The sequence below is a fragment of the Paroedura picta genome, chromosome 4 (genome assembly GCF_049243985.1).
Source record: "Paroedura picta isolate Pp20150507F chromosome 4, Ppicta_v3.0, whole genome shotgun sequence".
Taxonomy (NCBI): domain Eukaryota; kingdom Metazoa; phylum Chordata; class Lepidosauria; order Squamata; family Gekkonidae; genus Paroedura; species Paroedura picta.
This window is the reverse complement of record NC_135372.1, coordinates 61,880,622-61,952,710: the sequence shown is the minus strand read 5'-3', so window position 1 is coordinate 61,952,710 and position 72,089 is coordinate 61,880,622. Positions and strand designations below refer to the sequence as shown.

General features: G+C 42.7%; 1 protein-coding gene and 1 long non-coding RNA gene across 3 annotated transcripts; one reads left to right on the top strand and one right to left on the bottom strand.

The window, feature by feature from the left end:
- Positions 1–30,362: 30,362 nt before the first annotated feature.
- Positions 30,363–53,012, bottom strand: LOC143835462 (uncharacterized). Its single transcript, XR_013230157.1, has 3 exons — positions 52,582–53,012; positions 31,626–31,734; positions 30,363–30,679 (listed from the first exon to the last, which is right to left on the bottom strand). It is a non-coding gene; the product is annotated as an uncharacterized LOC143835462 (long non-coding RNA).
- Positions 53,013–53,185: 173 nt separating this feature from the next.
- On the top strand, positions 53,186–70,860 carry LMO4 (LIM domain only 4). 2 transcript variants are annotated; one of them, XM_077333094.1, is made up of 5 exons: positions 53,186–53,828; positions 56,274–56,512; positions 63,158–63,254; positions 63,585–63,740; positions 70,095–70,860. In XM_077333094.1, the coding sequence occupies exons 2-5, from the start codon at positions 56,277–56,279 to the stop codon at positions 70,101–70,103; spliced, it is 498 nt and encodes a 165-aa protein (XP_077189209.1). In that variant the 5' UTR covers positions 53,186–53,828; positions 56,274–56,276; the 3' UTR covers positions 70,104–70,860. The 2 variants fall into 2 exon arrangements, with proteins under 2 accessions (XP_077189209.1, XP_077189210.1); XM_077333095.1 differs by lacking the exon at positions 53,186–53,828 and adding an exon at positions 55,979–56,000.
- The last annotated feature ends 1,229 nt before the right edge of the window (positions 70,861–72,089 follow it).

The window sequence follows — 72,089 nt, the reverse complement described above, 5'->3', positions numbered from 1 at the left end:
GTTACAACAGGGCCTTTGATAGGTGAATGTTTTACATTAATATTTAAGCTTTAATTCTTTTGACTGCAAGTAACTTTCAGATTTGCTTCTGGAGAAGTTGCTAAATCCCCACTCATCAGATCACAGATCATTCTCCACATGGACTGATGCCAGCAGCAAGGGCATAATATGCTCTGCTCTCAAACTGGGACTGTTTAGGGGGAGTTCTCTAGTTGACCCTGGCTTTGGAATTGAAGGAGTACTGGGCAGCCTTGGGCCAAGCAAGGGAGTCTCTAGGGCAGCCTTTCCCAACTTCTTTACCATTGAGAAACCCCTGAATCATAGAGTTGGAAGGGGCCATACAGGCCATCTAGTCCAACCCCCTGCTCTACTCAGGAACAGCCCTAAGCATCCTAAAGCATCCAAGAAAAGTGTGTATCTAACCTTTGCTTGAAGAATGCCAGTGAGGGGGAGCTCACCACCTCCTTAGGCAGCCTATTGCACTGCTGAACTACTCTGACTGTGAATTTTTTCCCCCTGATATCTAGCCTATATTGTTGTACTTGTAGTTTAAACCCATTACTGCGTGTCCTCTCCTCTGCAGCCAACGGAAACATCCTTCAGACTTCGAGAAACCCCAGAGGTGAGATGATTGTGTAGAATATGGTTAAGAAGCATAGCTGTGTACATGGCTCCAGAGCCCCTCCCATTCCTATCCTCTCCAGACCCACCATTAGCCATTTGGGGGGTTGACGTGATCATATATGGTCATGTTACCCAATAAATGTTTAACAATGAAAAAAAATACATTAAAATTATTAACTCCCACTCATTCGAGAAACCTTTCCAGGGTTGTCAAGAAACCCCAAGATTTCACAAAACCCTGTTGAGAAAACTGGCTATAGGGGATATTTTGAAGATCCTGAAATTCATGAGATGTGTGGGCAAAACCCAACAAGGGTTCATAAACCCATGTTTTGATAGACATGAGAATTCTGTGTTGAATCATAGGGCCGTTCCGCATTCGTCCAAAATAGCACAATGGTTACTAATTGAAATCGCTACAGTTTTGCCATTATGCACAACGTCCTTGACAATCTGCAACACTCCTGAAACCGATCCGCAAAAAGCGCTTCGTTGTAGCGCTTTCAGGGAAATCCCAAAAAGTGGATTCACCCTCCGGAAAGCACTACACCCCTGCAACCAATCTGCAACACTAGCGGGAAAGTTCTGTGCGTTACCATTGTTGCGGTTTCTGCAAAGTCCCTCCCCCTGGCTCTCTCCTCTGATCTTCTGGCGAAGCGATCGCCATTTTTTTTTCTCCGAGCGAGCGGAGATCAACGCACCAGCGAGCCTTCGTTTACCCAGCGAGGCTTCCCTGGCTGCAGCCCCTCTGTTTAAAGTCACCAAGCACAAGCATCGCAGAGGCCCGTTTGCTGGTTTATTTTCACTTTATTTTTCACACTGTTTTCGGCCAAAAATCGCATTCGTGAGGGGGGGATTTTTTTTTCACTCGGGGGGAGCGTGGCAACGATGAAACGGCAGCTCAAACATCACCTGCTAGCTGGATGGGTCTCTCCGTTGCAACGAATCAACGCATATTCGTTGCAACGGGTGTGTGTTTTTTTTTTAAAAAACCTTCCTTAAAGGGAAAGGGGCTGTTTGGGAGCATGCTAACGGCCGCCCATTGGCTGCTTGACGGCCAGGGGCGGGACACAGCTCAGCAATAGCGCTTCCTTTCTAGCGATTTTTGCCGAGACCGGAACCCTGTGGGAAACGATAGAAACGCAACTGGATTCCACTACAAAGGCAGGTATGCGTTACGCCGAATTCCACTATTTAAAATGGCGATTTTTCGTTCAGCAAACAATTTGCTACATGGATCCCGGTGCGGAATGGCCCATAGTATCCTGGTATTACTAGCAAGCCTTTGGCTTTTGAGATGACATCTCATGGGTACAGATTAGTCAATGGTTTTAGACCTCTTATTAATGAAAAAGACATACAGGCTACCAATATTGCATTTAAATGTAATTATGAATAATCATAAATCATAAATATCTGTGGAATATAGGCCCTTGTAAGCATAATGTTTAGGTGTCTGAAATTTTGTTGATCCAGAAATTTTAGATATCCCTTAGGGCAGTGGTCCCCAACCTTTTTATCACTGGGGACCGGTCATCACTTGACAATTTTACTGAGGTTCAGGGGGGGGGTAGTCTTTTGCCGAGGGATGTCGCCGCCACCTGAGCCCCTGCTCCACTTGCTTTCCCGCTGGGGCCCCTGACTTCCTGCCACCCGCTGAGGGACGCTGCCAGCAGCAGCTGCGCAGTGCCATGCCAAGGGGGAGCCCCAGCCATGGCGGCTGCTGGAGAGCACCAAAGGTAAGCCGGCAGCAGACTGGCAAGGCAGCCCCTGAGGCAACAGCCGGGGAGGAGGATGAGGAGGAGCTGCAGCCCGGTACCAACTTATCTACGGACCGGTCCCGGTCCCCAGACTGGGGGTTGGGGACCACTGCCTTAGGGCAATGAAGGTGGACTGCAGTTCCAACAATAAAAGACATAGCTGATGTCTCCCCCATCTTATTTGTAGCTTAGGTGCCATTCCTCTTTTCTCCACTATTTTGAGACTACTAGTCTATCACCAGTGTGAAATAAATGTTTGACTCTTGACTTCTTCAACAGGGATTTGCCTGAGTGCTAATGGGTGCCCCCAAAGTAGAACTGCAAGTAATATTGAGACATCCCAGTTGCAGATGTTGGAGGGAAGATGAATGAAAAATTAAATACCTGGTTTTACTGGACAACTCAGAAACTGTATCTTTTACTGTTGTTGTACAAATAAGCCAGCTGAGAAATGTGGGTGTTATGCTTGTGGATGCATCTTTTAATTGAAAAGGGCTCTGTTGTGTTTGTTCTTTTGGGAGTAGATAAAAGAGAGATTTATTGGAAAACTTTATTTGGGTTTGAGGAGCCATTTGTCCAAGTGCGGTGCTTTATTAATAGCCCTTTGTTCTTGCTGTTAACAGTCATACAGGGATTTTTGAGTGGGATACTCATTTTCTTCCAAGTTCTATCAGTGAAGTAATCATTTCTGGCTTAAGACCAGCTGCCATTTGCTTGCTTTATGAAAATATAACACCAGCGTCCTACTGAAAGCTATTTTCTTCTAGGCAAAGGCTTCAGTCTCAGCTGGATCTCTGTATCTGCTGTAAATGCATGGATTTTGGTCTTTAAAAAAGAAAGATAATGTTATAACATTTTGATTACCCTTTCTGCTCCTATCATTCACAAACCATCTTTTCTAATTACAGCATTAGGACATTTACATAACGGGGAAAAAGGGTCCTTTAACTACGTTTCTATTATGCTTGGCACTTACGTGAAAGGATATTATATTCATGTGCATTAGAGATTGCTTATAAAAAGATCAAGACAATAACAGCAGATCAGACGATAAAGGTTCCCTTTTCTCCTCCCAGACAGGCTGTCTCTGACTGAAGAATACAGTTCATCAAAAGTGTCTGCAGGTTGTCAAACTCACTGAGATTTGGGGACACTTGGAGGCTGTCATGGCCAACAAGAAGAATTTTCTGTAGGGTTTTGCCATCACTCACCCTTAGGAAATAATCACTCACTACATTCTGCATGCTCTCATGATAGAGCTCTATGGGAGAGAAAAGAGCCATTTTATTAAAGGACAATATACGTAGCCCACGTAGCTTCCATTATCAGACCATAATAAATCATATTTATGTTCTCAGCTAATAAGACTGATTGTGATACAGGTTATGAAACAGACATGGGAAAAGCAAAGCAGGTGAAAAGATGTTTTAATGAAAATATGATAAGAAAAACCAACACTATGCTATTATATATAATGATCTCAGACAATTTTTGATGCATATTCTTTAGCAATGGATTAAGCTGCATAAATTGGCTCTCTGGTTTGTACACTGAAATGGGGGGGAGGGACCCTCAGCATCCTTCTCATGTTGTTCAGGATCATTATATACTTTATAAGCATAAAATGAGTTTAATGTATGTGCTTTGAAATGAAGAAACAAAATCAGGTAAGACTGATTTTAATGTTGAAAAATTATTCAAAAAATTTCTACTCATCTTTGTCATTGGTGGTGCATTTTCCATGAAATTTAGGAATGTCATGTATTGCTTTCATCTGCTTCAAATTAATATACTGCTCTTCCTACCTTTCTCAATTTCTTCAAAGTTTTCCTTGGCAGTACAGTACAAAGAGACAAAGAAAGATAGATTCCGCATTCAGTATGAGCATAACCGTTATTAATGCTAATGGGAGTTAAGTGTGTACTGCAAGAAAAGACTGTACTCCAGTGTTTAATATTGAAAGGGAGCTTATTTTTTTTAAATGGACATTTTTAGCAGTAGCAGGTTCAATGAATAAAAATGCCAGCTAGCCCTAAAGTTATGTTAGGAAGTAGAAAACCAATTAGGTAAAATACTAAAATGGTATCTGCTCTATGATGTGGCATTGTGCCCTACAAAACATGGAACGGAGTCACCTGGAATGGCCTTTCTTTTTTACACTCTTAAAGGTAAAGGTAAAGGTAAAGGTAAAGGTATCCCCTGTGCAAGCACCGAGTCATGTCTGACCCTTGGGGTGACGCCCTCTAGCGTTTTCATGGCAGACTCAATACGGGGTGGTTTGCCAGTGCCTTCCCCAGTCATTACCGTTTACCCCCCAGCAAGCTGGGTACTCATTTTACCGACCTCGGAAGGATGGAAGGCTGAGTCAACCTTGAGCCGGCTGCTGGGATTGAACTCCCAGCCTCATGGGCAAAGCTTTCAGACGGCTGCCTTACCACTCTGCGCCACAAGAGGCTCTTTTTACACTCTTACTTGCTGGCTAATATCAGACGATACTTCATAAAAACTCATAAAAACTCCAAGACTCAGGTTCATTCTAGAGGGATTTATTATTATTATTATTATTATTATTATTATTATTATTATTATTATTATTATTATATAGATTTATAGCCCGCCACTCCCCTTATGCTTTTCCCGCTGAATTCTAGGCCCTATTTTCCCAAGGCCTCGAGCTGCTGAAAGTTCCTTCAGTTTAAAAGGTATATTGGTGCTTGTTGCTATTTGAGAAACCTTGACATTTTCCACATGGGCTTATTACTGTGGCTTGGCCTCTTATCTTTAATGGGCAATTCTAGAACTTTCTTGCATGTTCTGTGTTTTTCCTGTTGACATTTCTCAAACCACCTTTGCTCCAATGTTTTCCTTAGGTACACATCTGAAAAGTGGTCACTGTACCTCAGTGCCTTTTTCCTTGTCCAAGGTTCTGGACATGTACAATGTAATAGCATACCTGTTGGTGTATGGTGATACTCATGGAGAGAGAAGGTGACAATTGATACATGGAGAGGGCCCAGGGAGCACTCTAACCTGCACCACAATGGAACCCAAATCCCCATTGAAACCCAGCTTATATGCAGGGCCCGGAGTATGAGGGAGAGGCAAATCATGGGTGCTTTTTATTGGGGATTGGGGAGCTGTCCTAGTGTGCTTTGTTTATGTCATTTTAGAAATAAAATAGAAGTCTTTCCTCCATGACTCATAGTACATATTAGAAGCTTGGTCCTTGTGTCCTGTAGTATTTGTAGAGAACAGTGGATGGATGCTTTGTCCTTAGTTTTGTGTCCTCCCAACATGCCCCCAAATTTGGTTGTTTATTTACTGCATTTTTATTTTCCTTTTCAGCCATCAACTGACTCCCGAAGTGGCTTACAGAAATAATAAAACCAATAGAAATGTCAGTGATAAGACAATAACAAGGTACAGGTTTCCCTAGTGTGGTAGCAGTCCAAGCATGAAAGATGAGTGCCTAATTACAATGGTGCTAGCTTTTCCCTCCCTGGCCCTGGTGATTACAGTTTGGCAGCTGGGAAGGAGAGGGCTGAGAGATCCCTCCCTCCCTGCTTGTCTGGGATGTGTGTGTGTGTGTGTGGGGGGGGGCATTGTTAGTGATTCTTCTCCCATTGTTCTCAGTGATGGTGGCTGGCAGCCAGCCCATCAGCTGAAGCTGGGTCCAGGCATTAGTAGTTTACCAATATAGTCACTTGCATCAGTTAAGGAAACGACCCTTTAATGTTATCATTTGCATTTAACATATAGAAGACTTTCTTTCTTTCTTTCTTTCTTTCTTTCTTTCTTTCTTTCTTTCTTTCTTTCTTTCTTTCTTTCTTTCTTTCTTTCTTTCTTTCTTTCTTTCTTTCTTTCTTTCTTTCTTTCTTTCTTTCTTTCTTTCTTTCTTTCTTTCTCTTCCCTTCCCTTCCCTTCCCTTCCCTTCCCTTCCCTTCCCTTCCCTTCCCTTCCCTTCCCTTCCCACCTCCCTCCCTCCCTTATCAAGGCAAACACCAAACATAGCTGAGCCTCCAAAACATGGTCCCTTGCAACCAAAGACACCATGGAATACGCTCTTAAGGAACCTCAACAGTTCTCTTGAAAAGCTTCATGTTACAGACTTTCTTGAAATAACGCAGGTTGGAAACCTTCCTTCCTTGCTATGGGAGCCATTCAATACACAGGAAACACCACTGAGAATGGTATCGCATGAAGTACAGGATCTGGTTGTAAGATTGATAAATAGAAGCTAATTTGTAATTGATCAAATTAAATATGTCTGACATCTTTACTATTGTTAGGTCCAATTCGCAGTGTAATTATGCTTAGAAATAGGTTTACAAACCTATAGTTAGTGAAAATGCAAGTATAGATGTAACACTATTGTTAACTCTGAAAATGAAAGGTGGGATTCATAGGCACAAGGAGGTAAATCCACAAATCCCTGACCCTGTGGCGCTCTCTGCTAAGTTTGGGTAGGAGAGTTCATTGTTAGGGACCAGTCTGGTGGGCAAAGAGGAGAGGAATAAGGAATTCAATCCTTAGCAAAACAGCAATTCAGAAGTGCAACAGAAGTGATATTAGGAGTTGGGGACTTACTGTGGCTGACGAGTGGCGTTCTAGCATGCCACTACTGGTGTGTGAGGGAGGGCGGAGGCACGCGCATGCCTTTAAAGGCACCACGTGCACTGCCTCGCCCTTTTCCACGCCTGGCAGCCGAGCAGCTTCCCTCCCTCCCTATGGTATCAGTTTGGTTACATGTTTATGTTGTTTTCATGTCGCAGTCAGTTGAGGTGCGGGAAGAGCCCGTTGGCAGGGAGCCCAGTCTGCGTATTGGACTCCCTGAGGTTGGGGGGTCTCCTTAATGAGAACAGCTGAGATTGAGTGCGGCTTACCCGGCTGTCCAGGGGCTCGTAGTTAAGTGACCCACAGGGCACCAAAGTGAGGTGGAAGCCTGGTGGGCCTCAATAGGGTCACTTCTTGGTGAGGGATTCTGGATGTGGAGGGCCTGCTCTCCCAGCTGGGATGGACTGGGTCCCAAGGCATCTATGGACCCTCGGGTTAAGCAGCCGGATGGCTGAAGGCTTCTTACTGTGCAAGGCCAACCCTTTGGAAGGTGGGTCTATAACAACAACAACAACAACAACAACAAGTTGATTCTTATATGCCACTTTTCTCTTACCGAAGGAGTCTCAAAGTGGCTTACAATCACCTTCCCTTTCCTCTCCCCACAACAGACACCCAGGTAGGTGAGGCTGAGAGAGCCCTGATATTGCTGCTCGCTTAGAACAGCTTTATCAGTGCTGTGGCAAGGCTGCATGTAGGGGAGTGTGGGATCAAACCTGGCTTGCCAGATTAGAAGTCCGCCCTCATAATTACTACACCAAGCTGACTACACCAATAAAAGGCTGTGGCCATAATCATGCCAAAAAGCAAGTCATGTCTTTCTTGCTGAAATGTCCCCCTGCTAATCAATTGTTTACAAATTAAGTTCATATGAGAATACATTAGCCTGTGGGAACCATACTGAAGTAGTTTGCAAATGAATTTAACATGGGAACAAGCTTTTTGGCAAGGTCATTGTAAATGCAACCAGTGGTAACTGGCATATTTAGAATGGTTTTTCCAAGGTCTTGTGAAAATGTGGGTTTCTCTGACTCTAATTTACAGTTAAGACTCAAGAGCCATCTTCTACAACTCACCAGGTTTGTGAGTTTAAGAAAGACACCTTCATGTAGATGCTTGTTCCAAGTGCTATAAGCATTAGAAGAATTTGTATCTTAATTCCTAGATGTCTATATTGACAGAAAAACAGAAAGTGTGACAAGAGCCCTTAAAATTCTTTTAAAGTAAACTTTTACTATACAAACGCACTCTTCAAGAACAAATTATGTGTATAAAACACATACATAAGACATCCTTGTGTTTCCATTCAATGCAGTGATGGATGTTTCTCAGTGCAACTTTACTCATTCCATAGAAGCCTGTTTCCTTCTGCTGTGGAAAGAAATTGGTGACTTTTTTGTTCTAATTTTCTCTAGCCTCCCAACAGTTATAGCTGACCCTTATTCAACTAAGCCGGAGGTACAAGATCGTCAGAAACAAATAGAAAAAAAGGAAAATACTTAATGATCTGGGAGCACCATAATGGTATAATTTATGAGGGGGAGCAAAGCTCCTTTTGTGCAGTGCTGGTGTTCATTGGAAAATGATCAGTACAAATAAACACATTTCCCCTTATTCTCTTCCACCTGCGTTTTCAAGGTTGATATTTTCTCTCAGAAATATTCAACAGTGCCAGCCTTTAGAATCAACATTCTTAGATATAGGAGCATTTGTGGATACAAATCCATCATAATGGCTGATCCCCTGCCCCCAAAAGGCTAAAAAGACAATCCTATATCATCTTTTTGCTTTGGCTCCTGCACCATTTTTCTTACCCTTGACTGACAAAAAATTACTGCCTCCAAGTGTATTCCATAATGTCATTCTAGATCTAATATCAATGAGGCCTTTTGTTTTAGCTTTGCTGAGATTAGCCACATGAGATACTTGAAGATGACATAGAATCTCTCAGATGTACAGTGATCAACATACTGAAATCTTTCACAACAAAAGGGTACTAATGCCACCCCCACAACAGTAACCAATGTTGGAGGGAAATAACATCTGAATCATGACATTAAGGGCCATAAACTAAATATGAATCTGGTTTAAATTGTCACAGCATATTAGCATACTTACCAGAGCCAAAACTGGATGGAAATATGACATTGTTTGTGTGTCAGGAGACCAAAGCCTGAAGAGAAATTAAATTGTATGTCATCTCCTCCCCTCAGTATGTTTGTTGTTGCAGTAACAAAGGTACCATAAAGGCAAATTATTATTATTTAGACTTTTATTCTGCTCTCCATATTGGCAGTAAAATAGATCCACTGGTTTCCCAGTGCATCTATATTTCTCTATATTTTACTCTTCAGTGGCACCCATCCCTCCCAGTTCATTATTTTCCATTAATAATGAGGCATCCAGTATCACACCCAGGCTCTTGATCTTTGCTTAAATTGTTTGTTGGACTCCAACAAGAGCTGGAAGTTATAGCAATCCATGAGGAGCATGATAGCCAGACTGGAATGTTTCTTCCAATAATCACTTAACCACCTGACCCAGAAATGCCAAATGGAAAAATGACCTCCCTGCCAATCCTCCCTCCCTACCAAATCTCCCTCCCCAATTTCCTACCAAAAATTCCTAGAAACAAACAATAAACAATCTCTTCCAACAACCCCCTATAACAATGTACCAATAAATTGATAAAGGTCCCTCCTCCACCCCCTCCCACTGTGATGGGTTCTATATCTGAGTACTGTATGATTCTTCCAAGGTATTGGGGTTTTTCAGATGTCGCAGGTTCTTTGGCCATGTGCAGGGTATAAGTACAATAATGATTGTGGAGAAAATGGGCCAGAATAGATACCCAGGTTGGTTATTAAAAAGAGCCAAAGTGACTAGGTTCTCACTGCAGGAATAGAATTGATGTTTAAAAAGTACTGTGGCCAGGCAGGTTGGGTTGGGCAGTAGATAGAACCAGAGCTGCCCACAGTCTCAGTTGTAGTCACTCTGGTAGCATCAGTCAACATCAAATTAGACTGTTAAGGGATGTCTTTAGGTCTGGGGGCCACCAATGGGGGTTCTAGGGAATGCCTAGGTTGTAAGGCTTGAGTTTAATGATACGTGGAGATGCCAGAGCTTGAGTCAGGTATGTGAAACCAGTGTTCTGAGTTACAGCCCATTCCCTTTCACATGATGTAACATCAATTTGACTGCAAGTCTTGATGTAAGGAGGAAAATTAGACTTAAGAGAACCACAGTGCAGTCATAAGCAGTGTTAAGTCAATTCAGTGGACTTTGAAGAGTGTAATACTGTTTAGAGTTACAACGGAAGTTGATTCATATCTTCATCATCATCTACAATAAAATGTGATGGGTACTTCTGATAACATGCAGACCTTCTGATCGGTCCTAGGGGGAGGGCCCTCCCCCAAGAGCTACTCAGAAGAGCTGGTGCACAGTTGGGGGGGGGGGTTCTGATTAGTCCTCACTGGGAGGGCTCTTCCCCAGTGAGGGCCAAGCAGATGCTCTTCCCCACCTGCCACCTTGCTGCTGTGGCAGCCTCCACCATGGGGGCCCACCATTCTCAGCCTGTGCTGTGGGAGCCTGCCTTTCTCACCATCCTCCCTGCCTCTGCATGGAACAGGGAGTGCAGGCAGCCTCTAATGCAGCTGGCCATAATTATGGCCAGCCTCCATGTGGGGTGAGGCACGCCACCAGTCTCTGCCCTATGCAATGAGAGCTCTGTGTTCTGTGCAACGAGAGCTGATAGGGAGGGGTTTGCTCCTGCTGGCTCTCTGCCCCACATGGTGAGAGCTGGTGAGATGGGGGGGGGCTGCCACCCACCTCCCAGACTACTTTTAAAGTTTATATATATACTAGAATTAAATCCTATTGTAGCTGATACAATGGGCTCTACCGGGGGGGGGATAGCAAAGGGAGAGGGAGGTTGAAAGGAAGAGAGTGATTAAGATAGAGCTTGGCATTGGGAAGAGTAAGGGGAGGGGTTGTCTAGTCTGTAAGGGCATGAGGTTGAATATGTGTGTTGTGTGTGGGGTTCTGGTGGCGTGATCACAGATGAGGGCATGGGTATGGAGAGATGGGTGTCAAGAACCTGTGATTTGGAATGTTAGTTGAGTGTGGGAGAGGACTGACCTTTGAGAATTGTGAAATAGTGGTTACAGATGAGCTTTTAAGAGCCATGTCTTCAGATATGTGAAGGGACAATCAAACTGGATACTCTTCTTAGGGGGAGATTACATGGCAACCAATTCCTCCCAGTTCTGTGGCCATATCCTTCTGTCCCCATTTTCTTAGCGTTGATAGCATATTATGTGCTCATATGCTTCTTTCACTGTTGCCCCTTAGAAGAAGAGACAGATTTTTGTATCTGATTACTACCCTGCTGCTTACTACCAAAAGGAGTCACAAAGCGGTTTACAAACACCTTTTCTCTTCATCTCCCCACAATAGACAACCTGTGAGGGATGTGGGGCTGTGAGAGGTCTGAGAGAACTGGGAATGGTCCACAGTCACCCAGCAGGCCTTAGGTGTCTCTAAGCAGTTTAAAAGTGCCTTCCCTTCCTTTCCCCATAACAACCACCTTGTGAGGAAAATGGGACTGTGAGAGAACTGGGAATGGTCCACAGTCACCCAGCAGACCTCAGGTGTCTCTAAGCAGTTTAAAATTGACTTCCCTTCCTCTCCCCATAACAGTCATCCTGTGAGGGAAGTGGGGCTGAGAGCTCTGAGAGAACCAGGAATGGCCCACAGTCACCCAGCAGGCATCAGGTGTCTCTAAGCAGTTTAAAATCGACTTCCCTTCCTCTCCCCATAACACACCCCCTGTGAGGGAGGCGAGCATATGGGCTGGCCCAATCAGGGTAAGGCCAGCTATGCTGGCTGCACCCTGATTGGCCCATATTCAGCTTGGACACCCTGGACACGCTCCTCCCACAGGGGCATTTCACAAATATATAGAGGAACCATGGGTAAGGATAAGGTGGAAGTTGGCAAATTTTCTCTTTGTGAACTAGACTAAGCTGAGGGATTGAGCCAAGTTCACCTTGTGAGCTTCTGTGTTGGAGTATGGATTCAAACTTTCGTCCCCCATGTTCTAGTCAAACATTCTAATCACTTTACTACAATAGTTCACCCTTAGCACCTGCTTTAAATGCCTGGTGTCTACACAAGTCTCATGCCAGTATGGCTGTAAAATGACTGTGAGGCAGAGCAGATGACAGACAGGCTTCCTTAGAATGGCAGGGAAGACATCATCTATTAGCAAGACAAATCTAGTGCCAGAAGCCATTCACAGCTGACCATTTATCTAGGGCAATGGCTTTTAGCCTTTCATAAACCTTATCCAATGTTTGGTAGATCTTTACTCAAATATTTTTGAAAGTGACAACTATAGAAATATCCAACCAAAAGGCATCTAAACAGTAAGACAAGCCTTTAGGTGAGGTGACACATCATGGCAGATGAAAAGCCGTGTCTGTTGCTGTTGGAAATCAGTGTTTTTCCTGGTCCCACAGTCAATTTAGGAAAGATATGAATATTGTGTTTTGCGTGGATGTACATACGCATAATCGTGTAATTGAAATGGCATGTTTACCGTTCTGTTTCATGCTTGATTGTGCTTTTTCAACACCTTTGCGCACACTGTGAGAAGTGGGATTATAATTAAAATGTTCTGTTGAACACCTTGTTCAGTTCAGCGAAAAGCACAATAGAAATATAAGTACTTGTTCTCAGTGATTCTCCAATGACTGCACAATAAAGCCTGGGAAATCTCCTGAGCACATTGTTTATTTTGCCAGACCAGCCAGCAGAAGGAAAGAGGTGAACGAAATGTGTTTGCGGAAACCGGATTTTTATCCGACCACATGGAGAAGATTATATTGGGGCAATTTTTGCTAGATAAGTTTTGCCTGAAAATGAATGTTATCTTAAAGGTGGATTTGAATTGGTTATGAAGGGTTTTTTTGAATGTATGTTATCACCAATTTAAAAACACTAATTAATCATATGAGTTTTTACTGATTAATTTACACAGAAGTGTAAGAGTATAAACAATTATTCCAGAAAGAGGATTTATTTAAGAGGATTCATGCATTTGTTGCAGCATGCCTCTCCCTTTTAATTTTAAAAAAGTCATTTTTTCATGTATGAGAGCACAGTGGGAATATCTCATTTAAGGTGATGTCTCTTCTGCCATCTGCGGTTTTGAACGTTCTTGACTTAAAAAGCTTTAAAAGTTTCTGCAATTTTCATTGGATCAAAAGTTTTTAAATTAAACTCTGCAGCCCTAGTTTTAGTAGTGGTCCTAGCACAATACTGAAAGTTCAGGTTGCTCTTTCACAAACATTCCCAATAGATATGGATTATCTTGGACCATTTCCACACAAGTGCAAGCCTTTGCACTGGTGTTCTTAAATAATAAAAGTTTATAAAACTGTTTGCACAACTTTTTGCTTCCCCGGGAGTAGATTCAAATTTAGTGCTTTGTTATCCTGCACTTTCTGAATCTCCCCCCCCCTTTTTTTTGCAAGTCTCCCCTTTAAATCTGAACCCACAGTTTTTCCTAAGAAGAGTCTCCAGTCTGATTTCCCCTTCACATCTGAAGACATGGCTCTGGAAAGCTCATCTGTAACCACTATGCTGCAATTCCAAATGGTCAGTCCTCTCCCATAGTCAATGAACATTCCACACCACAGGTTCTTGACACCCATATCTCCACACCCATGGCCTCATTTGCCACTATGCCACCAGAACCCTACACAGAACACACACATTCAACCCCATGCCCTTACAGACTGGACAACTCCTCCCCTTCCTCTTCCCACTGCCAAGCTCTAGCGCCTGTTGTATACCTGGAGACAACAGGCTTTGCCTCTAGTTATATTGATAGATTGGTGGATGTGTGAAAGGATAGCCAGTATGATACAGGAGATAAAAGCATGAACTCCTGCCCTGCTTTCTGCTGCTCTTAAATACCCATGGAATCATTGTTGCATAGTTAGCAAGTTAACGAGATATTATACACACTGTTGTCACCAGTTAAATCCACTTATTTTTGTATACTCAAATTCATGAATTATGCTGTACTTCCTCTTTGTTATATGTAAACCGCCCTGAGACAGAAGGGAGGGTGGTATAGAAATATAACGACTGACTGACTGACTGACTGACTGACTGACTGACTGACTGACTGACTGACTGACTGACTCACTCACTCACTCACTCACTCACTCACTCACTCACTCACTCACTCACTCACAGCTCCCAGTGTAGATAGCCAAAGAACGGTACTACAGGAGAGCTCTGGCAATACAAAAGTCTGGTGAGCTTTTCACCTAGCCCCATGAAGTTTCTGGTGCCCCTCTTCTGCACCCTGCCCCAGTGACAGTGGTCCATAGTGGTTCCATTGGTTTGGTGTTTCCAAGCAATAGCATTGAGTGTAAGTTCAAACAGCAGCAAAGGTGTGAATACACAGTGGATTTCTGTTATCCCTAAAAGACAAAGCAACGTTTCTACGGTTTATGACTCCAGTTATGAAAGGTATATTTGGGCTTTGAACTTGAAAAGAACAATGTCTTTGGGGGAATATATAAAGATATCACCAAAGCTGTTTGTATGTGCCAAAAGCTTGTTCATCATGTTGTCAGTACTGTGAATCAAGTTCTAACTTCCCTGTTTTCACCAACGAACGCTAGCAGCATTTGGAGGACACAGATAATGATATCGTCGTCGTCCGGATTGTCAAGTTTGCTCAAGGACGACTCAAAATCAGCTTTGAAGCCACCTTCATGCAACCTGGGGAAAAGTTTAAAAAATTAAAAAACCCAAATGTAAAGGTGCATGCATTGCTTCGCTGTTCACCCCTGAAGATTTTTTAAAAAATATGGGGCACTGTATTTTAGCATGTTTTAAATTTTCATAATTTAAGCAAAAGAGTTAGAAATGTGCAACTGTCTCACTGAAATAAAAGGTGAATCACTTTTTTCATAGATTGCACCCATTGTACTTGTTTTACTTACTTCATTCGTCTAATTCCCTTGATCTCCTGACCTGAAATGTTAAAGAAACAATCGCAGCAGGGCAACTCCTAAGCCATACTCTTTAAGAATGAAATAATGGGAAAGGATGCTAAATAAACCTAGCTTATAATATAATTATGTCTGTATGTATAACATGATAGTATATATTAAAATATGGTATAATATATATTGTAGTATAATAATAGTAATAAAAGGCTATAATATAGAAATGTGTAGTTCAATCAAAAGCAGGTTGTACTGAAGTCTACGCAAGGGACTTATTCCTGGAAAAGTGTTATGATTTTACAGCTAGGAAGTTCATCCTAAGGCATAAGAGCAGGGGTAGTCAAACTGTGGCCCTCCAGATGTCCATGGGCTACAATTCCTAGGAGCCCCTGCTGGCAGGGGCTCATGGGAATTGTAGTCCATGGACATCTGGAGGGCCGCAGTTTGACTACCTCAGCATAAGAGGAAACAGAGCCCTGATGCAATGTTCAGGTTTGTATTTCAGGAATGACAAGGCAGGCTGCAAACATGGCCCTGGTCTGGAGAATCTAGGCTAGACTGTTAGCAGATGCATTTTTCCACATCAATGGGATACCTGAATGGGGCATGCTGCACATTCAAATGGACATCCCATATTTACTCAAAAGGAAGATGAACCTGAATATGAGATGATCCCTCCTCCTAAAAATGTTATGCCGAAAACCAATTCATTATTGAATATGATTATAACTTCTATGCAGATTTAAGACACCTCACCTTTGCATTTGGGTAAATACTGTATGAAATCTAATGATACAGTCTGTACATTTCTGGTGGTAGCATAGTTCAATCTGTTGCTGAAGCAAGGAAATGAAATCTAGATTTGCCAGGCCCAACCCCTGAAGCTCAACTAGCTAATAATCATAGAATCATAGAATCATAGAATCATAGAATCATAGAATCATAGAGTTGGAAGGGGCCATACAGGCCATCTAGTCCAACCCCCTGCTCAATGCAGGACTAGCCCTAAGCATCCTAAAGCATCCAAGAAGAGTGTGTATCCAACCTTTGCTTGAAGACTGCCAGTGAGGGGGAGCTCACCACCTCCTTAGGCAGCCTATTCCACTGCTGAACTACTCTGACTGTGAAAAACTTTTTCCTGATATCTAGCCTATATCGTTGTACTTGAAGTTTAAACCCATTACTGCGTGTCCTCGCCTCTGCAGCCAGCAGAAACAGCATCCTGCCCTCCTCCAAGTGACAACCTTTCAAATACTTAAACAGGGCTATCATATCCCCTCTCAACCTCCTTTTCTCCAGGCTGAACATTCCCAAGTCCCTCAACCTATCTTCATAGGGCTTGGTCCCTTGGCCCCAGATCATCTTCGTCGCTCTCCTCTGTACCCTTTCAATTTTATCGACGTCCTTTTTGAAGTGAGGCCTCCAGAACTGCACACAGTACTCCAGGTGTGGTCTGACCAGTGCCGTATACAATGGGACTATGACATCTTGTGATTTTGATGTGATGCCTCTGTTGATACAGCCCAAAATGGCATTTGCCTTTTTTACCACTGCATCACACTGCCTGCTCATGTTTAGTTTACAATCCACAAGTACCCCGAGGTCTCGTTCACACACAGTGCTACCTAGAAGCGTATCCCCCATCCAGTAGGCATGCTTTTCATTTTTCTGACCCAGATGCAGAACTTTACACTTATCTTTATTAAATTGCATCTTGTTCTCGTTTGCCCATTTTTCCATTGTGTTCAGATCTCGTTGAACTCTGTCTCTATCTTCCGGAGTATTTGCCAGTCCTCCCAATTTGGTGTCATCTGCAAACTTGATGAGTAGTCCCTCCACCCCCTCATCTAGATCATTAATAAATATGTTAAAAAGGACCGGGCCGAGCACCGAGCCCTGAGGTACCCCGCTACTCACCTCTCTCCAGTCTGATGAAACACCATTGACAACAACTCTTTGAGTGCGGTTCTCTAACCGATTCCCTATCCACCTAACTATCTGAAAATCCAGATTACAGTCCTTCAACTTATCCATCAGAACATCATGGGGAACCTTGTCAAAAGCTTTACTAAAATCCAAGTAAATGACATCAACCGAATTTCCCCGATCCAGCAAACCTGTTACTTGGTCAAAAAAGGAAACTAGGTTGGTCTGGCAGGACCTGTTGAAGACAAATCCATGCTGACTTTCTTGGATCACCAAATTGTCCTCCAGATGTTTGCAGTTCACTCCCTTTAATATCTGCTCCATTATCTTCCCCACAACAGAGGTCAGACTCACTGGTCTGTAGTTTCCTGGGTCATCCTTCCTCCCTTTTTTGAAGATCGGAATAACATTTGCTCTTTTCCAGTCCTCCGGGACATCTCCAGTCCTTAAAGAGGTTCCGAAGATGATGGACAAGGGCTGTGCAAGTTCTCTGGAAAGTTCTTTGAGTACTCTCGGGTGCATTTCATCCGGACCAGGGGATTTGAACTCATCCAGTGCAGCTAAATGCCTCTCGACAACCTCTCTATCCATGTTAACCTGCCACCCAGACACTATCCTTTGGCTACAGCCATCTCTAGATGTGCCTAAACACTTTGACCTGTGGGAAAAAAACAGATGTAAAATAGGCACTAAGCCTTTCTGCTTTCTCTGCATCTTTCGTTAGAGTTTGTCCATCCGCACCCAACAGTGGGCCTATTGCCTCCTTTACTTTACGTTTGCTCCTCACATAACTGAAAAATCTTTTCTTGTTACAATGGGCTTCCCTGGCCAATCTTAGCTCACTCTCAGCTTTGGCCTTTCTGATGATTGATCTACAGTGCCTAGTAACCTGTAGGTACTCTTCTTTAGAGCTCTGTCCTTCCCTCCATTTCCTGAACATTTTCCTTTTCTTTCTTAGTTCCTCTTGAAGTTCTCTGTTCATCCAAATAGGCTTCTTAGAGCTCCTGCAGTATTTTCGTCTTTCTGGGATAGTCATTGATTGAGCATGCAATAGCTCTTGTTTGAGTAGCGCCCACCCTTCACATGCTCCCTTCCCTTCCAGCATTCTCGTCCATGGTATGACACTCATCATGTCTCTGAGTTTATTAAAGTTTGCCCTACGAAAATCCAACATCCGCGTCTGGCTACAAGCTTCCTTGGCTCCCCATCTCAAAAGGAATTCTATGAAGACATGGTCACTTCCCCCTAGGGTCCCCACCTCCTTCACCTCATCCACCAACTCTTGCCTGTTGGTCAGTATTAAGTCCAGTATGGCTGAACCTCTTGTGGGTTCATCTACCATTTGATAAATGAAATTGTCAGCCAGGCAGGTCAGAAACTTGCATGACTGAGGACGCTTCGCAGAGTTTGTTTCCCAGCACACATCTGGGAAATTGAAGTCACCCATGATGACAAGGTCCTGCCGCTTGGATATTTTCTCAAGCTGCTCACAAAGTGCAGCATCCACATCCTCTCGTTGGTCAGGCGGTCGGTAGCAGACACCAACCACCACACTGTTTGTTTTCCCCTCGCTTATTTTCACCCAGATGCTTTCCACTGTAGATATGCTCTCCTTCACTAGAATTTCCTGACAGGTAAGCCCTTTCCTCACATACAGTGCCACTCCTCCACCTCTTCGATCTATTCTGTTTTTTCTAAACAGTTCATATCCATCCACCATTACATTCCAGTCATGAGAATCATTCCACCAAGTTTCTGTGATGCCTACTAGATCATACCTTTCCATCAGCATGAGAAGTTCCAGCTCTTCCTTTTTATTGCCCATGCTTCGGGCGTTAGTATAAAGACATCTGAATCCTTTTACTTTTGGTTCCCTATGAGCTGGCCTTGCCGGTTGGGCTGCCTCCGATCGTTTTCCTTCCATACACTCCCTATGTTGATCGTCTCCTTCCCCTAGTGGCTTTAGGTTAAATCTCTCCTGATGAATCTCCCCAGGTTCCTGCCAAACACATTCTTCCCCAGTTTCGATAAGTGCAGTCCATCAGGTGCTAGTAGGCCTTCCTCAAGAAAGCCTATCCCATGGTCCCAGAAACCAAATCTCTCCTGCCGGCACCAACTACGCAGCCAGTAATTCACCTCCATTATCTTCCTCTCCCGACGCATTCCTCTTCCCTTGACAGGCAAGATTGAAGAGAATACCACTTGTGCCCCCATTTGCTTGAGCTTAAGGGCATAACGTTACATTTGCATTTTAAAAATAATTATGTTTAAGGACACGTGTTTACAGTTGATAGCTTTGGGTTGAGGATTTCCTGGAGATTTGGAGATGGAGCCGGGGAAGGGTGGAATTTGGGTAGCAGAGGATGTGATGTCATAGTGTCTACCCTGTGATTTTCTCTAGAGGAACTGATCTCTGTAGTCTGGAGATAATTTGTAATTCTGAGAGGACTCCAGGCTCCTCCTGAAGGCTGGTGACCCTAGACCAATGCATCTTGTTTCACTCCATGGCCAACCAGATGTCCTTAAAAGGCCTGCAACGAGGAAGGCATCTTGATGGAAGGGTGGTCAAAGTCTTCCCTATTGCTGACCCTGCCCCATTGCTGGGATTCAGAAGGGTGCTGCTTCTGGAAGTAGAAGTTCCATTTAGTTTTCATAGCTAATACACATCGATGGACTGATCTGTCATGAATAAAGGTTGGATCCAATGGAACCAAGTAAGACCAACAGAGTTTTACTCAAGGTATAAGTTTTCATGTGGCAGCACACTTCTTCAGATACAGTGAAACAGAATTTCATATATAGGAACATACAGGGAGGGACTTTGGCTTCAGCCAGTTTTGGTGCTCAGGCACCATACCCTTTGTATCACTCCTGCAACTATATAATAAAAATAGAATACACACTTCCTTTTAAATGGTTGTCATGTTCAACAGTCTTGGGTGGTGCACCTCTGATGGCGAACGAAATATCAGCCTGTGATCCAGAAGCTGAGAAAGACTCCTTAATGTTCTCAGCCCATTATTGGAATCTTGCAAGTCTAGAAGGAAACCCTGCATAAGTGTGTGTACATAGATGTAGGTATTTTTTGCAACAAATTTGAATAGGCCTGTCTCGGAACACACACCTGGAGCAAAGCTATTAAATAAGAAGGTGCCATAATTGCATAATTGCTGCTCAGAATATCGTTTTTCTAAAAATTATTCAATTAGCATCTGAAGTACCGAGTGAGGTTGAAACAGAGGCAGGTGGTTTGGCGAAAGGCATGCGAGAGAGAAAAGAGACACACACATAACGCTGCTTTTGTCTTCCTGATGTGCCACACAATGAAGATGGCAGAAGCACCCCAAATGTTTTTCAGATGTGGCCAAACAGCTGCCTTTTGGCAGGCTGATCTCTCTCCTACTTCTTTTTTTGTTTGTTTGTTTGGTAGAAAAGGTTCTCAGTGCTCTACAATTCCATTCTGTTTATAAGTATAGCTGCCAAATCCCAGTTAATGGGGGGCTTTGCTTCCATTAAAAAGACTCCCTTGTCATGGCGGCCACCTGCAGACCACAAGAGAGGGCCCAACGCTTTAAAAGCATTCTGGGAAGGGAAAGATCCAACCTGGCCTCCCACAGCCCTATACTGTAGTTGAACTGGGCTTCATATCTCCTCCCACCCCCAAGAAGACTCAGATGCAATAATACCTCAGAAGCTAGCAGTTTCAAGAGTCAGAGTATAAATGTACAAGTTTCGGTGGTTTGATACAAAACTCTCAGCATAACATGGTGATATGATGTGCCTGGGCAGGGGCTGGGAAGGGAAGGGGCCCCAGGTGGGCACGTACACAGCGATGCTTCCCATTCATATTCTGCATGATCACACCACTTCTGGGGTTTATCAAAGCCTGAAGAATGTTTCAGGGCTTTCTCAATGGTAAAAAAGTTGAGAAAGGCTGGACTGAGCTATCATGAACAGTTTGCCGTCCTTCCTTCCTGTAGACTGTTGACAAGAAAACAATAAATGCAGGGCTATGGCTCAACGACAGAATGCAAGCGTTGTCTGAATGAGGGTCCGTCCTTGGCATCTCTACATCTTTAATTGGTCTCTGCCTGAACTCTTCATGAGTTCCCTCAGAGGATCGGTGCAACTTACACAGTGCATGCTCCAGATTAGCAGATCAGAGGTATTTTGTTTCCTGGATAGACACGCATTTACAAAGTAATGCTGGTGCTTCCTATGAGAGAGGGGGGGAAAGACTTGCGATCAAACATAAGACCTTACATTGCGAGCAATTGCACCGTTTCCGTTGTAATTAGTTGCACTATAACTGAGTCTGAATCACTTATCCATATGTTATCTTCAGCACAGCATTACATACAATTCAGACACATATACATGTCCAGTGATACAAAAGATTCCGGAGGAGCAAGAATAGGTCTGAGCATTAATTTTTGAAGTGATCCAGAATGGGCAGCCTTGTTTCACATGTTGGCCAGCAGATGGCGCCATTTATCATTTATTGATGCTTTCCACTTGCAAAACGGCTTCTTTTTTTAAATTTAGAAAGTATTATAACGAAAAGTGTTTTTGACTTATTATTATGCATGAGTAAAAATCCCATGAATGTGTAAAATTTTCTCCTGCATTTCCCTTTTTATAACATCATTTACATTCCCTATTAATAATTAAAAATCTTCAGGACTTTAATCACTTTTCTCATCACTAAAATATCTAATGGAGAGATCTCTGCCCCCCCAAAGGTGAAATAGAGGGAAACTATTAAGTGGGGGGGGGGGAGAGGCTGGAATGTAATTTGTTAAAGGCATGTATGCAATCCCGTCTTGCTTCTTGAACAGTGCTTCTTTTAACAGCAAAATCAACAGAGGTTTACAAAAATCTTTAAATTTCAATAGACTGATGTTAATAGGGGGGGACTACAGTTTTGGTGCCCAAGTTTAATTATGGTGGTGTTTGTTTGATAGCTTGTTACTGTAAATAAGGAAAGATAAAAGGAGCCCTTCACTCGAGTAGCTCCAAAGCTGTGAAATATGTACCCAATTAAAACTATTGGTGTAAGAGGCTAATAAAGTACATGTGCCTACTAGATGTCTTATTCTAATGAATCTCGGCTAATTTGCTTTGACTGATGAATTTCGGCGTTAGTAGTAGGGCCTGAATAATTATGGAATTTATCACAAGATACAAGGACTCATTAAGTATTACTTAGGTTCAGCTGAGGATGTGTTCATTGTCGGGAGCACAGGCCCTGACCACCACCATTAGAAGGGGCCTAAAAGAGCCCTGGTTTCCATGCTGATCTCACCACGTTGACAAGGATGCCAGAGGAGAGGAAGGGAGGGAGGCTGGCTGGCTGGCTGGCCAGCTGGCCAGCCACAAGTTGGAGAAGACACCTGGGTTCCATTAAGAGATATTTAAAGGCACAACATATATTCTCCTGAAAGAAATATTTATTGCAACAACTGTTCCCTTTTAATCCCCGCACTGGGATACTTTTCATCACATTGTGAAGGGGGAAATGGAAGGGCAAGAATAATTTGCTTTCTTGGGTCTTTGAGACCTGGAAAGATTTGATCTCTCCGTTGTCCACTCAAACTTGTCTGTGTCTAGTGATTTATCCCTCCCCGCCCCAGCTGGTTTTCTGTGAGCATTTAAACAAATCAGTGTTATGAAGAACATAAGAATCCTGTGGGTTTCTCCAGACAGGAACATCGTCAGGCTCAGATTCACTGTGACAAATCCAGGATCTCTGTCTTCCCAACCGTTCGTAGGCCCTTAGTCTCCCTTCCCATTTGCCCCTAGACTGACGACCCAGCTATGATGTCACATTCCATATCTATCCGATATCTCAAATAGCCTTCCTTGTAGTTCTTTAATTAGGCTGGTTGCTTTGGCCTCTGTGTTTCAAGACTGTAACTGCATAGCCTGGGCAGCTGCACGCTGAAGTAGCCAGAAATCTGTACGAGGGTCACATTTGCACCCATCGCTCTTCCAACATTGCTAACCGGGTGTTTCCTCAGGGCCTCATGACAACATTGAAAGCCTGACCTGGATGGCCCAGGCAAGCCCGATCCCATCATATCTCAGAAGCTAAGCAAGGCTGACCCTGGATGTTATTTGCATGGGAGATCATCCATCCAGGATTTGGGTGGTAGCTTCTCCAAGAAACTTTAAGGGCCACGAGGGCAGGTGATGGCAAATTACCTCTGAATGTCCCTGAGAATCAGTTTGGTGTAGTGGTTAGGAGTGCGGACTTCTAATCTGGCATGCCAGGTTCAATTCTGCACTCCCCCACATGCAGACGGCTGGGTGACCTTGGGCTCACCACGGCGCTGATAAAGCTGTTCTGGGCGAGCAGGAATGTCAGGGCTCTCTCAGCCTCACCCACCCCACAGGGTGTCTGTTGTGGGGAGAGGAATGGGAAGGCGACTGTAAACCGCTTTGAGCCTCCTTCGGGTAGGGAAAAGCGGCATATAAGAACCAACTCTTCTTCTTCTTCTTCTTCTTCTTCTTCTTCTTCTTCTTGCCTGGCTGCCAGACAAACCTTGGATCTCCTGGCCATACTTCACCATATGATAAATAAACAGTAACAATAATACTGCACTGAGAAGCACTGAGACCCTTACCACAATTGAAAATGAAATCCCTTGGCAAAATCTGCTCTGTTTCTGATATCCTGTATATTATATGGTAGTTTTTGTTATTTGGAAGGGGGAGGGGGAAGTGACGCAGGATTTTTGAGCACTGGAGGTTGGCAGTGCTAGGACATTCGGTTACTCCAGCTGTCAGGAAGTCTCAGCTAACGAGGGAGGATTTGTCACAATTCCTGACGTTAATTGTCACATTTATCAATTATGTTAATAACAAATGCCATTTATCTCTGGCACTCATCTCTTTCCATTGGCCTGTGGTACTTAACAAGCAACAGAGCCCTGATTTAGGAGAAAGGGGGTGAGAAATATACATGAGTAATAAAGTCGATGAGCAGCAGTAGCAGGCTGGTCAGTAAACGGGCTTGCAAGTGTCAGGGGTTGTTTCATGGAGCTCACTGGGACAAAACGGACTTAAACCTGTCTTTTAAGATCTTAAGAGGCTGTTTCTGCAGCTGAAGGTGACTTCTCAGAGAAACTTCTCCCCAGGACAATGACTTCTGCTGTGCTTAGAGAAAGAATGGGAATAACATGCATGAACAGGGAGGTGTCTTACCAAACAGTTAGGTATTCTTATTAGCACAGACATTCCTTGCAAATCAAGCGGCAGTATAATGTAGGGATATAGTGTCTACAAACAGCCCTTTGAAAAGAGATCTACCAGAAGGAGTCTCAAAGCAGCTTATGGCCATCTTCTCTTCCTCTCCCCACAACAGACACCCTGGGATGCAGGAAGGGCCGGGAGAGCTCTGAGAGAACTGTGACTGGCCCAAGGTCACCCAGCCCGCTGCATGTGAAGGAGTGGAGAATCAAGCAGTACACCAGACCAGAGGCCGCTGCTCTTAACCACCCAGCTGGCTCTCAGGCTGTCCCCCAACTCATTTTCTGGTGCCTCATTGGACGCGGGTCACTGTCCAGGCCAGCCTGATGCTTTGCAAGTACTGCTGAAAGTCATAGAAAAGAAAATGGAGCTCAGCCATATGCTTTCCATGCGATTAAATGGCTGTCTTTCACTACAGTCCAATTAGCTGTTTTTTTACCCATGGCCCTCAGAAAGCAAGTGTCCCTGTGTGGATGCTGAGTGACCTCTTTGTGGCTTCTGATCTCCGGCATAGCCACTTCGGGGTTTAGAAGGTACCAGGTTGCTTACTCTCATGAATAAGAAGGGATTAAGCATCACACCTCTTTTCAAAATACCAGTTCTGTCCCTTTGCAGGGCTCAAGATAATTTTGAATGGGGGTGAGCCAATATGTATTTATTTGGGCCACAGCTGATATATAGGCGTGGAATCAGTGGTGCTTCTGGGCAGAAGGATTTCCACTCACAGAGCATGATTTTCTCCCCTTCGCCTGTTGCTCCAAATAATCCCCTGACATGTAGGGGGTTTTATTTTGGGGTGTGGGGAATCCCCTGATCCAATGACTCATCTCCATGAAGTCAAAAGGAGGCTTCTTAAATAGAAAGATGTGGAAGCAAGTCATAGCAGCCCACCTGTTAACTGACAGTAACACTTACAGCATCCATGGAAGGTAAGTTGGGGTGAGTGAAATATTACGAAGTGTGCTTGAGACTGGTATTGCCAGCTCCAGGTTGACAAATCCCAGGAGACTTTGGGGTGGAGCCTGAGGAGGATGGCGTCTGGGAGGGGAGAGACTTCAGTGGGGTATAATGCCACAGGGTCCACCTTCCAAAGCAGCCCTTTTCTCCAGGGGAACTGATCTTTGTTGTCAATCCCAGGAGCTCTCCAGCCACCACTGGAGGTTGTCAAACCTACCTGAGGCAGACACACTGCTTGCACTGGTCTTCTCGGAAAGCTCACGGCAGAGCTGAGATCTGGCCAGCTCATGCTAGATACACTCTGCTGGACCATAGGGTTGCTTCCCCTAGGGATGGCAGCACTCTTGAAATGAAGGGGTAAATAGCTTGTTCAGCAGATGGGCTTCATGCAGCAGTTTCTGGATTTACACCATGGTATCTGTTTTCCCCCCTTGGTCCAAGTTTCCTTTTCTCTGTAGGCAGCAACCAATGGCAATAAGGTGACATCACACAGTTTGTTTTACTGGCTATTACTGGGCAGACAAGAAGATGAAGAGGAGGAAATGTGGGCCTAAACACACCACCCACAATGTCTAGTTCCACCCACCAATATGGCACCAAGCTGTACCCTTCTTTTGTTCATATGCCTGCTGTCACCTTTGTTGGTCCCCTTTCTCCGCTGGCTCCGTCTATTGACAGGACTAAAAGCTCCTTGGGGAATCGAATATTGCTTTATGCACTGCCATTTGTATCGATGATGCTGTAACGAAGAGTAATGACAACTAATAGATCTGAATGGCCAGTCAACTTGTCATTCAGCTTCTACTCCTGTCCCCCTGCCCTGCTCAACCACAGGAGGCCTTTGGCGGACTACCATCCAGGGAAGTTTTGCAGCAGCACCCTAGAGATAGGGGATAGGAGGGCCGGGGGGGGGGGGGGCGTGCAGGCTCCTGTGCCAGAAGTTCCTTTCCCTCTTTGTGCTCTGCAGGAGAGACAAAATCAGGCCACCTTGCCTATTAGGCTTCAAAAGGAGTTGCCTGCGCGTGCTTGATAAAAGGGAAGCCTAAATGAGCGGTGTGGGAGCCGAGCACATTTGTGTTCCCCTCTTAGCAGATTAATTCTTGGCTCCTCATGGTAGGGGTTAAGTGCCATATAAATCACCATCCCTCATCAGCAGCAAGTTAAAGGTGGAAAAGCAACGTTCTTCACCCTCCTCCTTGACTCTTTCCATCAGTCATAAAGCCTGATCCTATTAACACTCTCCGAAACTCCTTTTCCTTTGTGCCCTCCCCAGTTCTATATATCTTCAATCAGTTTTTAAAAATCCCTTCCTTTTGCTCTTGGACTGTATTCTGATTCCTCAGACTCATACACCCAGCCAATTAAAAGGGAGAAAAGAAAGGGACAATGCAGCCCATCTTCCGTTCTCTGACAATGCAATCCTAAGCACACTTAAACACTTCTAAGGCTTCAATGGCTGGGTATTCTGTCGAGGATGGCAACTCTCTGAGTCCTGCGTTCAAATTTTGTTCATCGCATGTGGTCTGAGACATGTCATTCCAACTAATAGATCTGAGCCAGTTTGGTGTAGTGGTTAGGAGTGCGGACAACTAATCTGGCATGCCGGGTTCGATTCTGCACTCCCCCACATGCAGCCAGCTGAGTGACCTTGGGGTCACCACAGCACCAATAAAATTGTTGTGACCAAGCAGTGATATCAGGGCTCTCTCAGCCTCACCCACCCCACAGGGTGCCTGTTGTAGGGAAAGGAATGACAAGGTGACTGTAAGCCGCTTTGAGCCTCCTTCGGGTAGAGAAAGCAGCATATAAGAACCAACTATAATAATAATAATAATAATAATAATAATTATTATTATTATTATTATTATTTCCACTTCACAAACACTGTGTTAATGTGAGAAACACAGTGACAATTCCCAAGCTTTGTTGTCTTTTTCTCAAATGCTGATTTGATTCTGAGGGCAAAATTATACATCACATTGTATATGTGTTTGTGTGTGTGTGGGGGGGAGGCTCTGGCTCTGCCAAAGTGTTCTGTTTTAATTTTTAAAAAGGAGTCAGACGGACAGAGAGGCACACAGATGTACTGGGGTTGCCTGCCTCCCATAGTGGCTGGAATTCTGCTATTACAAGTGATCTCCAGGTGAGAGAGAAAATGGCTGCTTTGGAAGGTGGACTCTGCGGCATTACACCCCATTGAAGCCCCTCCCCTTCACAAACCTCACCCTCCTCAGGCTCCACCCCCAAATCTCCAAGCATTTCCCAAACTGCAGCTGGCAATCAGGGCAATGCAAGACCAACAAAACCTCAATCAGGGCAATGCTACAAGGGAAGAGGGAGGTTAGCCTTTCCCCCTCCACTATTTCTCCAACAGAGGGCCCCCCATTTTTATTAGCCCCAGGAAAAGAAAAAAATATATATAAGATAGGTATCACATGGATAGATATAATTGTTCCCCACTGCAGCAAACGACAGTTTTTGAGTGAGGAGTTGTTAGGGAGACAGTGGACAAGGCAATGGCCAGATCATGCTTCTCAAAACCACATCCCTGGTTCAAAACAAGCTCTTTGCAGCCATTTTTTAATGTTCAAGAAAACACTTTGGGATCTCAGTGATCTCCTACGTAACATTCTGTTTGGTCCTGTGTTCCACACATTCAGACATCCTTTCCATTGACTCTTTTTACTGTAGATGAAGAGACAATTTACTGGGTCTCCAGAAGATGTCTCTTCTTCTTTTTGCCTTCCCATTGATCTTGTGTGCAGTTCACTGTTATCTTTTACACCATCTTGGCTACTGTCCTACCTTCCCTCATCACCCATTCCGGTTTAATGTCCTTTACCATTTAGTTCAGAACCTCATTCAGTTCTATTTTACATGCACTTCATAGTATGATATCATCTACAAATAACACACTCCATGATGCATTTCCTTTGATCCCTGCAATTAGCACATCCATTACAGTGATAAATAAGATCCCTGATGGACTCCCACTTAAACAGTGAGCAGCCATATTTTGCAGTACCTGAACATTACTTCTCCTACCGAGCTTGTATTACAGGCAGAAATCTGCTTAGAATGTGTGCATCTTGTGGATTTTATTATCTTGTGGATAAATTATTATCAATGAATCCTGGTGTATATATAAATGTTTCTTCCCCCTGAAATCTGTAGGTCACAGCTATTGTGTCTCTTTGGAAGCTGTAAATATGGCTTCTCTTGTGGTTCTCCCCTGGCCCCACAACTTGGCCTCCCCTCCTGCCTGTTAAAGGGCAATACAAGACTTCAGCAGACAAGAAACGAAGAGGGTAATGGAACTGGCTGAGAAATAAGGCAAGAAGCACGTGCATCTTCTTTCACATTTGTGTAAGGTGACCAGATTGTCCCACTTTTTTTTGCGTTCTATGCGTTTTATGAAACTTTCTGTTGCTCCATAGACCAAATTTTTAAATCAAGAACCTCTCCTGGTCAATGGTGTCCTGCTTTACCAATGTTAAAATCTGGTCACCTTACATTTGTGGGGCTGCTAGAAAGATAGCTGGAATCCCTAATATCACTCCTGTAAAATTATTCATGCTCCTCTGGACTCATGTGAAAATATGAAGCTGCCTTATACTAGATCAGACTGTTGGTTTGTCAAAGCCAGTATTGGCTGCTGTCATTGGGTCCTTCCCATCGGGTTCTTCACATCACCTTCTCTCTGAACCTTTTGAACTGGAGATGCCAAGGAATGAAGCTGGGATGTCCTGAATGCCAAACAGATGTTCTACCATTGAGTCACAGTCAAGGTTGCCAGCTCTCGGTTGGAAAATCCCTGGTGATTTTGGGGGTAGAACCTGGAAAGGGTGGGGTTTGGGGAGGGGAAGGACCTCAGTGGGATATAATGCCATAGAACACACTTTCCAAAGCAGCCATTTTCTGTGGAGGCTCTGTCACCTGGAGACCAGTTTTAGTTCTGGAAGATCTTCAGTCTCAGCACCACATTTACTATTGTCAAAACACTGTGATGCCCTGCAGTCTGCTGCTGCCCTGCAGGTTGCAAGATTTCACATTCAGGCTGCTGCTGTATTTTTGGATGTCTTCCTTTGCTACTCAACATCTGCCATTTGGGGCCAGCAGTGCACCTGCATAGGAAGCTAAGAAGCCTTCTACAGAGCCCTGCTACTTTTTGCCCTGCTACTATGAATGCAACCATACCTTCTTGGATATTGCACTGTTATTGCACTATACACTAATTCACAATTGGATTCTCCTATGTGGATGACAAAAACCCAGGAAGTGAACAACTGCTGTAACACAATAATTAATGACTCTCTGCAGGTTCTCACAAGCTCAGCTCAAGTTGGGCAGAAAGAAAAGGCTGACATGCTATTATGTCTTCCTGTGCTACCTCAATAACCAAATTTGACTGATAATTGGGTATAAATGTTTAAAGCAAACAAAAAATGATGCTAGTTTATTCGTTCAGCTCAGTGAGAAGTAGGGACCACAGAAGAAGGTTTGATGGATGCTCATATAGGTATTAGTCAAGACACCTCTCTTATACAAATTGTTCCCCTCCCCCAGAGTTCTACCTTCATAGTGAAGTGCTAAACTATTTGAACTATGGACTAAATGCAAACCAACACTAAATGCAAAGATGACATCAGTTCAATTTCCTTTCCAGTGAAAATGACCTCACTATTCTCTTCATGATCCCAAATGACTTTGTTACATTAGCTTGATGTTGCTGTTATTTGCATGATCCTGAATGCCCCCATAATTCTTTAAAACAGAGATTATTCCACTACTTCTTCTTGCTTCTGTCATTGGTTCCTCTTTTAAGGCCATGAAGCTCTTGGTTAAAAGCAAAGTTTGGAGCACAAGCCATTTGGGGAAAGGTTCCTATGGATCCAAGTGTGCTTAGGTGCTCACACTGGTGCCGGTTTTTTGACCTTATGGAAGACTGAGAAAGAACAGGATCCTCAAATGCCCCTTATGATTAGTATTGCCATCTATTGTTGTTATTGTTGATTAATTGGTTGTTATTTACTGTAATTTTATGTTATTGTTATGGATTTTAGCGGAGGGGTTTTTATGTGAGCTGCCTCGAGCCTTTGGGGAGAGGCGGGATATAAATATAATAATAATAATAATAATAATAATAATAATAATAATAATAATAATAATAATAATAATATTGAAATATGGAAGGCATATGAATTTATATCTTGATTTTGCTCATGGCTTCTTGCTTCAGCCAAACTATCATCTATTTGTATTCTCAAAGTAGCATGCTTCTCGTCCTTGCTTCAAATTGCAGCACTATCCTGGGGGTCTGCTAGAACCAGATGTGTAGGTTGAATTGACCACAGTGCAGTGGTAAGAGAGAAAATGCTTGGGATAAAGAGTCAGGAGGATCAACACTTGCCATGCTGGGTTTAAAGAACCAGAGATCCCAGGTTTGGGAAAGATCACTCTATGGATTCCTGGTGAGATTTTGCAGGGCTGGGTCAGAAGGTGCATGGAATGTTCCTAAAAAAAAAAAAAAGAACTATGGTACATTGGCTAAGTCTTGGAAATCCTGGCTATTACAGAGATGTCCTGATATTGGCATTTTGTTTATTTTTTTAAATTCATAAATATAATATTTATTCATTTCAATTATACCTTGCCTTTTTTCACTGTGGGACCAAAACAACTGACATTATTCTCCTCTCTTCCTTTTTATACGCATAACAATGCTGCAGGTTAGAGTATGCTGAATGTAAGTAACTGGCACAAATCACCCATTGAGTTTCTATGGCAGATTAGCGATTTGAACCTGAGCATTTTAGACCCTACTCTGAAGCTCTAATTGCTATACCACACTGTTTTCCATAGGGTAGCTGCAGGTGAACAGTGGCAAGCAGCCAACTCTAGGTGAGTCATACAAGTCAGGTAGTATCAAATCACCAAGTGGTTGCTACTAGGCCTAACCCCAACAAATTCTCCCTCAAAGGCAATATCAGGCCTGGAAATGATCCTGCTCTGCCTCTTGCTTTTTACTCGCAGAAACCCATCCTGGAATGCTGTAGTTGCCTAGCAAAGCTCACTGATGGAATCTATGTCATAAAACAATAGGGCCTCCTTTTATCACTTTAGATTTTTTAAGCCCCCATTAATTTAGATTTTTTTTTTTTTTACAAAACCGGGGCAATTTGTAGGTTTGTGGAAAGATCTGTCTTGCCTATTCACAGCTCCAGTCGCTAGATTTGTATCCTTAGATTTGGTCAACTTCATGATTAGAAAGTGGACCTCTGAGACTTGTAAGGGAATCCCATCCCCCCAATTTCATTCTGGGCCCATCATGACTCCTAGGCTGTGCTGCAGCCACTGCCAGGTCCACCATCGGTCCACTTGCTCAGTTAACATTATTTTATTTTTATTTTAAATTTAACCCCCTGCTGTATTTTTTAAGATGTCAAATTTTATTACAAACCTGTGATGTCCCCCAGGTTTGCAGGAAAATCTGTTTAGTGTCAGTGTGGCCCCAATCTGCCGATATAGATATTCACAAGTGGGTAGCCAAGATTATCCAGGGAGCATTGCTGAAGAACAAGGATACAAAGTGTAATTTTACCTATGAGACCACTGGTCACAACCATGCATCATTGCTTTCGCCACAGCAACAAGAATTGTATTTTTACTGATTAGTAAACTGCTGCGAGACATTGAGAGTGGTGGCATATAAATAAATAAATAAATAAATAAATAAATAAATAAATAAGAATGGCTGGCACCTGGAAGAGACTGAGAGGAAGAAAAAGTGACAATTGGCCCAGTAGAATGATGGAAGCAGTCTTTTTCTTGCTCCCTCTCCTTCTGCAGAATTTAAAAAATAGCATTATAAAAACAGTATTGCTATAAAGTGAACACATGCTGCATAAATGGAAAATTCATGTGCTTTGTTCCTAGGCCAAAAGCTAAACTTTTGGAGGAGTAAAAGGAACCTTGAGTCAATCCTTTTAGGAGTTCCAGATTTTATTTGCATGTATGTGACAGTTTATTTCTTCTCTTTTTAAAAACCAACTCAGGTTTTCTCCAGCATTTCTTTATTAACCCTCCTTAACTTTTCAGGCTGACACCTGTGCTGCTGTATGGCTTATAAAATTTTAAAGCTAATAGTATAACAATCTCAAATAATGACACTGCGGATGTTCACAGGCAACTTGGGAGAAATAACTTAGCAAATCACAGTAGGAGGAAAGAAAGCTTCTCTGTGTTTCCAGTCTGAATCGAGCCTGATATTTTGCAGTTCTAGAAGCTAAGCAATCCTGCGTCTGAGGACCATGCCGTATAATTACTGTTTAGCACAAAAAGATGGCAACTCTTAGTCATCTGCAAACTGCAAGCATTTTTCTGTTCTGGTGATATTTCAGTTTTTGAGCACATGGTACTGGACATACCACAGATGCCTTTGGGACAGACTCACCCTAAACTACCTTAGAGGTTTATTAGGATAGGCAAGTTCTGTAGTGTGCTTGAATCAACAGCATAAGAAGACTATACTGCATGGGACATCAGAGGAGGAGATATGGGCCATTTCCACACAGAGCGGTAAAACACTTATGGCTTCCTGTGGGCAAATATGGGATCTTGCGTTTGCAGCCCTCCTCACAGGGAAACCCCTCCCTTGTTTTCCCTCTGTCCCTTCACAGCTTTTTGCCTCGAGACGAGGCTACAATGAAAGTAACACGAACTTCTCCCTCTGCTCCTTGGCATGTCAATTACAGCAAGCCACCAATCACAACATAGCAGTTATCTCCTAGTTCTGATGCATTTTTAATAAAATCAGATGCATTTTTAATAAAATCAACAGTGCTCCATTGCTATGGAGAAATGCCATGCAGCACTTTTTGAGGAAAGGACCTGCACATTGCACCCTCCACCCCAGGTCTGGCCCCAAACAGGATTCCATACACCTTTTTACCATTAGAAAATACAAGTATGAACTAGGGGTATGCAAAAAGATATTTTTCCATTTTGGGTCTGTTGGTCCCGGAAAAAAGTGGTATTGCTGAAATCATGGTCTTCAATACCAGTCCCATGGGGTCAGGATTTTTTTGGGAATCCTGAATTATTTAGGGTCCAAAAGACCCAAGAATAAAGATACAATTTTTTTAAAAAGCCATCCCAACCCTGAGGCTGGCTTGATTTCTCCTGTGATGCAGTTTAAACCAGGATCTGCATGTGGTGGAGAGGTCTCTCCCCCCCCCCCGAACTGGCTGGGAGCTTACAACCCCTGCCACCCCGACATAGCCACAAGAGGAGCCAGCCCCAGCCGAGGCAACCTAGAGCTCTCAGTTCCCCAGTGTCATGAACCCCACCCAGCTGTTCTTCAGTATAGATGAATATACTGGTATTTTGTGGTGACCTTTGTTCCAAAAAATAACCAGTGCCAATCTGGTTAACTTCTGTGATCTGACAAGATCATGTTAGCTTGGGCTATCCAGGTCAGGGCAATAGATATACACATGTGAGAAAATCAGGTCATGTAGTAGAGCCCTAGAAGTGCTTACTAGTAGATACTCTCAATGTACAATATCAGAATATAGAACAAAGCATTGGGGGGGGGGCTCCCTTACATAAACCCCCCTCTTCTGTCTTCTCCCACACATTCATTAAATCCATGTGTCATAAACCCTTTCTATTTGGATTAGCTTTCAGAAGGAAGACTTAAGCTCACAGAATGTTCATGGTATATTTTATTAATGAGACTTTTAATTGGACTGATTTATTTTGTTTTGTTTTGATCTACTTTACCTGCCATGGGCCTTTACAATGAATCGGTTCATTATGTTTATAATTCTTTATGGCTTTTAGGACTTTGCAATTAAGCTTTATCAATGGGAAAGCAAAACATTAGCAACAAACCAAAGCAACATTACATATCAAATTTGTGGGGAAACAATTTGTGGGGATCACAAAAACTGGTGAGCAGAAGTTTCTGTTTGTGGGAGCCTCTCTCATTTCTTCCTTTTGCTGAAATTGTTCATGTCCCACCCTCAAAGGTCTACAGAATGACATGGGAACTGCAGCTGGGGACTAGTAGAAACCCAAGGAACTCCCAATATGAATGGAAATGCCTTCCAGATGTGCATAGCCAATGACCAGGCACCAGTAGGAGGTGTTCCACCCACACATTGAGGCTTTTCACACCTGTCCCCCCTTTCCACAGCAGTCCTTCAAGGTCCAAAAAAGGCTCAGTTGAAGGCTCAACTCAGTTGAAGGCCAGGGGGACACTCTGGAGTAGTGGTGGATGGATCATAGCTGGATCATAGCTGTTTAGATGGGAAATCTGACATTCCTCCATGTGTGCATGGAAGTACCTTAAGTAAATGGCAAGGGGTTCTTGGGTTCTCAATCAAGACTCTTTGGCAGTCAATAAATAAATACAAATATTAATTAATTTCCCTTTGCTAGAGAGAACAGTTCATTTAAGACCAGAAACATGGCAGCATATGGCTCCTTAAGATGGAACTTTTGTAAGCTTATTTTGATGCAGATAGAAAGCCAGAAAGACTAACTACCATACTAACAAATATAATTGCCCCCCAATATAAGCCAGATTCCCATCCGTATATTGGGAAAAAATTGTCTCCTGTTCCATAAAATAAAACATTAAAGAATTCTATATGTCTTAATAACTATGCTGAAGGGAAATCTATATCCTGGGACCTTAGTCCAAAGCTGAAAAGCTTCATCTTTAGAAAGTGCACTGGTAAAAATAGGGTGTGGAGGCTGTTCTGTATTTTCTCCTAGGGATTCTACAGCTTCCTTCATTCTTCACTTCTCTCATATTACAGAAAGAAGGTAATTTTTCCTGGCCATTTACTAAAGCTCATTAAAGACCAGAGAGAACAAACAATGCTACTCCTTAGAGGGTACCATTCAAAGTCACACTGCAATTCTCTGTTCTAATACTTGAGACGTATTAATTATTCCTTAGTGAAAAGTATATAATTCCTATTCTTCATTTTGCCGGGCGGGGGTGGACCAGGGACAAATAATAGGAAGTTGCTATCTGACTGAAAAGCTGTCTGCTCTGAAGGGAAATGAAGGGGGGAAATGTACACTCTGAGAGGAGTAAAAGCAATTATTCTAATAATAATTTGAGGGATATTAATGTCTTTTTAAAGAAGATTGCTTTCAAGTAAACACTGAGGTTGAGAGAAGCTGTTTTATTTATTACTCATTCCAAAAGTTCATTCCTCTCAAACAAGCCACCCCACCATCAACTTTGTTGACACATAATGGATCTAGTTAAATGGCAACTTGCAAACATCGAAAAAGTTTTGTAACCAGAGACTAATTTGTTTAATGCATTGAAAATGTTGTGCAGACATGGAACTACATATTAGACTTCAAAGGAAAATGCTCCAGAGACGAAATCATCTTAAAAGCAGGCATGCTGGCAACACCGTTCTATGCTACATGGAGAGGATTTTCAAGACTCTCATTTTTTGAAAGTCCAGCCATTCTCTGAAATACCCAAGACTGTGGTAGGATGTCTATGTTTCGTGTCAGGATGACCATCTGAAAGGGGCAAGGTTTTCTTTTGCATCTCTATTAATTAGTCTTGTCTCTGTTTGCCCAGCATATATAAGTGTTGTTGACATCACCTTTTCCACATGCTTTAAAGAGTCCCGGGAGAAATCTACTGCAGAACAAAAAGTGGAGAGAGGGAGAGAGAAATACATTTGGAAACCATTTTATTTCTCAATTACCAACCAAAGCGTATGGAAAAGATTTACGCTCTATCTGATTTACACCATAATTATCCTTTGAAAGCCTGGAAATACATGGCATGATCCTAGGAATCATTAGTTACTAGACCCACCATAATTGGTGTAAACTAATGAGTTTACTGGATGGCTGACCCTTAATTACTGATTAAAGTTAAATCAGACCTCAAACCAATCAGAAACCAGTTTGCTTTCAAAAGCACAGGACCCTATTTTTTTAAAAAAAATTGCATTCCAAGTAAGCTGCTTTATGATTAGCTGAGGCACATGACACAAGGGTTTTTTTTTTTTAAGCAATCACATGCAGCTTCTTAACAACAGCACTGTGAGCTACTTTTGCTGGACTAGTGTCCATCTGACAGACATGGAATGAATTAGGGCCACAGTTTGTTTGTTAAAAGCATAGGCTGCTCTGTCCTGAAAGCTCATATGACAACAGATTGCAAAGCACATATAAAGGCCACTCTAAAATACACAGAGAACACATTCTCTCGATTAAAATACAGCTGCTCACTTGAACAGGCAAGATCTATTCCAAAATCCCCCACCAGGCCTGCCTTGCTCAGAGAGAGAGGTCAGTCTATGAGTCATTTTTATCACCACCCTCCCAACAGTTATCACATGGTGCCTTCTGCTCTTTGTTGCTGCAACATGTAGCACTGATCATGGGGGGGGGGGGCTTTCTGACACGAGGCAGGTCCATGGTTGTTTCCCTTGAGAGTTCTGCTTGGCTTTGATCTAAAGATGTAGAAGATGGGGGCAGGGTGGGCTTGGAAGCTTCCACCTGACTGCATCTGCCACTTGTCCTCCAGTCATTCCCTTCTGTGGTCTCACCTGCTTTGATCTGCTCTTTCCAAAACCAGCTTTGGCACAGTCTTTTCAGAAAGGTTACCCTAATGGGTCTGGCCACTATGCAGATGGAAAGGAGGAGGATTTTTTTTTAAGTATCACTCTCACCACATTGGCTTTTACCATTCCTGCTGCATGCTGCCAGTGAGTTTTTCACAGGTTTCTGCCCCCGTTAACCTGATGGGATGGTGGGGGCGGGGGGAGATGGCCAGAAAATCTCCTTGTGTAAATGCTCCATCGCTGCTGCAGATGCCTCTACATTGGTACTGGCAATGAATGCACAAAGGGGACCATTTCTGCACAGCTCCCGTGCAGGAGCACAAATCCTGGGCAAACGATGTATACCAGGCCAGGGCAACCTGCCCCGGCTCAAACTCTAGCCTGCAGCCTGGTGTGAAGCCTCTGATGCGGAAACTGCTTTAAAAGTAACCCAGTATCCCTCCACTGGGATTCACTCTTCTACTGAAATGGCCCGTCTAGTCTGATGTGTGGATTTTTTTTCATGCTATTTGGCTCTGAACCAGGGCTTAATGGGAGCCAGGTCTGAGTTCTGCTACCTGTATCTGCTCTGGGACCTGGCCTTGGAATGTAAATGGCATCTTAATATATCCACACACACCCTGCTAAAAGAGATAAATCTGTTCCTCATAGCTGATTGGCTGTTGTGGATTATTGTTACTTGCTGATGTGATTTAGTGAGGATCAAGTACATTTGGTCCAAATTCTTTATCACCTGAAAACTGCATGCTATTGTCAAGGCTGCAGAGTGTCCAGCTAAAACATTTGGGCTACTCCTATAACCTTGGGGAGTGTGTGAATCTGGAAAACTCACTGGGACCGTTTATGCACTGGAAACTTCATTGCCCCAGCTCCCGTGCAGGAACACAGATCGGGGGTGGATAAGGTGCACTGGGCGAAATGCTCCCCCATGTGGGTGCAGGAAGAGGTGGGGCAACCTACCATAACTAAAACTCCAGCCTGCAGCCCAGCATGAAACCTCCAGTACATAAACCGTCTGGGTGGTGCATTTCATGGTATGGAGATGAACAGAAGCACTGGCAGCTCAAACTGTTAAAGGTGCAGGCACAGGAACCCGCAAAGGGGGAGGGGGAAAGGCTTCCTACTGTTTTCAGTAAGATTTACCCCTGCCCCAATAAATTGCACAGGATTGCAGCCTTGGATTTTTACAACTAAGAGCTACAAATTAGAGATGCCATGTGAAATGAGGAAAATATAGTAGGTACCCAGTTTCTTCTCTTTTGCTTATAAGATCCCATAATTTGAGGCTACATAGATACTGGAAATATGAGGCCGTTATACTGAACAGAAAATACAGGCTGTGCTTAAATGGATTAGCTGTTTTCTGATTGGATGAACCACAGCATAAATCTCTTTTCTTAAACCAAGTAGAGTGCAGCTGTTCAGTAACACTAAAATGAGCAACTGTCACATTAGGGGTGTGCAGCCAGTTTATCCAAGCTGAAAAAAAAATACTTTTAAACTGAATAGAGATTAGAGAACTCTTCAGCTACCAGCACAGTTGACATCGAATAAACCCAAAAAGATTTGGTTTTTATTTGGCTTTATTCAGCTAAAGCAAATAGCTGCTGGTTGAGATATTAAAATTTTTAAGGTCTACAATTTTACTTTTCTATTCTCTCATCTTTCCCACCTTTTGCTCTGGCTTCCAGGGCAGCAGGAAGCAGGGGAAAGAGGCATCTCTGCAGCCCGGTGGCAAAAGCACCTTAGAGGAAGTTAGAACCAATCATTGCAATGACATAGCACTGCAGGTTTGCAACTTGCAAGGTTGTTGCTGGCTTCTAATGTGAAGTTCAAAAGTAACTACCTTGCTTTCCCCACCCATTTTTCAGGGAACAGGAGGGAGGGGGAAGGATTTGGCAAATAAGATTTCAGGGGGAAATACTGCTTTTTTAAAAGGGGAAATACTGTTTTTTAGCCAATTACGGAAGCTTGTTTTTGAAGTTCTGTGCATGGTCAAAAAGCATAAAAACAAGACCTAGAGAGGTTTGGTGAGCCTGAGCCTATGTTGGCTGAGAGTCCCTGCTGTGGACTTCAGATCAGATCCTGCTTACCTGGAGAAGAAAAACGTCTTTTAAAATAAGTTTTCTAATTTTTACTGTTAGTTATTCTTTGGGCTTGGTGGGTTGAAGGTTGTATGTGTGGGGGGATGAGAATAAGTGCCTTAGGGCTTTTTTGTTTGTTTGTTTGTTTTTGCTCCTAAGCCTTTGGCTAGGTTTTAGAGTTCCTTCTGGTTTAGAGATTTTTTTGTTACTTGTTTGAACTTGGTGGTTCTGTGTGTGTGTGCGCGCGAGGTCAAGGGTCTCAGGTTTTTCTTTCTTTCTTTCTTTTGATGGTTTGATTATTTAGGTTTTAGAGCTTCTTCTGGCTTTGTGTCTTTATTTTTTGGGAATTTTGTTGTTGCTTGGGCCTGTGGAGAGACCTTTGCTTCTTTCAAGGTGCTTCAAAACATGGTTCACTTATTCATTTTTGTTCTTTGTGGGGGCACTTGTGTGTGTGTGTAGGAGAATGTTCTTCTTGGTTTTAAAAATCAGTTATTTTCCTTTAATTCTTTCACTCTCTATACCATCTTTCCCTTATTTCTTTTCTTTTTGGGGAAAGTGGGGGTGGTTTGTTGCCTTTTCCCTCTGCCTCCCTTCTTTTTTGGACTGGTTTGTGTTTGTGGAAAGACTTCTGGTTTAGGTTCTTCTTGGTTTCTTCCCCCCCCCCCCGGTACTTTTTACCACCTCTATTTTTTCCCTTTAATTTCTGGAAGTTTGGTGTTCTGAGGGAGGAGGTGTTGAGGTTCACCATTCTGTGCTCAATGTTGAATTCAGATAGATTTAAACTCGAGTCTTCCTCTCCCCCCCCTTCCCCATTGAAACAGAAAAGTGTTCTGCATGTGGTTAGGGTAGTTCAGAAGGGGGGAGCCAAGCCTCATTCTTTCTATTCTTGAAGGGGGGGGGAGAGGAGCTAAGCAGGAAGCCTCTTTCTTTTCTTGGGGGGGGGAGAGGATCGAAGAAGGTAGAGGAGGGAGAAAAAAATCCAAGACCAACAGAAGTTGAGAGAAATTAGGGGCTTCTCCTTTAAGGCAAGCTGGTCACATGATCAGCTTTGGCCAATCAGGGGTTCTCTACCATGGAGGAGAGCCTAGATTCAAAACAGCCTGATTTCTCAATTTGATTGTTAAAATATTGAGCATTAAAAGCACTCTAAGATATCGCACAATAAAGGTAGGGTCACTCCAGATCAATCTTTCTTGCTGCAGAAGGAAAATTTAAATCACCCAAAATCAAAATGGAAATCACATTCTGTGTAGACGGCAGGGACTGAATCAACCTGGAATTGGAATAAAAGCTCCGTGCAGTTTACACCCTGGTTTCAAGGGCTACTGAGTACAATACTGAAGTGCTACTAAATAGGCTTTTTGTAATAAAAGTCTGTTTTAGGAATTGTTTTAACTTTTAAAGACTTAATAAAATTTCAACCTAGGGATTTACTTCCTCCCTAACTAGACCAGTGCTAGAAGGATAGTAAGAGGTAAGATGGTCTTCAAAACAGTGGTATAATAGCCTAGATTAACTTTCTAAAAAGTAGCATGTGTGCTCTGAGCTTCAGCGAAGGTAGGTGCCATTAGGCTAATTTCTCTCTACGTTGTCCTGTAGTTTTCCAGTTTTTAGGAGGGAGCCCCTGCATTTCCATAAATAAAACCAGGCTTGTTTCAATTCAGGCTGTGCACAAGTAGGGGTTGGGCTAGGTGGGGGGTGAGTAACACCTCTGAAATCTGGAACTACCCATCTCTCTACTGCCATTCTGAAACCGCCTGCCCTCAGATACCTCTACAAAACCCTGACAGGAGTGCCGTGCAGGGTGATGTTGCAGGTGGCGTGCTCACAAGTTCACTAAAGCACCAGCACCCCAAACCAAAACTGCATGTTGACATTAAACAAGCAGCACAAACACAAAAACTGTTCTTCCTCTTGATGGAGATGAAAGGGGTAGAGTAGGCTAGTGAAAGCTGTATGAAACCAGCAGAACTCAGAGAAGCACCATAAATAATGGAGCTAATATGAAACATTCTTCCTTACAAGGGTGGGAGGTGGGAAAGGGAGAGCCTGTGATGTGGACAGCTGCAGCTCCTAGGCTAAGGCTCCTCTCCTGGGGCAGGACCCACTTGAATCTTTGTACAGTTCCAGCTGAGAGTGGAGGGTCAGGGTGGACACAATCTCCTCCTTCTCACTTTCTGAGGCCTTCCCTGGGGAAAGGGTATATAAGGTTTCCCTGGGTTTGCTTTTGACTTCGGAAGAAAACAAACAAACAAAAAATGACTGGGCTTCTGTGTAGTGGGCTGCCCAAGGTTCAGGTGAGCTAGCAGAAGTGCCTGTCCATCTGCTGGGCTTCTACTGCCCTTGCCTCTTAAAGAAAAAAAAAAACCCTGCTGGGATTCTCTGGTATGATAATGGTTTGTGCTGTTTAGTTTTTACTGCTGCTAAACTGGCAGTGGGTTGTACTGCTGGGCACTATTGCACTGGTTCTGCTGTCCTTGCAGCCCCCTCACTTGGGCTGTGACCCTGTGCTTGACATCAGTCCTGTTGAGATGACATTTGCCACAATTGCACTGGTGTCTGCTGCTGCTGAGAACTAGTAAGCTCGCACTGGGTTAGGCTGCTGGGCACTAGTACACTGCATTGGTTCTTGCTGTCCTTGCAGACATGCCCCCCCCACCTCCGGTTTCTTCTTCAGAGACTTTCAGGTGTGAACTTCGTCCTGTTGGGTTTTGGCGCTGCCACTGCGGCACTGGTTCTGCTGCTGGCCTAGCAAATATGCACTTCCCTCACACTTCACTTTCTGCTGCAGAGATTCTCTGGGACATTCTGCTGGGCTTGTATTGCCTACAGGCCTAAAGATTTTTCCCCATTAAAAGCAATGGAGGGTGGGGGCACCTTCTTTGGGTGCCCATAGAATTGGACACTGATCCAATCTTTTTGAAAATTGGAGGTTCTTTTGAGGCTCCAGCAGCTATGCTGAAAATTTGGTGCTTCTACCTCAGCCCACCCCAAGTTCACAGAATACACCCATGGATCGATTTGCAATTGCAACAGTCTCCAAAGGGTATAATATTCAGGACTCTCGAATATGTCTGAATCTGAATATCATTCCAGTATTGGCATTTGGGAATATCAGAATATATTTTGGGCATTGAATAATTCGGGGGGGGGGGGGGAAGCATGTTTTGTTTCTTGCATACCCTTAACTAATATACATTGAGACAAAATAATCCCATTCCCATCAGTTGCAAAATAGAACTATGCAAAGCCATTGCAAGAAATCCATGTCATGCACTTTGAAAACAAAACTCTTGGCTTGGGCCTGGTGTGGTCTTTCTATAAATACCACAACTTTGCCACAGCATCTATTCAACCAAAGGAATCCAGAACAGAGAGCCAGTATGGTATAGTGGTTAGACCTTTGATCTGGGAGACCCTCACTCAAATCCCTACTTTGCTATAAAATTCACTGGAAGACCTTAGCTCAGTTATAATCTCTCAGATTCACCTACCACAATGGAGGAAGCAATCCTTCAGTGATTCTCATTGATTCTTGCTCCCATTCATGTGTTTATTTGATGATGTGTTCTGTATTAATTGTTTTTATAGACTCCTGTATGTTTTAACACCATTACCGTTGGCTGCCTTGGGGGTCCTGTTGGTAAAGGTGGCTTTAAAATGTTTGAAATGAAATAAAATAAAAACATATAAGCCACCCTGCGCTTACTTGGAGGGTGGGTAGAATAAAAATGTACTACAACATTTTCCTCATTAATATTAATTGTCCAAGTTGCCACAAGGCTAGCAGAATATGATAAAATGATAAGGAGCAGCAATCTACAGGCCTTTGAAGACTGTATGGGAAGAACCTCCACTGGAGTGCGACCAGAGGTTGCAGTCTTCCATTTATTTCTCCTGAACTGCCTGCTGTAATTGCAGTCCTCCCCTCTGAATGCAGCTCATCAGCTTCACGACACAGCCACCCAGGGAACTCCATCATCACTCTCTTTTTGTACTTCTAGCCAGGCTATGATTTTTCTGTGCTTCTCCTAAGTTATCACACATAGTTGATGGGATGTGCTGAGCTTGGTAAGTTTTCTCAGAAAGGTTTCATGACCCCCCCCCCCCCCAAACACAGGTAAGGATTTCAAAAGCACTTGTCCTTCATGCTTCTGAACCTGATTCTAGGACCATTTTCCTTGTAGTTAAAAATGGCTCCCCATGTGCTTCCATAGGCACCATCTTATCATATGGCAGGGAGGTGCTTAATCCAATGTGCCCAGAGGAAGCTGCAGTAATCACATTGCTCATGCACATGTTGACCAGGTCTGTTCCGACATCTACCTTCTCTCTACAATAAAGACTCATAGCAAGAAAAGAGGAACTTCTCTATGGCATGTTGACATCCAAAGTAGGATTTACATGCTGCTATGACTGGGTGTACAACAGTAGCCAAACTGATACAGTTTGATATATCAAGCTTTTCTCTTGATTTAGACAGGCTCATAGAGGCTATGACCTATTTAGCAGACACCAGTTTAATAACACACACACAAGATCCTTTAAAAATGTTATTTGTGATTTGCTGTAAAAGTTGTGTGTTCCAAATCTGTGCTTTAATGTTGCACAAGCAGGCAATCAATGTGTCCTACTTACTAATAGGTGCAAAGGAGGTGTGACGACACTTCAGTCCTTTCTGTAAATTATAGTGTTTTGAAATTATCAAAACTTCACAAGGGTGTCATCTCTACTCTTGCTGGCAAAGTTATAGTAAATAATTCATTCCTTTACTGGGCTGATAACAGGCAGATATTCTAATGATGCCTGAGAATTTACTATGGGACACAAGTGCTAAGAAGGAATTTTAATGCTGCCCTAAATATTTATCTGGGCAGGGAGAAAAAGAAACAAACTGAATGAACCAATAGATGAGTATGTATTCATTTGGGTACCATGCTAATATCCTCTTTAAATTTTTTAAACTTGCTTGGCAGAAACATTTAGAAAGGCAAAGTTGTTTAACTTTTTATTCCTCCTGTGGAACAAATTATTCCTGGATGTTGTGCTTTATTAGCTACACTATGGGCATATTTTCTGAGCCTGTAGCAGATTGCAGTGAGAAAGTGAGTTGCAGTACAACTCAGGAAGTATCTTTGGGAGATTCTATAGAGAAAAGGGGAGGGGATCTCTTTCTTCTGGCTAATGAGATCTTAAATTGAATGACACAAAAGTATCGTCATATTGCAATCTGAACATCTTCAAAACAATTTCAACATTTCTTTATCAATGTTGAAACCACTGACATATTAGATTTTGCTGCTGAGGTAGTCTGAAGCCAGGTCAGCCTTGAAGAAACAGTGATTTATCAAAATCAATTTTGTTAAGAAATTATTTATGTCAAGAACTATAAATTATGTCATTATAATGTGAACCTTACATTAACCAAAAACACTTGGAATAACTGAGTTAGCCAGCTTTATTGGATTTCTTTTTTTTAACTGTTCTTTTATTCATATTACATATATGTTAGCAATAGGGCATACAAATCTATGGACCAGAATGTCATTTCTGAGCTAGTAGTAGAGGAGAGGAAGAAAGAGATCTCAGTATAGGTCAGAGTTGTTTACATAGTTTCAAATAATACATTGAAGATTAAATTGCAAAAAGGCAGCTTATTTTAAGAGAACTTGTTGTGCATACTTTTCTATTCCTTGTAATAACCCAAATGCAGATGTTCCTGATGACTATGTGTTGAAGCATGAGTGGTGGAGGTGGGGCCAAGGCTGTCCTTGGTGGGGCAAGGCTGTCTACTCCTTGGCCCCTTGGAGCTGTCTACTCCAAATGATGCCACCGTTTTGCTTCATTCCAGGTGTGTGCCATAGGATTTTATTGTAAAGCCAAAACTGAGGCAGGTTTATTCAGAAGCAAGCCCTGTGGATGAACCTGAATAGCCCTGTATTCAAATGGATAGAAAGACATCGACGTGAGAAATCAACACTGTAAGCATGATCTAACCAAAGGTACGCATTATTGTCCTGTGAAGTTTAGTAGGAGAATTGATGGCAATGAAATTGAAGGTTTAATTGCCTAATGTTTAAAAAGCCCCTTTTCATATAGGTGAAAAGGGAACACAGGTCAGTAGGCATCTCTAGAGAAAGAAGTTATGCAGCAAAAAATAGAGAACTTTTGAACTAGACATAACTGCTTTTGAAGCTGTGGGTACAAATGTCTGGAAGGTCATCAAAGCAATATGCAAGTCCAATGACCATTTTTAATAAAACAACTTGAGTCCTTTCTGTTAGAATATAATGAGACACATCCAATACATGTTGTTGGTTTTAAGCAGTAATAAACTTCTAAATATGGAGCAGACTTGTCACCTCTCTTCCTGAGGACCAAACTATACAAAAATCTGGCAGATGTGCATCTTTAAATGTGAATATGCCCCAGATTCATGTGGAAAGCTGGGTACAATAGGACACCAAAGAGGTCTATGCTGAATCTCTCCCTTCCAGTACAGCTCCCCGACCTCTGAAGTAATTCCTGCTTGTTGGACTTCTGGAAATAAAATCATCTGTGAGGGAAAAGGACAACAAATACCTGCAAATGGGAAGTACCGTGTCACGTGGTTTATTTGTACTTTAATCCACATCTCAGAGCCTCTTGTGGCGCAGAGTGGTAAGGCAGCCGTCTGAAAGCTCTGCCCATGAGGCTGGGAGTTCGATCCCAGAAGCCGGCTCAAGGTTGACTCAGCCTTCCATCCTTCTGAGGTCGGTAAAATGAGTACCCAGCTTTCTGGGGGTAAACGGTAATGACTGGGGAAGGCACTGGCAAATCACCCCGTATTGAGTCTGCCATGAAAACGCTGGAGGGCGTCACCCCAAGGGTCAGACATAACTCGGTGCTTGCACAGGGGATACCTTTACCTAATCTACATCTCACCTTACATATCATTGAGGTAGATCATCATTTAAAGTAATAAATCTACTGTCATGCATACTGTGGCTTGAGAGAGACTCTAGGCTTTCCAAAGTTATGAAAGAATCATAGGGTAAGAAGGGACCATACAGGCCATCTAGTCCAAACCCCTGTTCAATGCAGGATCAGTCTAAAGCAGCGGTCCGCAAGCTTTCTCCCGCTGCGGACCGCTGTTCCCGAGTCCGCGGAGAGGGTGGCCTGGGGGCCTGCGCACGCGTGGCAGTCCCAGCGCAAGCACGGCAATCCGCGCATGCACGTTTGCGCCGCCGCCATGCTGGCGGCCGCGGCTCCCCCTCCTGGCCCCTCCGGGACGTCAGCAAATCGGCCGCTAAAGCGGCCAATTAGCTTGCGGCTCGGCAAGCTTCTCTTCCCTCCCCTCCCGAAACAAGAAGCTTGCCGGGCCGCGAGCTAATCGGCCGATTTGCGAGCTTTGGTGGCCGATTTGCTTGCGGCCTGGCGAGCTTCTCGCTTCAGGGGGGGGGAGGGAAGAAGGAGCTGCGGCCCGGCTCCAAGGCCTTCGCAGCCCGGCGCCAAGGCCTTCGCGGCCCAGCACCGGGCCGCAGCCCGCAGGTTGGGGACCACTGGTCTAAAGCATCCATGATAATTATCTGTCCAGCTGTTGGACAGTGACTAAAGACTGCCAGTGAAGGGGAGCTCACCACCTCCTTAGGCAGTTGATTCCACTGCTGAACTACTCACACTATGAACATTTTTCCCCTTGATATTTAGCGGGTAGCGTTCTATACAGAGTTTAAACCCATTACTGCAAGTTCTATCCTCAACTGCTGTCAGGAACTGCTCCCCACCCTCCTCTGAGTGCCAGCTTTTTAAATACTTAAAGAGAACAATCATGTCCATTCTCAACCTCCTCTTCTCCAGACTGAACATGTCTATGTCCCTTAGCCTTAGAAGGAAAGATTCACCAGATGTTGCTCTCTCTGATATGGTGGAAAAGTCACTGAAAAATCAGTTTCTGAAACAGACTATAGTGATCTTTAGCCTATCCCTCCTATACCCCATGAGGGTGGCTTGGAGTTGCCAACATGTGGCAGGAAGTGGGATTATATTATTGTTGTAAAGGTCATGGCAGTGGACAGAAAGCTGAGGCCTTTGGACAGGAAACACATGTGAACACCAGGAGGCATACCATAGTGAGGAAGAAGGACAGTCAGTGCAGTATAGAAGAAAGAGAACCAGACCTGGATCTGGAAAAAAATGGGTTCAAATCCACATGAAAATCTTTGGATGACCTTGGGCCAGTTATTCTCTTTTTGGTCTAACCTACCTCACAGGGTAGTTGCGAGGAAGGAACTGAGGAAGGAAGAACCACGTACAGCACCTTGAGCTCTTTGGAGGGAAGGCAGGATGAAAAGATATAGAGAGAACCATGTGATGCAGGTGAACTTACTTTCCAACTGCTTTTAGAAAAACAAAATTCAGAAAGAATGAGAAGATGGATGAATCAGGGAGTCTTGTATCCTTTCTGGAAGATGAACAGGCTAGTGATAAATAATAATCTGCAGCAGGCAACAATTTCCACTTCCCTTTCCATTCAGATTGTTACATTAATGTAGGTTGTTCAAAAGGGTAGCCATGTTGGTCTGAAGTAGCACAACAGAATCAGAGTCCAGTAGCACCTTTAAGACCAACAAAGATTTATTCAGGGCATGAGCTTTTAAGTGCAAGCACTCTTCGTCAGACTAAGAACTCCTTACATGACCGTGGGAATATATAGCAAAAATTAATTCTGTTACATTAGTAAACTGTGTCACACATCCAAATACAGCCAATGATCATTCTTTGCCAAAACAGCCAATCAATCCCCTTGAAATTACGTTGTTATTCACACAAACATGGGAGAAATAAAACTGTCTGTGAAAGTGATCAAAGGCTATCACATCACCATATGTTGCTTGCCCCATCTGTTCCCATACCAGTGTGAAACATTCTTACAAGGTAATTGCCGGTAACTATCTTATCCCAAGGTTGTTCAGTTTGGGTTTGGAGTAATTAATACACTGCATGTCAGGCAGCTATTAAAAAGCACACAAGGTCAGTGCTAGTTTAAAAGAAAATACATTTCTGTATTACTTCTATGGAGTTACCTTTTTATTTTGACAGCAGCTCTCATGGAGATGCAGTGAGGGAGAAAGCTGCACCTGTTGAACACTTAGCTATGATACATTTATTAGAGGCAACCTTAAGAATATAATCAACTTGACATAAGTCTACAAAAACTACCAACTCTTATTTTATTTCTTTGGGAAATATTTTATTTTGTGGTTTTAGAAACATGCACAATAGTTTGTTACCCATTATACTTTTCAGCCAGATGACTTTTATCATTCCGCCCTCCCAATTATGTCTTTGCTCCCAATTCTCCTCTCCTTTCAGTCTAAGGCTAAAGTTGCAGAAATAGAGGACACCCACAGGTGGCGCTGTGGCTCAAGTACATCTGGATTTTTATTACCATGAACTACAACCATTTATTTTCTGGCATTTTCAAAAGGGATAATGCTAGTCTTCACATCATCATCTGTAAAGAACTATCGCTGGCTAAAATCTTCCTGCTAACATATGTTAACACATTACTTTGCAGGTTGCTTTTACAGCCACAGCTTTGGAATATGCTCTGCTGCCTTCAGCCTTGAAGCTGGTCCCATGCTGTACAGTCATTCCACACTGTTTACTTTCGCATGTAATATTAGAGCAGCACTGGGGCTGCTCGGGGCAGAGACTGAGACAGGCAAATACAGTTTTCTCCTTCAAGTGCCAAGGCAGTTGAGCTGCCCCAAAACAATGAGCCACTTGCAATCACTTCCGCACAGATCCTGCCATTTCCTTGTTTAGAGCAGCTGGCAACTGTTTTCTTTTGACACAATGTGAGCTCAGAGAACCTGGCATGGCTTTGATTTATTGAGATGGGAAAGTGCTTCTAGCTAACCAACACTTGTTTCTGCAGTATAAAGGGGGTCTATCCACTCTTTCTGGGCTTTCTACGATGATCCCAAGGGCCACCCTTCTTACATATCTTGGAGGCTTTCTTCTGTTCTACCTAGAATCTGCACAGGCAAAAGGCTCTGTTGAACAGTACCAGACATGGCAATCGCAACCCCAGATGTTTTCAGATCAAGTTGCTACCAAATCCCTTTAATTTGAGGTGGGTGAGATCTTTCCCTCTGCCCAATTGCTTTTTAAGCCAGTTTCCTCCAGTGGGCCTCTTAGGTGTACTTCGGTCCTCATGTGGGCTTGGCTTCCATTAAATCTTATTCTGCTTTTATTGTGTCAGCTTGGACAGGATTCTCTAAAAAGACGGTGTAAAGAGGCACACTGTATAATACTGTCTAAGTGATCAGTCTACAGAGAAAAAGTGCAAGTGTGTATCAGCATGCCATATGGATCAGAGTGCTAGGCTAGGATTGGGGAGACCTGTGTTTGGATCCCTACCAAGAACTCAGTGGGTCACCATGGACCAACCCCTCTCAGTTTAACTTGTGAAGATAACACACAGGAGCTGTCCCAAGATTCCTTGGAGACAAGTAAAATTATCCTGCCCTATACAGGTACTTTGTCTACTCCAGAGATAGTTGCAAACATTTCAGTGTTAAGATTCATTTGATGCAGGGCTCGATCATAGAAGGAAGTATTTAACAGTGGCCCTCTTAAATGACTGCTTGTACAGTCTTTATTTTTATTTTCTTCTAGGATGGTTTTCATGTTAAATAATGATGAGAGGTTTTGGGACAAGTGTCAACCAAGGTGCTATTTCACATATTCTCGAACTGGCCAAAATACATAGCAATCTTCAAAGGCTCATTCTAGGCTCGATTAATATTAAGTGACAACAACAGCAGAATTGGAACTTTTAGTAATAACAGTAGCTACACCAATCTAGCACAAATAATATATATTTTTAAGGGGGGGTTGTACCTTCGTTATGCATATATCTAGTATAAAGTACATGTTCTCATTGTGTGGCACGTGTAAGTTGGCTAAAAATACAAGGATAGTCATTATTGTCTGGAACTTGGGGTGGGGGTAGGAATCTGCCCACAGAGCCTTCCTAAAGTACAATGTTCCGGGCTTCATCCTTGATGCTTCTCTTTTCTTGGATATTAACAACTGCAAGCTGGAAAACTCTATAACCTTCAACTATTACCTAATTCTTCAATTGTCTTTAAATCCGATATACATTTCAATGTCTCTTTTGTGTGACAGATATACCATGAAATAGGAACCCACAGGGCAGACCATTAAACTGACAAGAGACCTATTATCTTGCACATGAAAATACAGCATTGTGTATACCCCAAGTTCCCTCTGCCAATTTTTTTCCGTCTTTTGAGGACGCTTGCCTATAACTTTTGCTATGCATGGGCCTCTAACTGTCCTGTGCATGGAATTAATATTTCATTTTTCCATTAGAATTTTACACTATGGATATTTAATTCCTTTAACAGGTCCTCACTCTGTTCAAGTTTGCTCAGTTGTTTGTTTTAAAGAACTATGGTATTGCCTTTTTAAATGGCACAATGCGCTGTTAACTGCCAGCCAAACGTAAAACATATTCCTCTTTAAAAATTTTATGGGGTATTAATAACACTGAGTTACAGTAGCATTAATTTTTAAGCTGAACTCCCCATTGATTTCAAGAAGGAGTACTTAAAAATCAATGGCCACTGCTATGATGAGTGGGACGTTGCTCACAATTTAAAAAAAAAACTTTTTTCAATCAAAGGATCAAAATTTGTCCTAAGAAGTATGCCACATGAGGAGCTGGTGAAGTGGTAAGTGTATGTGTAGAGACCTAAGTGCTCTCTGAAAATCCTGCAAAAAAAAAAAAAAAAGCCAGATGAAGCCTGACCCTGCACTACCTAAATATCAACATAATCAGTGTTAATATCCCTAGCTGCACTTTGGAGTAGTCCTGTTCCAGTGACCTCAACCAGCCTGCCCTGGAGTAAGTGGTTTGAGGATTGCTGCCTTGATGATCTGCACCCTCTTCATGCTCTCCTTCAATGGAAAGAGCAATACTTATTCATTATCAATAAAGTGGTCTAGAGAAGCAGCTCTAAATACAAATTAACAAAACCCTAAGTGGGAGGAGTGAGTGGCCACAGAGAGAGAGAGAGACTGAGACTCTTGGAGTTTTATGATCGAGATTTGTTCAGGCCTTGGATCCTCAGGCTTTCAGGGTCAAATTAGCTGCTCATCTGGTTACCTGTGGTGACTCAAAATGAGCTCCTGATGATCAGGAAGTTTTATAAAAGCCGTTTCTTTCATGCCCCACAATGACTGTGAACATGTGGGCTAATAAAACATTTTGTTAGCTAGTAATTTTGGCACATCTGTTGGCAAGGTTAAACAAAAGTAAAGGCTAGAAAAGTTGGGAGACTTATGCCCAAGATCTGGGACTTCCTAGTACAGGAGGCACAATTTTGACAGGTTGGGTATTCCCTCCCATCTTTATGCTGTGAAATGGCATATCTTTTGCACAACTGTTAAAGTCACAGAGCCTCAACCATGAAAAGAATGTAGGAATCTACTCAAGTGGCTGGTAGATTAGACTATGCTGTTGGAAAGGGCAGTTTAAAGGGAAATGCTTTGTAGAATATAAAACATTATTTTGAACAAGTTGGTTATAAGTGTTTTATTGTATTATTTCACACTAGGCACCATCTAGTATATATGGCTAGCAAGTCTTCATACAACTTTAATGTAGCCAGAGCTGCTTGCCAGTGCTTCAGCGCAGGCAGAATTTACTGAAAGTTTTGGCTATTTCCTTTTTTGTTCTAAGAAAAGAGTGGAAAACCAGATCCACTAATACAGCCATGCATGAATGTGGCAATTGACACTCACTAGGGCCCAGGACATCCCATTGATACTCCTGAGTTACTCTACATAGAAGTGAAATAAATTATAACTTTGGCTTCCTATCCTTGACTCAGCTTACAAACTAAAGTGAGAAGTATAAAATGTTAAACCAGAACACAGAATATTTAAAAAGACCTAGGTTTTGGTGCAACAACTGCTCCTTTTCACTGTGCCCCCAATATTGGCCTGTTCAGATTATTAGCAGAAAAAAGTCCATGGGACAGTGGAATCTTTCCTGGCTTGTGGAACATCTTGTATCAGCATACTTGATACTAAAGCACCTGCTTCTCCACCTGGTAGTCGTATAGCAGATGGCTTAAGCCTAGAGCCTTTCTCAACTTGTTTACCATTGAGAAACCTCAAAACATTCTTCAGGCGTCAAGAAACCTGGCTGAAGTGGTGTGATGGTGCAGAATTTGGTTGGGAAGCCTACTCAGGGCCCCTTTCCTTCCCACCCCCTCCAGGTTTATTGGCCATTTTGGGAGGAGGGAGCAGGTCAACATGACTATATATGGTCATATCACCTTGATAAATGTTTATCAAACTTCTAAAAATATCAAATCAATCAATTAATTCCCACCAATTCAGGATCGTCAAGAAACCCCAGGGGTTCATGAAACCCTGTTGAGAAAGCCTAGAGTCATGAAGGCAAACTAAACGCGCAGCAATATTTCACCTCCACAGTATAACCTAACACCTATTAAGACCCAGGATTGTCATTGAAAGACAACTATATAGCTTGGAGGCAACCATGTCAAATTTGGACTTGAATTCAAATATCTGAATTCCCAGTCAAGGCTGCATCCTTCAGCAGCATCTTCCCCGCAGGATAAGAGAGGTAAAAACGATAAAGAGTCCTTTATAATGAAAACGGCTCCGTTACCTGGGTCATGGTGGAGCCCTGGACCGGGGAGGGGAAGCATCCAGGGGGCTTTCAGCAAACCATCTACCAAACCTTACAGCAGTGCGATGGCTGAAAACTGAAACGAGTCGCCAAAAGTTCCACACGACTTATCCCCCAGCAAGCGTTCCCATACAAGTGGCCGAATGAGTCTTATCTAAAGTTTCACGCGCACTTGGGAACTAGGCACACTTCCTCAGACGCCCGTCCTACGGAGTTCAACTCCAAAGTAAACGTGCAGCCTGAATTTATTCACGTCAGGAATCGCGTGTCGCCCTGTAATGTTTGCAGCCCGACCCCAGGGAGTTCCCCAGGGCTTCCTCCGCTACAGTCCTCGCCGAGGCCAGAGGAAGAAGGGACCACATGGCGACCCCGACCCCGGGCAGCCCCGGCCACCCATTCCCGCCCGCGCCGCGTCCCACCTGACTCAGCCCGGCCAGTCCTCCCCCCAATAGCGCCCCCCCCTTCCTTTGTCTTCCTTGGGATTGGCAGGTTTTATTATTCCGCCTGAACAAGCTGCGGGCGGATTGGGCGAGGCGCCGTGACGCAAGGGGCCGAGCTGCGGCGTCGTTGGGATTTTGCTCTGTCAGTAACACATGGGGAAGAGCGAGGCAGAGAGCCACGGAGGGCGCCGACGAGAGGGGCCTCCCTGCGTGTCCTGCCACCGCCAGTCCCTCCGCAGTTCCTCGGCTGGCTCTGCGGCCGCTCCGGCGTCCCCGGCCTCCCGGAGAGGGACTTTCCCCTCGCCTCGGACTTCTTTGTAGGCGGCTCAGCCTGGCGAAGCCCGCAAGGGTGGCGGCGTCGGCGGCCGAGGGGAGAGCTACAAAGTGCGGCCGCAGCTGCCAAAACTTAAGCCAGCGATTGCAGCAGCAGCCCTCGCCTTTGCAGCCCGAGCAGTAGCAGCGACTGAGCTCTGCAGCTCCCCTCGAGGGGAAGCGGCGGCAGCGGGAGGAGGAGGAGGAAGGGAAAGAAAGAAGGAAGGAAGGAAGGGCTGAGCCAGACGTTTCCCGGGCAGCGTTCTCCTCCTCCTGGCCGGGCTGCTGATCCTTTCTTGGGGGTGGAAGGTTCCGCCGTCGCCCAGCGAGCGCGTTGGGCTGGCTTTCTTGTTTGTTGTTGTGATTTGTTGAGAGAAAATTGCCGTGCCAGCAAGCGGTTCTTCTCCCCCCGGTCGCTCGCCAGACCCCACAGCCACGTTAGCCACGGCCTCGTGCACCATAGAGGGGAAACAGGTAAGCCGGGGGGGGGGACACCCCTGCTTCGCCTCCTGAGCGCTTGGCATGCCGCCCCTCGCCCGGCGGTGGAAGGGAACGCCCGCCGCCGAGAAGCGAGGCTTGCCCCGCAACTCCTGGCCGCCGAGCGGTGGCGGGGCCGTACAAAAGGCTGCCTGCCCCGAGCTCCTTCTGCGCCCCCCCCCCCCGGTTCTTCCTGCGAGTCGATGGTGGGAGGAACGATCACCCACTTTTCTTTGTAGTAAACACTATTTTGAAACAGTGGCAGACTAGGGGAGGGGAAATCTGAAGTGAGCGGTTTTCTCTGTTCTTCCCCCCCTTTCCTTTTTTTTTTGTCTGTGTGTTCAGGGGAAATCTGATGAATCAACCTAATTAAAACCAAGCCGTGAATTAAGCATCCAGTTTTTTGGTCCTACAAATTGCAAGCTCTACGCTCGTCCCTCCCTTGGTCTCCATTAAAATCACCAGAGACGTTGTTAAAAGGAGGGAGGGGGTGTGTGTTTTGCCTCTAGCTGCCAGCTCTCTCCTTTCTGTTTCATTGCCTCTGTTCCAGGACCTAAATTGCTTGGCTGTGTAATTACCAGAGTAAGCCTATTTAAGTTAAAAGCTTTCTTTCTCTCCCCCCACCCCACCCCCAAACTCCAAATGAAACTTGATGAGGGCCCGTCCTTGGTTATCAAGGGAGTCACTTTCTGGTCAGTCCTCTTGATTCATCTCTTTTAGATTTAATCAGCATTAAGGTATTGCTTGTCCTTAAGAGCTTTAGCTTAATGGGGTTACTGGATGCTTCTGTCAGTGTAACGTTTCCTTATATGTAATATTTACCTTTCCACAAAGGCTAGGGGTTAAGGTGGTGGGATTTTTTAAAAGTTGGTTTTGTAAAAGATCTGAAATGGATTTACATAATTTGAAATGTGGTGGGGGAAAGCACCCCAAAGAAATGCAGATTCATAGTGCTGGAAACGGTAACAAAAGGCCATTCCGTGAGTTAAATGCATCAGAAATCAATTTACATAAAGGTATATGATGCATTCAGAGAAACGCAATGCTAATGGCTTTTAGAGTGGTTTCTCTTTCCCAAGTCTCAGGGTTTTTAGTTACAGCCTTAATTGGTGCCGTTTGCAGTCTGGTTTATTTTGTGGTCAACTGAACATATGATCAGGAGTTATTTTGGAGGAAATCCTGTTTTTTCCTCCCCCCCCCCCCCAATTGGCCTATTTTAAGGAACCTGGTACTGTCCTTGTAACCAAGTTAAGCAAGTGACAGGGGGAAAAGTTTGTTTCCTCTCTCTTTAGAGGTATGAGTTTCAGCAAATAGCCAGATGCCTTAGGTTGAGAACGAGTTTAGAAGGACAAAGGCAAAAACATGTCACTAATTGGCAGTAAATAACTTGATCTTTTTATAGTGTAAGAGATTGAAAGGGCACCAGTCTCTGGGACCCTGGGTCGGTGGCAGGGCAAATTAATCGGCTGGAATCAGCTTTATGAATTGGTCCCAGTATTAATCTCCCTGTTACCTTGTTGGTATAAATAATTTTTTGGAAAGTGAGACACACTCATTTTGTGCTGTGTATGTTTTAAAACGGCTGTCTTAGAGGCAGCCATGCTAGCTGCTTCCTGAGTGGGGCACACTTGGTTGTTCTGTGACTGTTATCACAAACTTTTTGCTTTCTTCTCTGGCTTTCTTTTTTAGGACAACAAAGCGCTTAGCATTTAAATTGCTGATCAAGGGCAGATTAGTGAGACAAAAGTAGATTGTGTTTGTATAGGAAGTTAACAGGCTTCTTGAAGTTCAGTGATCTATTATTCTGTAAAGTGTGGGGAGAGTACTTCATTTGATCTTTCCTTTAAAAATTGGAACAATCCTGGTTGGGGCTCCTGTAGATAACAATGGCATGAAAAAGAGAGCTTGAAAAACCAGTTTTACAACTTTTAGGGTTTCCCCCCCTCTCTTTCTCTGTGCCAGCAAGCACTCTCTGTTCCTCTCTCCAGAACCTCGCCTGTAAAAGAAAACTAAATCTCTTGAACTGTTCTCAACTTGTGAGTTGCAGCTGTGCTTCCCAAGACTTGTGGTTAGGGAACATGGCTTCACCCAGGAATCTTCTCTTCCCGTTTTAGTGCTGTGGGGCCCACCGTTTATATTCGGAGGGCTGTGTAGACTGCAAGACTCCAGGTGTGTGTACTTTTGTGTCAGCAAACAAAGCAGAAGGGGAGGGGAATCAAGGTTTGACAGCAATATTGCAAGCTGAAACTGTCATTGGGCTCCACTCATGAGCTAAAGAGGGGAGGTGGCTAATTAACTCAGAACAAAGAGCCTGAAAAGTAAACAAGTAGATGCTCTCCCACTTTTTCCTCCCCCACTTTTCTCTACATAGGACTGCCCTAGAAAGCGAAGGGAGCAGGTCCTGAACAAAATGTTAACCCTCTTTTTGTGTTTTTTGTTCAGACCATGGTGAACCCTGGCAGCAGCTCACAGCCTCCCCCGGTCACCAGTGGCTCCCTCTCGTGGAAAAGATGTGCAGGCTGCGGGGGGAAGATTGCCGATCGCTTTTTGCTCTATGCCATGGATGGCTATTGGCACAGCCGGTGCCTGAAATGCTCCTGCTGCCAGGCCCAGCTGGGAGAAATTGGTACGTCCTGCTACACAAAGAGCGGCATGATCCTGTGCAGAAATGACTACATCAGGTGAGCAAGACGGAAAGGGATACATGTGTGCATGCACGTGAGCCTGTGTGTGTTGCTATTCCATTTCTTCCAATGAAACAGGAGGGCATGCATCAGAAACTACTGTGGGTGGTAGTTTGAAAACTTGAACAGAATGTTTTGAAATGATTCCTTGTCTGTTGTATGCTGGATGAGTGGGATAGGTGGCCCTGGAGGGAAAGTGTGAGTGAATGAAACTTCTAAAGCAGTACTGATCTCGCAGGGAAGTCCCAGGAAGACTACCAAAGGCTGTTGTGTTGATGGAGGAGAAGGGTCTAGATTTTCGAGAGGAAGAAGGGCAAGTACAGGTTTCACTGGGGCTGTGTTGCAAAGCCTAAACAATGAAATTATCTCCCTCTTTAGCATCTGATTGAAAGGTGCTTATGCAAATAATAAGCAGTGAAAATGGAGTGACTCATTCTCTGTGCTCATTGTGAAAGAACTGATTAACTACTGGCCAGCTGAAACTGCCTCCCCCAAAGTTCTGTGTGTTCATGATATTGAAGGGCAGCTTTTACTTGACTTTTGCTCCTTTTTTTCTGTGCAGAAGGAAAAAGGAGGCTAGTGGTCATTCAATTTTTTTCAGTATTTCCTGTTGCATCACAATAGCTTTTGCATTGGGTAAAATTTGAGTAAAATTTTGTATGGCCAGTTTTCTCTGTCATAGGTATAGTTTTTTTTTGTGCAATGAAAAAAATCTTAGTGGTCTGGTGCCTGCTGGATCTTTTCAGGTGTACTCAAGTTCTTTTAAACTAAGGAGGCATTTTGAAGGATTACGCATTTAATTTGAGTAAATGGCTTGATAGACTGATGCACATGAATGCCTTAAAAAGGTGTTCTAGTTGAGCAACCAATAATTAAATGTCCCCCTCCCACATTTTTTGTATAGAGAAAAAATTGAATTAAAAGCATAAGGGGGGTTGTCTGGGTAGCCTTTATCTTTATGTTTGACAGTAGATTTGAAAAAAGTATCCCTATTCTTAAAGGAGGAAAAATAGTTGGACTTTTTGTGTGTGTGTGAACTAGTTACACTGTTCTTACTTTGAACGCATAACTGTTTTGAAAAGATAGCACCAAAAGGTGTTTGCTTGTTCTAATGTATCATTTACCCTGTTTGATAATGGCACTTCCAATCAACTAAATAGGCCACAGGAACAAAATAGCTATAGAAAGGTTTTAAGGGATTTTAAGCGATATTAATTTTGCTAAGTGTTCGGATTTTTGAAAAACTAAATTCGAGAATATCAGTATGTTCAGGCTTACAGTGATGTATTCTTGATCCCTGTCTGGAGCAACTACATAAGCAAGGCAGAATTCTAATTAAATAGCACAGAATGGGTAGAAAAAGGGGTTTGTTTGAAGTGGAAAAATTGACACTCCAGAGTCTGTGAACAGTACAGATTTTGTCTCTATGAAAACCATCAAACAAACCTCTTCTGATCACTATTAATTAAAAAGAAGTTGTCTACTGTACCCCCTAAGGCAAGTTCAGACCAGATTATTGGAATCTCTGCCTCTGGTTTTTGTGTAAACTTGGCATGTTTTTAATGTAGGCTATTATATTGTGAATAGGGTGCTTATCAGATGTTAAATTGAAACTGATGTGGTTCCATTGCCTGGCCTTTTTTCTAGAACTAGTTACTGGTGTAATTCAAGATTCTTATGTCAAGGTATGTCCTTCTAGAAGCTAGTCTGTTCCTTAGGATGCAGGATGATGGACCCTACTGTGTAAACTCCATCTCTGACCCTGATGACTTTCAGGCATCAGCAATTCCATGCTCCAACCTACTGTCAGACATGCAAAATGCTACCAATTTAGCAGCCTCCTGCCGTGGCTATCAGGAGTGGTTTGGGGAAGGTGCCTAGAGAGAACTATTCCCTAGTCCTAATTACATTTACATTCCTTTTGGAAATTTTGAAGGTGATCTTGGGTGCCACAGCAATGCGTGTATAACACGAGAGGAAAATGGATCACCCTCTATGTGGTGGAAGGTACTGGTTTCTCCAAGCTTATGTTAGACCACAAACCAGTTCTGTTGGGGAGCTTTTGAACAGTCTTGTACTGAGATGGAGCTTTGCAGAGTGATCCATACCTAGTCTGGCTATATACTTCTGCAGGTCTCATTGGCAGTTGCTGGGTCTCTGTCTCTCTCTCTGTAGGGACATTCAAATAATTGACTTTTCTCTGGCCCCTTACCCCTAACCTGAGTACCTTAAGCAAAATGCATTTTTCAGAATGGAGGAGGAGGATGATAGGCAGTTCTCCCAGCCATGAGATTTCAGATAAAGCAGCAGCATGGCAGTGAATCTGCACAATTAAGAGCTTTAATTAGTGTCTCCTCCATTTTCTCTTGGTTCTGATAGGTTTTATCTAATGAGATCTCGTCCCTGGTTTAGATCTGCCTGGAATGACGTGTCCGAAATGAATGAGAGCTGTGTCGCAAACAAAACATTTAATTAACAAAATTGGCCTTGGAGAGGAAGAGACAGAGAATAGGCTGGGGGTAGGGGGCAAAGGGAGAGAATGTAAACTAGCTTTTCTTAAAGGGCTAGTCCCTGAAGACCCTTTTCCATACAAGTATGTATTTGGTATAAGGCATTCTTATGTCTCACCTAGAATCTATGGGGGGTGGGGGGAGAGCAGCTGCAGGATGTTTCAAAAGGAGGTGGCGTTTTTAATATCTGGAATGAAAACTCTGGATTGAGGGTGGAATAGACTATTTGTTTAAAATCTCCCCCCTGATCTTTCTAATGCTTGTGGTCCTGTGTTTGGCATGCCGGGGCAAGGACTCGATCCTCGTTCCAGCATGTAGGAGATGCTCTTCTTTCTCCTTGTTGCTCATTGCCATTCACGTGGCTGTCCGCAGTATGAGCCATTTGAGGAGGGGAGGGTGCCGCCAGGCAACGAGTTCATTTTTCTGGTAATCAACAGCAAGCTGCTATATTCAGGGAGTGCTGTCCCTTTAATTGAACAGGCTAGGTAATTAAATGGCATTTTTCCAATAGGACGTGCTAGGTAAATCTAATAGTTGGTTATTTAATATCACTTTGAAGTCTGCCCACTCAAGCACAATGACAGCACAGGAGCATGTGAACTATTAGCTTGGAAAAAAAATCCAGGATCTCAAAAATTAATTAAATCGCATGCAATTTAGGGGGAACGTTTATCTTGATTTGTCATAACAGAATTAATTCAAGGCCTCCAATTCACTTGGGGGCAGATCTGTTACTCTGAATTAACCAAGCGTAATTTGGCTGATATTTTTTTCTCTTCCCCCTTCTCTAATGCAGCACTTGCACAGCCACCCTCCTCCCCCTTTCAAGTATCAATAGCTTCTGGTGCTTTTAAGGTGCTTGGGCTGTAGTTATGCTGAAGTAACTTTAATGGACTTGGCTCCAGGCATAATTTTCCTGTGTAGCCTTTGTTGCATCTGATACAGCTGGTGCAGAACATGGATCCAAAATAGGAAATCTGCTGGAAAACCAATCCCTTCTGGAAGTCTAAGTGTTTTTGGGTTACTAGTGTGAAGTTTCTACTCTCCCTCCCCCTGTCCATGTACATAGAAGAGAATGGAATGTAGGGGCTGACTGTTCAGTTTCTTACTGGGATTGCAACAGCCTCATCTAGTAATTAAAAAAACAACAACATGCTTGTACAGTTTAAGAAGTATTTCAGGTGAATTTTTGAGAACTAAGGAATGCATGCCATTGTCTTAGCCCATCTCACCTTCACTGCCCTTTCATGTTCTGACAAGTTGTATGTGGAAGGGGGGAATACTTAAACAGTGCTGTGATTAATTTAGTGTGGTACAGCATCATGCTACAAAATGTAGAGCTTTCCTTTCATCCACATATAGAACATCTCAGGGTTGGTGATTGATTGCGTTGCCCAAATGTTGAAATATTAACAACCTCCTTGGACTCCAAGACCCAAAGAGAGGAAACTGAAACCACTTCTGTCATCACAATTAAAGAGTCCCCTGGCTTTAATTAGCCTGACCTGGGGTATCTCTCCCCCTTTGCTGGAGTTAAAGAGAAAAGAGCCCATTAAAGTCCAGTCTGCGACCGATAGCTACTTAATTGAGCACCTAAAGCCTCCAGCCTTTTAAATTAAATACTGTCCTGGACAGTCTCCTTGATTAGCTAATTAACTCTCCTCTCTTGCAGAACTCATGTAAAAACAACTTTTCAGTAAGACTATAGTTAACTGGAATCGGTGTTTTTTTTAGTCAAATAGTGTTGTCCAGAGAAAGAAGTTCTGTTTGAAGCTGTCACAAAATAAGAATATTTCCATCCTTGGGAGAAGGGCCCTGGGGAGGGGGGGATTAGACTTTTTAAAACAAAAAAGTAATATAAAGTTTGGACATGTGCTTAAGGAGTTGCCTAACTCTGCAAAGTAAAGAAGATCTGTAAAATATCCCTCCCCCTGCTCCTAGCTATACCTTTTCTTCTAGAAATCTGAATGGATACATTACACAGCTCCTTGATTCTGTATGTTTCTGTTTCTATTGCAGTTTAGACTTTAGCAGTTATTAGAAATCCTCTTTCACTGAGATTCGACACGCACAACAGGCTCTGCTTGGGGAGGATTGTATAAATCTCAAACGCTGTTTTGAACGGAAGTTGCAAAATAAAACAAGTACTTTTTAGCGGAAAAAGAAGCTGTGCACCTTAACTCCCGTTCTCCTTCGCACTGGGGAGCTTGATTCCTTCCCCACCTTTTCTGAAGGAGCATTTGTTCATTCATTCAGTTGCAGCTATGCAGCCTTCCATACTTTGTCATCAGTTGTAATTTTTTTTTGTTGTGACTCTGAGAATATATGTAAAACTGTGGCCAGAGAAGCCCTGCCTGAAGTTTCTTTACATCTGTATAGACCATAGTCAGTGACAAATAATATTTGAATTGGGATGTTGTAGTTTGTTTTTGTAAATACTTTGATGTGGTCTTCCTGATTGAGAAGATACTGGAATAGTGTTGCTTCCCAGATTTCTAGACAGCTCAGTCCTTTTTAGGCTGGAGGTCTTAGCAGTGTATTAGTTCAGCTTTCCCTTTGTATCCATTCTGACTCTCAGGAAAGTGTCAGTGTGTTGCGGATCTCAGACTAATTAGTTTTGAAATGGAGTTTTGATTGAACTCTTCAAATCGATGCTGCTGCAAAATTTGTTTCTCAGGCTTCCTATTAAAAGCCATCTTAAGGGGCAGTTTTACTACTCTCCCTGTCGTTCAGTCGATACATTTAATAACAACTTACAGGCTATTTTCAATAAAGTGGCGACAGCAAATTAGTAGTTTGAACATGACAAGCCTCCCTCTGCAAGCACTGGTTCTGGAAAACTCAAAGCAATTATTCCCCCCCCCCCTTAAAACATGGGCTTGCAGCAAATATTCAGATTACAGCATATTCTTTGGTAATACATCTTCCAGACACACACCCATACACACTCTCACTCTTAGGACTTCTGTTTCAGACAAAGAGGCCAGTGCCAATCCTAAATATTAATGTTGTGAATTCTTCTGGCATTACACATTGGCTGTGCCATATTGGATCTGGTTCGGTGGATCTGATTCAGAATTCTCCTTTACTATGAAATGGTTGTAGGTGCATCATTATACATAGCTGGGGATGTGAAGAGGAGCTTGTGGGAGTCGGGTGCCTTTTTAATTCCAACAAACATACTGTGTAAAACTGGGAGATCAATATTCATTAAAGCATTATACCTCAGATCAGTGTGTTGTGCCTTTAAATGCATTAGGAGAATTATGTGTATATATTTCCTTCAGTCCGCTCTTCTCCCTCCCTCCTCCTTTGCTTCTCCTCTCTTCTACCTCCCCCCATGGCAGATGTTGTGGTCTCATTTGATTGCATAGGAAAACTGCAGTGATACAGCAAACACCCAGAGAGATATGATGACAAATGGGTCCAGATCCCGGTAAATTACTTTCTGCTCAAATCGAAATTTCATTCAGTTTGTTGCTAGCAGAGATGAAGTAATCTAAATTGTGGACTCAGGAGCAGATAGAGGGAAGTTGGAGCAAGCATTTCATTATCAAGAGAGAGAGAGAGAAGGTTAGGATGAAAGAGATGAGCAGAGGCAAATCTAAAGTGTTGACACCATGATTGAAAAGGTTAACCCATACACATTATATATCAACCTGGATAGCCGAGAGTTTCTAATGGAAACTCTGCTCTGATGGAGGTTTACTGGAGTTTCAATACACTGAGCATGATGTCGTCTTAGATATACAATCAAATCCTCTTAACCCTTTTGATGACTCATCTCTCAAGATATGATTAAAGTACAAAAAAAGTTCTTCATATAATTTCAAGGACACAATGCATTTAAACTCCAGTCATGAATTCTGTCCCTTTTTTATGACAAACCCAGTAATCTGATAAAAAGTATTGTAGAGAATTGGTTTGTGCTGCTAGATGCAAGCCAGTTATTTTATTACATCCTCCCCCCCCCTCTCCCCGGTACTTGAAAGTATAGGATGATTCTGTGGCTGTTCTGCATATATTTGTTTTAAAACGGCCACATCCCATGGTATATAAACAAAGTTGCAGAAGAGGAGTTTAGAAGTTTAAACTGCTACCTTCGTTAACCACAAGTGTCTTGTGTTTTCAGGTTATTTGGAAATAGCGGCGCTTGCAGTGCTTGTGGGCAGTCAATTCCTGCTAGTGAGCTGGTTATGCGGGCACAAGGGAATGTCTATCATCTTAAGGTAGGAGAACTTTTCTTTCTGACTTCCTTCCTAAGTGATAGTCCTCTGCATGGACCAGCATGGGAATGAAATCTGAAACTGCTGTGACTTGAGAAATAGTCTTGGTTGGCTGTAAATGAAAAGGCTTTCTGCAATGCATATTTGTATCATCTTAGTGATTAATGGCCCTGTGTTCCAAAGGTACAACACCCCATATTTGGATATAGATTTATTCTACTGTTTCTACTGTGTGTCTCTTTAACCTTGCTGTAAGTTCAGATTTGGTGTTTTGGTGCTAAGGATTGTAACTCTGTCCAAGTTTTAATTTTTCTTTTCTTCATGTGTTTTCAGTGTTTTACGTGCTCCACCTGCCGGAACCGCCTGGTCCCCGGAGACAGGTTTCACTACATCAATGGCAGTTTATTCTGTGAACATGATAGACCTACAGCTCTCATCAATGGCCATTTGAATTCACTTCAGAGCAATCCACTACTGCCAGACCAGAAGGTGAATACTGAACAATTGCTAATAAGCCTTATTAGAGCTAAACCAAGATTAATTTCTGTTCTGCCTAATATTGGACATCTTTTTGAGCTTCACTGAATGTAGTTAACAGGATGTGGCTCTAAACCTGGAAGTGCTTGAACTGTAAAGTGACTCTTAGGCAAGATGCATTTATTGCAGCAGAATTTTTTTTTTACCCTATCATTTTGGAACAGAAGGGAGGTGGCTGTTGTGGGGGGCAGTGGTGACTTTTAGGCAAAAATGTAGCAATTTGAAGTAAGCCAACTACATGATAGTGGCTTAAAGAATCGTCACAGTAGCATTTCATTACTTAACCTATGGATATGGGGTTGAATGTGTTGGCTTGATTTCAGGAAAAATTTCAGTGCCTTTTAACTCCATTGGATCATGTATGTTTTGTCTTGGCTATTGTTGCTAAAATTGTAATGTGGCCTTTTCAGGGTAGTAGAGTAGGAAGCAATTCTGATCAACAATTGTCTCATACTTCTGCTGGTACTGGACAGTGTATTAGATCTATTTTAGTCTCTAATAAGACCCATGGCTATGCAAGTGAGTGCATTTTGATAACTGCTATGCCTAATTTATAATAATTACTGTCAACCTTCAGTTAAGAGAGTGTTCATTCTACACTGGTCCAGAAAACACTGAATGCACAAGTCTTGCACATAATTTTATTCGCATCATATTTCATACTGATTATGTATTGATGACATTGATTCATTTACTCTTTACAGCGCCACTTGCATGGATATTAAATCTTATTGACCACAGATGAATTTTAATTTCAGATTGGTGATGGATTTTTCCATCAGCTCTGATAGTGTATTTGACTTTTTCATCATTAACCCAGGCAATCACACAGCACTGAGTTATTGCATTGAAACAAAGTGCACACTTCACTTGGTAATTCTTTATGGATTTACAATAGGAACTTCATTAATGTCTGTTCTAAGGATAGCAAAAAATAACATTTATCTGTTAGCAGAAATTTTAAAGACAAAAGTCTTTTTGTAAAAGTCCCTTGGGCAGCTTGTGCAGTTTGCAGCATCTGGAATAATCTAGATATTGTCTGCATTTAGAGAGCAAAATCGGTTTTGGAAAACATCAATAGTAGTGTGAATAGTGGTGCAATGCTATAATCAGTTTCTGTTGAGAATTTCCATTGACAATAGTATAACCAACCATATAGTAGCACCTATGGCCTGATCCTGTGCATGTAGCTTAGAAATTCCATTCAGCTCAGCAGTGGTTACTCCTATGTAAGTGAATTTCTCTAAATATGGTTTGGAATCCAAATGCTAAGCTTTTGAGTTCAGTATGTCTTTTATGTTTTCATTTATGTTTTGATTTGATGATGTTATGTCTAGTGCTCTATCTGTGTCTTGCTCAGCAAAAATACGGAGGTTACAATTACAGCAGCAGTGGACATAAGAACAGAGGATGGTGAGATGTCAGCACAAATGGGCTCTCACTTCTATTTCTGGTCATTAACAATAGAATATTAAGCAGATGAAGAGATACTAAGGGAGAAAATGTGAAGTAGTTCTCAGTGGATGGATGGCCACTGTACAAAGATAGAGGGATTTTTGCCTGCTACCCAATATAGTTGGCCATTAACAGTTTTCATATTAGAACCTTGAGAAATTCAGTCTTGGAATCGAAAGGGTTGTATCTTTTTGTTACTACATGTTTTCATGCTATCAGATCCATCGCTCTGAGGAGTTTATTATTGTAATCAGTTTAGGCTGGTTCTACTGGTTCCATGGAAGGTTGTTGATAAAGAATACTGTTGATGTGTTTATATTACCATCTTTCAATCTCTCCTCTTGGCTATAGTCATTTCTTTTTTGACTTTCCTGTCTTATTTGTAAGCTGTTGGAGCAGGGATCTTTGTGATCCTGCAAATACCCAACATAATGCTTAAATAGAAGAAGAGGAAAGAAGAACCCACTGACCATAATGACTTGTCATTTGACCAAAAGCTGTATAATTTCTGGAATTAGTATAATGGATTTGGGTCTCACTGTGTAGATAAGCTTACTTTAATCCTACTTAGCATAACTTCTTGCTTTTTTTTTTTTTTTTAGAAAGTTTTTATTTTATTTTCCAGAGTTAAAAACAGTGAGATACATGCAATCTACATTGTTAATACAGAAAAGGAGAGCTATACTCTTCATTTGATACACTTGGTTCCCCATTTTTAATCCCTTTTGTAAATAGTTCAGGTAAGGGCCCCATTATTCTTGAAAGGCCTCTTAGTGTCAGTTTGGCTATCTTGGTAAGATCAGCTAGTTTATTCACCCAGTCTTCTGTCGGAGTTAGTTCTTACGTTTTCCATTTCTTGGCCAATTCTAGTTTTGTTGCCGTCGTCGCATAGTAGAAGAAGCTCTGTATGTGGGTTAGGAAGCACTGTGGAAAAACATTTTGGTTCCCTGTTTCAATCTTACAAACCCTCTTCTCTCCATTTAAGATTATAGACTGGCTACAATATTATGGACTTTTACCCAAAGCTTACAGACTTTTTATAGACTTTTTCACGTTTGCACCACATTTAAAAAGAGAAGTCTACTTTGTTACCATCATTTCAACATTTGTTTGCATAGTTTCTGATAATTTTAACAATCATAAACAGCTTATACTTAACATAGTCCTAGAGCCCTCCACATTTTCACTAGAAAAGGGGAAAAAGGAGAAAAAAAAAAAAAATAAGCCTACTTAGTTGTACGGAAAGAAGAGAAACAAATATATATAAGTATACATTGTTAATACCAAAAATAATAAAATGGAGTCTTCATTAATTAATAAAAAAGATTTTTCGTTAGTTATATATACACCTCCTCAGCTAGAAACCTTCCTTTAGTTATGCTTTAAATTTAAGCTAAAAGTCACTACACAGATATGCTAGATAATTCAAATTCAGCTATCATAGGAAATCTAAAACCCCACACTATAATGTAAGCCCATTCCATTAGGTGTCTCCTTTTAGTTATGCTTTGATTTTGGGCTGGTAGCCACTGCGAAATTAGGTTTAATAATACAAATTCAGCTTACTTAAAAGATCTTAGATCCCAGATTAACTTCTTAACTAGTTATAATGCCTATATGACTACATAAAGGAGGTAAAAGAGGAAAGGAATTTCGACCACTGTATTGCATTTCCATTCCCCAAGCTTCTTAGGGAGGTCTCATTTCGAGGCTTATTACGTCTTGTGGCTCCCGTTGACTAATGTTCTGTCCTATTGGTCTTTGGCTGGGAAAGTATAGTTGTAGTCTTTCCCTCGGAGTATACATCGATAAATCTTGAAGCAGTTGTACCTCCTGGACTCCAATATCAGTACAGATGTTTTTCCATGAAGCTCCTTTCAATCGATTGCTTTCACCGCAGATCCATATGTCTTTCTTGTGTATTGTTGCTTTGGAGTGGCTGTATATCTTCTCAGGTAGGGTGTCCTTATCTGAGCTGCAAGACTCTGACATCCCCTTTTCCATCTCCATAATTTCAGATTCCTCTTCTGCTGATAATTTTCCATCTTGTTTAGAGCTATCATCAGCCACTACTATTGGTTCATCATTCCTGTTAGAGACTTCTTCCTTAATGCCTTTGAACTCCATAAGCATATTTTTAAGTGAACCATTTAAAGATTCTTTCAGGTCTTGTGTTTGTTTGTCTAGAAGATATGCAAATTTTTTAAACGAAAACATGTTCCAAGTTTGGAATTTTGTTAGACTAAATCAATTATGCATATGTTGTTTCCAAAATATATTTGCAATTTTGCAAATAGCCAGTAGAGGTCCTACAGAGTCCTAACGAAAGCAACAGTCTGTTTTTAATTAAAGGAATGTCTCTAAAGCTTCGTTCTCGCGAGATTCCACGGCTCTAATCTCTCTTATCTTCGAAGACAAAAAAACAGATATAATAAGAACTGTTACTTATTAGTTTGAGTTGATTTTCTTCTGCTTAGAAAAGAAAATTAGCCTGCCTCAAAATGAGGTGGCATCAAGCAGAGCCAGAAACGGGGGGAAAAGTAAAGACGGAGAAGCGAAAAAGCACTTGCATCTCTGCGTTGATTAATGACTCAGTATCTTGAAATCTGGCAACTTCACCCCCTTCAGTAGTAACAAACAGTCCTGTCACTCTGTCACTCTGGCTTGTTTGGATTAGCGAGAGCAACTCTCCACGCCGAGAGTTCATTCCAGGGAAGAAGGTGCCGAGGGAAACCCCACTCACTGTTTGCAGGCTCGATCTGATGTCTGCCAGATGTTTTCACTCCGGAGTTGTGGTGAGTCGAAGGTCTTGCTGGGAGGTATCCAATTAGCTTTGTAGATTAAAATAAGCTTTGTAGATTGCAGAGTTGAAAAAGGAAGAAAAGGAAAAAAGATTTTAAGATGGCGGACGGCGCTTGCTGGACCCTGTGCACACTGAGCTTACGTTCCAGTGGGAGATTAATTTCCCTGCGGAACAGAGAGGCCCCAGAGATTCACAAGGAATTCCTGAGAAGATTTATGGGTGGGTTAGCGTACCCAAAACCCAATTCTGTCAATCACAGCAGCGATTGACCCTCAGTGGAACAGGAGCTCGAAGTATTCGAGCTATCCAAGTGCCATGGCTCCGCCTTCTCTCAGCATAACTTCTTGCTTGATAGTCAGGAGTTAGAGTACAACTCAACTGGCAAGTGTAATAAATGGGCTACAGTATGAAACATGATACCATTCGTAGGCTGCCCAATCTAGAAGATGGTTATACCATTTACCATCAAGTAGAGAGACCAAAGCTTCCTATCTCGTTGGAGACTCCCATGGTCCTTGTTTGCTAGGTCACTATTGTTGGCTTTTGGACTTTGTGTAGAATGCCTTTAGTAGTATTGCAGTTAGCCATCTGCAAGTAACAATAGCTTCTGAGGAATAGGTTTGCTTGGACCACTCATCTAGTTATCCTGTGTCATGTGCAGGCATACTGCTCACGGCAAGCTGACGCTGAGCCCTGATTTTCCACATCATGCTTGAAACAGGACTTACACCATGTCCATATTAGAAACAGAACCACTACCTTATGGAGCTGGGAATATGACAGTATCTGGGGGTGGGCTTCATGGAATGGACTGAAGCTCTAATAAGAGATTTCTGCTGTCTGTACAGATTGTATTACTTTGCAGCTGAGGAACCTTTCACTAGTTCCTTCATAGTGACAGTAGTGATATTCTCAGCTCTTCTTATCCTTTTGTACGAAGTATAAGTTTTCCTTTCATTAGTTGTGATCAGAGCATTTACTTGGCTCCAGATCCTATACTTTTAAATAAAGTATGAGTTAGATAACATTTTGCTATTCTGTCTCTTGCAGAGAATCTTCTAGTTTACATATCGCTCAGCAATTCCCTTGTACTTACATAATTGGTATTGTCTGTGTCCATAGTAGAGGACACTTGATGCTCATTTATTAAATATGCTTGCTGGCTGCTCCCTAATCTTTGTTCTGGACAGACAAATTACCTTTCTCACACTGAGCATCAGCTCTAGGGAATTAAACCTCCAAGCTTCCACCATTTTAATTAGCTTGAAAGTGGGGGGTTGCAGTTACTAATAGACCTCAGGCTTTTAGTAACTTGGGAAAGGGTAAAAAAAAACAACTTCCTGGGAAGCTCAAAATGTCATTTAAAAACCATACAAATCTAATATATATTATTTCATTTTGGTAATTGCAAACAGATTGCATTTGAAGACTGTCGATTGTTTCTGCTTTATCCATGGAAGCTAGATTTCTGTTGAGCTAGGCATTTTTAATTATCACAATTCATTAACACATCACTGTGGAGGCACATGTTTGACTTCATATATTACAGTGTTTATGTAACATTAACTAACATAGCAGATGAGGAATCTTAAATGGGAGGAAAATATTCCAAAATGTCTATATTTAGCTTTTGTGCTATGCAGCATGTTAACTAGCGTTGCCTAGGGGAGGGTATCTTATTTGCTTTAGACAGAATTTTCCTAATTTAGAAGATCACTTTACTTGGTGCTTCAAAGGCAAGGCATGTCATTTCATCCCTGTCCAAAAAAAAAAACCCACTACCCCCCCAAGTTTAGTGGAGGATTTCCCACCAGAAGCTTTTTGCTCTTTTGTGAAAGTGTATTTTGCTGTCAAAATTATTTTTGTGGTCTCTTTTCCCCCCCAAGCACTTTAGGGGCTTGTACAAGTATTACAGAGAAAACCTTTCATTGAGTCACAGTTGGAAAGTAACCTAATAAAATTAACAAATCATGAGAAGGCAAGAGTGGTCACGTTTGGCTCAAAACAAGCGTTTTGGTTAAGATGCCCATTTCTTTTATTTCTTGCAGGTCTGCTAAAAGGTCAGAGTACTGCAGAATGCGTGCCTTCATCTCAAACTTTGTTCATCACAGATGGATCCCATGTCTCCAGTAGACAAGTCACCTTTGTAGCTAGCATCAATGCCAGCTTCATGCCATTGCACCTTCTTTACTCTTGGTTGCCCTTCCCACATTTATTGGTGTATTAAAATGACTGAAAGCGAACATTAAGGACTCCATGAATCTGGGCTAATGGGAGACTATAGAGAAAATGGAGAGAGGAAAAAAAACTCCACCAGAGGATGACAACTTTGGGTGGGGAGGGGGTGGGGAAAATGACTAATGAAGCTAATTAAAATAAGCCTTCAAGTCTGCTTTCTACCCTCATTAACAATTATCAGGGCACTGGCCGGAATTTGTACCCTGTGTTTTACCTTAACAACATTCTTTTTGCTCTTTGTATATTTAAGTGTTGTAAGGAAATGTGTTTCAAAACTCAAAAAACATGAGCTAAAAGGAAAGGTGGGGCTCTTGTGATATTCTATCACAAATGACTTTTATTGTATCTCTGTAAAATACAATGTATGTATGCATGTAAGTGTTTTGTCCTAATGTTGCTACTTCCCATGGCAAAAAAGAAAACGGAAAAAAAGCTCATAGCAGCTACTGTGTAGAAATTTTCACCTATTCCTAATTTGCTGAATGAAGAAAAAAAAATCTTTTATTTGTGATACTTTCAGAGACATTTGCTCTAGTATGGTGTATTTAAATAATAAAAACTTAAAATGAAAATGTCTTTAATTGAGTTTGGACTTGAATGTGATGTGGCACCCCCCCCCACACACACACACACACACAACAGCACTTTTGCCCATGGACTTCTATATTTTAACTTCCAAGCTCCTATTTCCTGCTTTCTGTCAATAAGGAACTAAGAACAACATTAATACCACTTCAGGCAGAGTCTCAGTGTTCTGATGTTCCCAGTGGCTATTCAAATAACAGAAATATTTCATGAGCTGAACTCTCACTGTGATCAACTTTGTGGCTCTCCTCAGGCTAAGTTAACTCACCTTTTAACAGAATGTGTGTCAATGTGCCTTTCTAGCATTAATGTTGGTATTGTGTAAGTTCAAGGATATATCATGGAATTGGCAAGTTGCCAAGGTAAAACTTCTGGATTTCAAGAACAGGTTATAACTGTTTTTTATTTGTAGTACACCATAAAGTATCCAGGCAGAAATTTTGTTCCTATGGTTGATGTGTTCAGGAGGCACTAACAACATGCCCTTTTGTGGTCTTATTCTTATTTTTTCACTATGTGGCCATTCCATATCTGTATTGGCATAAAAGAGCTTGAGGGGTGTTTTTTTAATGGTCTGTTCATAAAGGTGAAATACAAGGATAACACTTGCACTATATCCAGTTAACCTATTTACAGACATGGATAAAATACCCAAGAACCTAGGCATCAAGGCAAGTGCCTCTCAAACGGATTATGCTTCCAAGAAGGATATCAAGCTACACCTGCCCTAATTCCATATTCTTAGGTGGATTTTTTTTTTGCCATCAAGTCATAGCTGACTGGAATACCTTTGTGGTCTCCTATCAAGCTACTGGGGCTGAGAAGTCCAGTCTGGACTATCCAGGGCAAGTAATATAGATTTTTCTACTGTGAGGGGCCATGCCTCAGCAGTTGAGTATCTGCTTGGCATGCAAAATGGTCTAGGTTCAATCTCCAGTTATGCGGTAGGTGATGCTACCTCATACCCTGGAAAGCTGCTGCCAGTCTGAGTTGACATTATGGGCTTTGATGGACCAATGGTCTGATTCAGTGTAAAGCATCTTCATGCTAAGAGCACCTCGGTAGAATCCCTGGCATCATATCAGCACACGTTTTTGTCATAGAAGATTGAATTTACTTGTTTACAAAAAATGGTTTCCTATTTTGTGGATGATGGTTATGGTCAAGGTACATGTTTTAGAGCAGTGGTCCGCAAACGCGCATACGTGGCCCGGTGCGAC

Bases quoted from the DNA above. Each gene is read 5' to 3' on its own strand.
- LMO4 (XM_077333094.1), top strand. From the start codon at position 56,277: ATGGTGAACCCTGGCAGCAGCTCACAGCCTCCCCCGGTCACCAGTGGC. The intron at 56,513-63,157 runs GTGAGCAAGACG...TTGTGTTTTCAG, and splicing joins TGCAGAAATGACTACATCAG to GTTATTTGGAAATAGCGGCG. The intron at 63,255-63,584 runs GTAGGAGAACTT...ATGTGTTTTCAG, and splicing joins GGAATGTCTATCATCTTAAG to TGTTTTACGTGCTCCACCTG.